At 35.3% G+C, this 60948-nt stretch overlaps 4 protein-coding genes and 1 pseudogene across 10 annotated transcripts; 2 read left to right on the plus strand and 3 right to left on the minus strand.

The window, feature by feature from the left end:
* Positions 1-5423: 5423 nt before the first annotated feature.
* On the plus strand, positions 5424-10069 carry LOC108992307 (glutamate receptor 2.2-like). Of its 2 annotated transcripts, none has more exons than XM_018966836.2 (5): positions 5424-5738; positions 6640-7979; positions 8097-8409; positions 8800-9206; positions 9306-10069. In XM_018966836.2, exons 1-5 carry the CDS (start codon positions 5450-5452, stop codon positions 9936-9938), a joined length of 2982 nt encoding a protein of 993 aa, XP_018822381.1. In that variant the 5' UTR covers positions 5424-5449; the 3' UTR covers positions 9939-10069. The 2 variants fall into 2 exon arrangements, with proteins under 2 accessions (XP_018822381.1, XP_018822382.1); XM_018966837.2 differs by having other exon boundaries at positions 5636-5738; positions 6738-7979.
* A 331-nt stretch (positions 10070-10400) lies between these two features.
* On the minus strand, positions 10401-25098 carry LOC108992361 (gamma-tubulin complex component 5-like). Of its 3 annotated transcripts, XM_018966905.2 has the most exons (18): positions 24916-25088; positions 24709-24796; positions 23980-24095; positions 23600-23863; positions 23419-23516; positions 22717-22879; positions 22516-22626; positions 15612-16646; positions 15361-15513; positions 15166-15265; positions 14970-15064; positions 13779-13967; positions 13644-13700; positions 13496-13567; positions 13210-13308; positions 11877-12008; positions 11586-11759; positions 10401-11185 (listed from the first exon to the last, which is right to left on the minus strand). In XM_018966905.2, the coding sequence occupies exons 2-18, from the start codon at positions 24728-24730 to the stop codon at positions 11015-11017; spliced, it is 3051 nt and encodes a 1016-aa protein (XP_018822450.1). In that variant the 5' UTR covers positions 24731-24796; positions 24916-25088; the 3' UTR covers positions 10401-11014. The 3 variants fall into 3 exon arrangements, with proteins under 3 accessions (XP_018822450.1, XP_035541897.1, XP_035541898.1); XM_035686004.1 differs by lacking the exons at positions 23980-24095; positions 24709-24796; positions 24916-25088 and having other exon boundaries at positions 23419-23521; positions 23600-23677; XM_035686005.1 differs by lacking the exons at positions 10401-11185; positions 11586-11759; positions 11877-12008; ... (1 more) ...; positions 13496-13567; positions 13644-13700 and having other exon boundaries at positions 13783-13956; positions 24916-25098.
* A 2351-nt stretch (positions 25099-27449) lies between these two features.
* Positions 27450-35844, minus strand: LOC108992304 (mitogen-activated protein kinase kinase kinase 5-like). The gene is made up of 11 exons (XM_018966833.2): positions 35201-35844; positions 31812-32465; positions 31647-31734; positions 31046-31108; positions 30789-30952; positions 30408-30483; positions 29788-29847; positions 29578-29703; positions 28558-28767; positions 28246-28337; positions 27450-28131 (listed from the first exon to the last, which is right to left on the minus strand). The coding sequence occupies exons 1-11, from the start codon at positions 35629-35631 to the stop codon at positions 27912-27914; spliced, it is 2184 nt and encodes a 727-aa protein (XP_018822378.1). The 5' UTR covers positions 35632-35844; the 3' UTR covers positions 27450-27911.
* On the minus strand, positions 33433-34807 carry LOC118344655 (annotated as a pseudogene).
* Positions 35845-57205: 21361 nt separating the features above from the next.
* On the plus strand, positions 57206-60106 carry LOC108992366 (protein OSB1, mitochondrial). Of its 4 annotated transcripts, none has more exons than XR_004798502.1 (5): positions 57206-57839; positions 57971-58109; positions 58611-58695; positions 59336-59782; positions 59868-60106. XR_004798502.1 is itself a non-coding variant. In XM_018966921.1 (4 exons), exons 1-4 carry the CDS (start codon positions 57520-57522, stop codon positions 59626-59628), a joined length of 837 nt encoding a protein of 278 aa, XP_018822466.1. In that variant the 5' UTR covers positions 57206-57519; the 3' UTR covers positions 59629-60106. The 4 variants fall into 4 exon arrangements, 2 of the variants coding, with proteins under 2 accessions (XP_018822466.1, XP_018822467.1); XR_001996303.1 differs by having other exon boundaries at positions 59871-60106; XM_018966921.1 differs by having other exon boundaries at positions 59336-60106.
* Positions 60107-60948: the final 842 nt, after the last annotated feature.

Below are 60948 nucleotides of genomic sequence, written 5' to 3' on the forward strand. Positions count from 1 at the left end.
GCATATCCAGCCTCAATAATAAGCGACTGGAGGATTACTTTTTGCAGTTAGATGTGAATGGCCTCTTCTTTTAGGAATGTGACGTTCCCATATCTGATTATTCTTTTTGTATTTGAGCCAAATCTTAGCGAACCTACACTGTTATAATGCATTTTTCATTGCTTGTCATATTTAAATAAATGCATCTTCAATAACTATATATTATGGGGGGCTTTAGTTGTGGTTTCTTTTTTTTTTTTTAGGCTCTTGAAACTATTATTCCAGTGTGTCATGAACCGTGCATTTATGTTGAACCGCATAACACAGGACCCTCTTCCAGACCCTCGGGAACTCGCTCAAGACCCTCTCCCAGAACTTTCTCTTTCAGACTCGCCCGAGACCCTCTCCCAGAACCGACCCTCTCTCCCAAGACTCACGATTTTCCATAACACATCAATCTCCTTCAACTGGCATTATTCGCTCAGCCAATCACCAATGGAAAGGCAGCATAACCGCTTTGCCACCTTTAGTCCGATCTATGTGACTCCGATGAGCAGGATGGGTGAAAATGGAACTTCTTTGGTCAAGACCCTATACTCTATCTGAATGTTGTTTGCATAAAAATATATATGCAAATGTACAGAATCATAACAAGTAGTAAAGTTTTTTAAAGAAAATGGATATCGAACCCACAGAGAATAATTATGTTATTGAGTATTGAAATTGATTAAATTAATTACTATTTGAAAAATCGAATTTTGAAGAGTGGATTATCTAAATTAAACTGAAGAAAAAAAACATTAAAATTAAGATTTATAAAATAATAAGAATAGATTTAGAGCGTTTGACTTCACTTAGCAAATCCTACACAATTTATTCTTTCGTATTATATAATCACAATTATCCCAAGTTGATGATAAAAATCTTTTAACTATTCAATATTTTCTCTCGAATAATACCAAAAATATCTCCAACTAATAAATCTATATCTCTGTGTGAATTTAAATAATTGGAGACTTATTAAGTTTTTTGGATTTTTCTTGAAAATCACACTAGTCGAGGTAAAGCATATCTGCTTTGGCTCAACTAATGGTGCTTAATCCTAGAGTTTTAATACCAAATCACCTCTCGGTCTCATTGAAATCCAAAAGATCGAACAATAGTTAGCTAGAAAATTATAAACATTAAAAACAAGAAATAAACATTCAATCATGAAAATATTGAAAATAAAATAACTTGGAATATAAACTGTATTCAATGCTAGGCTACATCAAAGCTCTAGAAAATAAAATTAGTTCATAATGAAATTAAAAAGAAAAATAATAAAACTAGTGTTCTTCGTTGGAGTCAATTGATGAAGCATGCATCTCTCGCCTCTGCTCCCCCAAATCTACCTCCTTGAAAGAAACTCAAATAATAAACTCTGAACTATCAAAACCTAAACTCAAACTCTCTAAAACTCAAAACAAAACTCCGATTCAGAATCCCTTATTTATCCCACAAGACGGGATTAAATAGATGTCGAAATTCAAATCTGGAAACAAGATAACTATGGCTACAATTTAGTCTAAAGATATGGAAAATTGTTTTTATAGATAAATGTTAACATAAAAGGAATTATCCTAAGAATAATGGGATTATCTAAAATAAAAGATTCAGTGATGTGCGGCTTGAATTGCGGGGTTCGAGAGGATTCGGTCGGGAACAAATTGATTATGGAACTCAAATTTGGTGGTCAGCAGCAGATTGATTCTGGTCGGGAGGAATTATCACACTAGGTAGATGCCTTATGCACTGAATATAATTGGCGTGGAGGTCACGAAGAGCACACGGCCGTCTCCTCGCCTACTGAATGGAAAGACTCCCAACCGTGATAAAGACGCCTCTCGCCTTTTCTAGTTATTGCTCACGATATCGTTTAGGTTGGTCTTTTAAATTGATCGTTAGACTAGTTGCCAATCTAACTGTCTAGAGCTTTGTCACCAAGTCTTCGCGCCTTCTGGTTGCGAGTTTCCTCGCCTATCGAGAGATAAGTCTTCCCGCCTTTGGACGAGACAAATCTCTTTGCTGCTCACGGGACAAGGCTTCCCACCCAAATCTCATCAGCTATCTTCAGAACTAATTGCCTCTCATCTGTCTGGATCCGTAGTTTCTTCTTTTGTTTCAAAATACTCTCATTTTGCACTAAATCTTCTCATTCATTCAAATCCAAGAAAATAAATAAAAATATGTATAAATAAAATAAAATCAATAATATTGAAGGAAAAATGACATTTTTCATAAATAAAAAAATGATAAAAATCACATAAAAATAACACTTATCAAATGCCACAAACTGAATCTACAAAAATAAGTTAGCAGGTAGAAATGTAGAATCCTTTCAAATGAGCAGGATCTCTTCGCAAGTGCCATGTACAACCAGTGTTACCATAAAAGGGAAATTAGGAGATGGAAACTAGAAAAATAAATTTAAGTTTATATCAATCAGAAGCAACGCCTACAATTAACTTAAGAGACATAATTCTTGCTTCAATTAAAGACTGTAGGCATGGAATCATTACAGCATTGTGACACTAATGGAGATGCAAATGAGGATGCTTTTTATGATGAATCAATTTTCTGAAGATGTCGACATTGATGCAGTGGAGGCGCAGGCTACCTTGCTTCTCAAACAGAAATTTGAGCTTCTTCACCCAAAAACCCCGATACCCAGTTCTCCATCATTTGATCTTGGCATATGATAATCAAGAGTTAAGGAAAAAAAAAAAAAAAAGCCTGTCCAAATTCACTGCATAGAATTGAGTGTATGTTAGCCATGACTAGTCGGGAACTCTCAACTTTTTAGATCATATAAGATTTATTTTCTTGTTTCTCAATGCTAAAAAAAAGTGAAGGTACAGAGGTTAGGGAGGAGCCGGGAGCAAGGGGAGGAGGTTCTAGTTAATACAGACTGATGTAGAGAATATCTTCTAACCGGTTGGTGGCACGATGAACTTGAAGGCAAGAAGACAACCAGAAAATTGAACATGGGAAAGAAGACAACCAGATGAGGCAAGAACTCCATGTGCTCATCCTCATCTGTTTTAACATTTGGTAAGCAAATCCGTTCGGATGCGGAATTGTTTATGTTAATACTATCAAAGCTGTCGCATAGTTTCAATTCGAAACATATAATTAGTTAAGAGGTGAGAGGAAAAAAAAGGTTTTGTGGTGTAATTAAAGGTATACATTGCAACTTATATTTTGAATTGGCTAGGGAGTAGAGACCTGGCCATCCCATGCAGCACTCATGACAAAATAGGATACAGTAGTACTTCGAGGGATATTAAAAGTAAAAATAAGTAGAATTTTTCTTAATCAACGGGAAATATATGAACCATTATGTCCAAAACAGTAGTACTACTTTAACCATTGGATCTAAAACATGAATTCTCTATTCTATTCTTGGAGATCAAGCTCGAACATGCAACGGCAGAATATGAGAAATCTTAGGATACAAGAGGTAATTTATAAGGACGTGCTATGTATGTACGTATATGTGCGCATCACACTCAGTTTTAAATACCATTTTGGTTAATGCACTAAAATGAAATATTTCAATGTTGGTACCATTTCGGATATTGTTTCGGGATAGTCTATATATAATAAATTAATTATATATGTATAAATAATATTTCAAAATAGCATCAATGCAAGTCTTAGAAAGTTAAAACCCATATTTATAAAACTCAATAATACTTCTAAGTTCTCAATCCAACTATTTAAAAAATAATCACACATCTTCATTGCAAAAATGAGAGTAGGGATTTGATTTTCAGTTATCAAGAAAATGGAATTAAAAAAAGTTAAGAAAATAATCTTCATATATGAGAATTGGAGTGAAAATTACCAAAATGTCAAAATTTTATATTAATTACAAAAATCCGCTAATTTCGACCAGACACCGAAACCGGCTGGTACATCAAAAATCAGTCTGTATTGACCAAAACACAACAATACGACTGATATTTGACTCTATACGAAGCATATACCTTCCTTGTACCGGTCACTATCCCGACACGGTAAATAGAGGTCATACCAGTCGGAACGGCACGGTATTTAAAACTTTGATCACACTACAAGAAAAATGTAGTTTTTGTGGCTACTTTTATTTTTGGAAACTATATATATATATATATATATATATATCTTTTGCAGCACAAACTGACAATGTACCTAGGCTTTGTTTATTCTACAGTATATTTTGGCCTCATTTGGTTACGCAGTTCAAATTAGATGAGATTGGATGTTTTGTTGAGAGTTGAATAAAATATTGTTATAATATTATTTTTTAATATTATTTTTATTTTAAGATTTAAAAATGTTAAATTGTTTATTATACTTTATATGAAAGTTTAGAAAAATTATAATAATTATATAAGATAAAATGAGATAATTTAATTTTGTATAACCAAATAAGTCTTATCAACCCTAAAAGGCATTGACAATGTACTAGCTAGTCTTTTAGATGGCACTTCCTGAAGTAATATTTTAAGATGTTGCGCATGCTTCACCGATTATGTTGGAGACCTTACTCATTTTCAGAAAAGAGAAGGACAATAAGAAAAGAAGAAAAAGTCAGCCCTGAATGAGAATAGAGATCGATTGAATATTTAAGCCATCATACCATATATGGAATTAGAGTTTTCTATGATCGGTACTGATCCTTTTTATCCTATATTTTATCATCTCTTGTCACGCTTGTTATATAGATAACATATTTTTAAGAGACTGTCAGTTAAGTGATTGATAAAAAAGCAACTGCTAGAAATGTGACACATCAACATGTATTATTGAAGGTAATAAAATATACTCTTTGGAGATCTTTATTTCTCCAAGTTATTAAACTTGCATGATTAATATCAAAGTTATATATTATTTGTTGCATGTTCTATGAAATAACATTTACTTAAGCCATTTAGGCCTTTCCCTAAGGTTGTCCCCATGCAATCAAAGCCCCTAAAGAACATCCTTTTCCAAAGCTCTTACAAATAAATCCTTACCAAGAGTTTAAGCCAACTACGTACACTGAATGGCATGTCTTTTCACAGAGAGAGAGAGAGAGAGATGCAAACAAAGAAATTAAAGGAGACTACGCGTTCAGCATTAATAATGTTTGAAATGATATATTATTTGATGGCAAATTTCTCAGCAACCATGCATTATCTCTGGATCGTTAATCGCTATCCTTCTAGATCAGTTGACAATGATTTTTCAGTTTTTTTTTTTTTTTTTTTTTGTTCGTGTGGAATATCATTTAATTGTTAGTTTGTTTGTTTTCGTAATATTCTTCCATCCAGCTTACACGGTTCTTACTTTTCAAATAAGCAGTATCTCGGGGCTTGACATGAAAGTCCAAGGTTTCCAGCATTCAAGACAAATATCTAAGTTTAAGGTGCCCGGTGTCGTCGTCCATTATTCAAACCTAACCATGATCATGAGCTGGAACGTCCCTCCCAGAGTTGCAGCTTGTTATCTATTCATGTTCTTCCTTGTTCTTTCCGAAAGGATTATCAAGGCCGCCAAGGCAGAAAACACGACATTAACCCAAGTTGATGTGGGTGTGGTTTTGGACTTGGATGGGCGGAATGGAAAGGTCGGGATGAGTTGCATTAACATGGCTCTTTCCGACTTCTATGCCTCTCATACTCACTACAAAACTAGGCTGGTCCTTAACCCCAGGGACTCCAGAAATGATGTTGTCCAAGCTGCTGTTGCAGGTACGTAATCTCTCTCTCTATCATGCAAAAGTGTAGTAGAGGGAAACAGATGGAAAATAAAGTAGAAATCTGGTGCATGTGAGTGTAGATGAATATGTATTGTCCGTCCTATGTGGCAAAATTCTATTGGCTGGTGTGAAAACTAGATTTTCACCCATCCGGTTGGGAGCTTTTCCCCTTAAGAAGGGATTATCTTGATGTTAATTAATTAACTACTTTCTATTTATTTTATTCTGATCGCATCATGCAGGAAGAACAAACTTTGATTTCTAATTGTAAAAACATTCATTTAAAGAGAAATTTTTATATGGAAAATGCTCCTTGGTCATCTGAGTTTACTTCTCAGATTGGCCATTTAACGTGACACAATGAACATGTGAGAGAATAATGCACTTATCAATTTACTAGAACTCTCTTAAAGAACATTACAGATTATTACATTTAATTGCTACAGTTTTTGGTTGCTCGTTAAAATGAAAAATTATTTGTACAATCTTAGGATGTGCAATTAATTCCACACACTCGATACCTTTAAAAAAATTTAATAAATCTAAAATCCACGTAAAAATTAAATCACTTTTTAGTAGTGAGCTCCACTATTTTTTAAAGAGAGTGCACGGAACGGGACATACATATTTTAAACAAAAACTCTACGTGCAGTCACTTTGGCATACTCTTTATGCATTCTACTGATATGATTGGTTGTATCATTTTTTTAATATAAAATAACTGTTTTAATCAATCACATCAGTGGACTAGCATTACTTTGTAATTCATTAATCTTAAACTGATGCATTGGAAAGTGCTATATTTTACCCTGATTTTCCAATGTCTATTCAGTGAGTATATATGCATGGACACTAAATCATGTTTCTTCCGTTTTTTGGTTTTCGAAACACAGCTCTATACCTAATAAAAAATACAAAAGTGAAAGCCATCATAGGGCCACAAAAGTCAATGCAGGCAAACTTTGTCATTGATCTTGGGAATAAATCTCAGGTGCCCATCATATCATTCTCAGCAACAAGCCCTTCTCTTACCTCACTTCGTAGTCCATACTTTTTTCGAATTGCTCAAAACGACTCATCTCAAGTGAAAGCCATAAGTGCAATTATTCAAACTTATGGATGGAGAGAAGCCGTACCTATCTATATAGACAACGAGTATGGAGAAGGTATAATACCCTACTTAATTGATGCCTTGCAAGATATTGATGTTCGTGTTCCCTATCGTGGTGTCATTTCTCCATTGGCCAATGATGGCGAAATCAGTGGAGAACTTCACAAGTTGATGACAATGCAAACTAGAGTTTTCATTGTGCACATGTCGCATAATCTCAGTTCTCGAGTTTTCACAATGGCAAAAGAGATTGGAATGATGAGTCAAGGTTATGTTTGGATCATTACCAATGGGATAGCCAACTTTGTTGGGTCGAAAGAACGTTCAGTTCTTGCCTCAATGCAAGGGGTATTGGGTGTGAAGACTTATGTTCCAGAGACAAAAGAGCTTGAAAGTTTTACAGTTCGATGGAAAACGAAATTCCAACAAGACAACCCAACCATTACAGATGTTGATTTGAATGTTTTTGGTTTGTGGGCTTATGATGCTGCTTCAGCTTTAGCCATGGCAGTTGAGAAGGTTGGGACTACAAATCTCGGGGTTGGAAAGAGTACAAATGCTTCAAGCAACTTAATTGATCTTGAAAGTTTCGAGATCTCCCAAGATGGTCCAAAACTTCGTGAAGCGATACAGGATAGTAAGTTTAGAGGCCTTGCTGGGGAGTTCAATCTTCTTAATGGGCAATTACAATCATCAACTTTTCAGATAATTAATGTGAATGGTAATGGAGAAAGACAGGTTGGATTTTGGACACCAGAAGATGGACTCAGAAGGGAATTGAATTCGAAGAACACAAGCAAATATTCTACTTCCAAGAACAATCTGGGACCTATTATATGGCCTGGTGATCTAACCTCTGTTCCTAAAGGTTGGGAGATTCCAACAAATAGAAAGAAGCTACGAATAGGAGTGCCAGTGACTAATGGTTTCAGCGAATTTGTTAAGGTCACATATGATCATAGCACTAACGGAACACATGTTACTGGGTATTGTATTGACATCTTCAATGCCGCAATGGAATCATTACCATTTTCTGTTAGCTACGACTTCATTCCCTTTGCAAAACCTGGAGGTGAAAGCGCCGGTACTTACAATGATTTGGTCTATCAAGTATTTCTTCAGGTCAGTAAAATATTCATAATTCTTACTATTTTAATAAGTCGCATAAAATTTGGAACCTTAAATGAAAGAACTCATGTTGTTAATTGAAATAATGGAAGTAAATATTTTGATTGACAGAACTTTGATGCTGTGGTAGGCGATATAACGATCGTAGCAAATAGGTCTAACATTGTGGATTTCACATTGCCATTCACGGAATCTGGAGTGACAATGGTAGTGCCACTCAGAGATAATAGGAGGAAAAATGCATGGGTGTTTTTGAAGCCTTTAAGTTGGGACCTTTGGATGACAAGCGGTTGTTTCTTTGTATTCATTGGCTTTGTGGTATGGCTTCTTGAACATAGAGTAAATGAAGATTTTCGTGGGCCTTGCTCACATCAGATTGGAACAAGCTTATGGTATGCTTTCTCAACCATGGTTTTCGCACATCGTAAGTCCCCTTTCCCATTTTCTAGTTTCATTGTTAATGCTAGCAAATACTAGATACAAGGCCATTATAGGCACAAAGCACTAGCTCTAGAAACTTATACATATTCCTAATAAAGATTGTCAGGCACCAACATAAATATGTTTGATGAGGCTATAAGAGTTCATTATTGATAAGTTTAATGGGGATCAAGGAGCAAAGTTAAGAGATATTCAGTTCGTTAGCAGTTTAATTGCCAATTATTCTCTTTTATTCTATTTCAGTTATTTTTTTATTGAATGATTTCTATTTGATATCTTAGAAACTCTGATGGCAAAGCTGTATAGGATATTAAACTCATATTTATGATGCAATTATGTTCTGTTGTATGACCATTATGAATTCAATTTACAGGGGAGATAGTGATAAACAACTGCACTAGGTTTGTAGTGATCATATGGGTATTTGTAGTGCTCATTCTTACTCAAAGTTACACTGCAAGTTTGGCATCTCTCCTAACAGTTCAGCAGCTCCAACCAACAATTACTGAGGTCAAGCAGCTTGTTAGGACTGGGGAGAGGGTTGGGTACCATAGCGGTTCTTTTGTGTTTGGAGTCTTAAAAGAAATGTCTTTTAAGGAATCTCAGCTTAAGCAGTATAATTCAATAGAAGAATGTGATGAGCTTTTGTCTAAAGGAAGTGCCAATGGTGGTATAGCTGCTGCTTTTGATGAGACCCCTTACATGAAGCTGTTAATAGGAAAATATTGCTCCAAGTATACCATGGCTGCATCAATCTATAAAACTGATGGGTTTGGCTTTGTAAGCTTAATTCCTTACATATTTCTCATCTGTATGTGTGTTTGTGTAGCAAGAAGAGTAGTTTCATATTAGGTTTCTTTTTGTTGTATGACTTTGCAGGTATTCCCAAGAGGTTCACCTCTTGTAGCAGATGTTTCTAGGACAATCTTGAATGTGACAGAAGGAGAGAAAATGGAAGAGATTGAAAGTAAATGGTTAAAGAAACAAACCCATTGTGAAGACTCCAATGCCCAAGATTCTTCTGAAAGTCTTGGCCTCTCTAGCTTCTGGGGCCTATTTCTCATTGCTGGGATTGCTTCCTTATCAGCTCTCATCTTCTCTGTGTCTATGTTCTTTTACAAGGAGAGGCAGCATATCTTCAAACCCTTTGGTGCAGGAGACTCAATATTGGGAAGAATTCATCATATATTAAGAACTTTCCTTGAGAGAGACCTTCGCTCGCATACATTTAGAAAGAAAGCATCAATGTCATTGCAAGACAAAAAAGAAATTGGAAGTCTTAATGGTATAGGTGCAGGTCAAGCCTCAACAAGCACTAGACATCTATCAAATCGGTCAAATTGTTTAACACAAACGGAAATCCACTCTACTTCCTTTGAAGTTTCGGAAACACCATCTAGAGAATATGGTATTCCCTATTCAAACGGTCAAACATCTCAACCAGCACCAACTACTATTGTTGAGATCATTGAAAACCCAACTCAAGAGGTCCAAGAACCCCCCCAAAAATAGATCAAGAAAATAGTTCACCATGCATTTTGTAGTCTTCTTTGATATTGACACAATGTCATATTTTTTATTGAGTCAATTTGAAATGTTCTATATTGTATCTTTGCCGCTCCTATCCTAGTGATTATGTGACATTATTCATCAACTTCTTAGCTTTTTTATTTCAAAAAATAAAAGTTTATCTAATAATTGATGGATAATAACATATCAGCACAGTATGACAGACACGGAATAATGAAAATGTAGCATATAGCATTAGTCAATCGAATTGAGGAGTCAATTTCTTTATGCTAGCATAAATGGAACCCAAGTGATCTTTTTTTAGTTCTCCTATTTAGTCTGAGTTGTGCTATATACTACACTCATTCCACTCTTATTATATTATGCTCGTGGAATTATCTCATCAACATAAAAATGGAATGGGTGTCGCATACATTTTCCTTTCTAAAAACAATCAAAGGTATATGGATAAAAACATTAAGATAAAAGTGAGATGAATGTGTATACAAATGATCGACAATCTTAGAATCTTTGTTTGCTTGCTTGCTTTCAAAGAAATCCATACGCAATAGAACTGCATAAAAATTACATAAAACCATCCAAAACACGATGTTTCTACAAACTGGACACGAGATGATTCTATGCTCAACTCTCTATAATATTGGCAAGAATCAAACCTCGAACGCGCTAAATATAGCTCACAAGCACCTTACATTTGCATATATACCTATGAAAGCAACGAAGTATAGCATTGCAAACACAGGAAGATAGGTAACTTCCAGAGCCATTTAGGCTTTTAGCCAAATGAAGACTAGAGAATTCTAGAATCTTCTAGCAACTGAACAAAGAAACCTCAGGATCTAAGATAGGCATAACGTCAAGAAATTTATACGGACATAATCCGATAGCTGTACGGACCAAGGGTCCAAGGCTGCTGCCACAACATCTGCTTCACTCACATCCCTATAGTTCTCTCAACAAAACCAGCAGAGGAAAATAAGGGGCCTTTCCTGATAGGGCATTATCGTCCTCAAACATGCTACGAGATGCAACATCATGAAAATACTTGAAAGCTTTGATCAGTCTGTTCTACTGGCAGAGGCCTTCCCTAGTTTCAAACCAACAGTTTCAGAACTAGGAGCAATCATCAAGTTTCCACCATCAGACATGTAGAAATAGTTGTAGTTGATCCTCGTAACCAAATCTGCCAGATGAGGGAAGTGCCCTACATTGAGCTTGAAAGATAGGACCTGCACAGAAAATCACCCACTATAATATTCCCGTTTTGTGAGTACAACTACTTTCGTATCTTACTCGTGCCTGTTGAAAAGATATCGTACTCTAAGGGCAGGTTTGGAGGGTGGGATAAGAATTTTGTGTTTTGTTTTGAAGTTTAAAATATTATGTTTTAATATTATTATTGTTTTGGGATTTGAAAAAAGTGTATTGGGATTTGAAAAAGTTGAATTGTTTATTATATTTTGTATGGAGATTTGAAAAATGTATAATGATGAGATGAAATGAGATGAGAATTTTATGTTTTGTCTTGGACCCCAAACCTGCCCTAAGCAAACTACAGTTTTGATGCAAAATTTGAGAGTCACATCATAAACAGGGTCAATAATGGAATTAGGATGGATAAAAGTTTACTCTCAGTAGGAAAGCAATGCAATCATCAAACTGTTTCTCAATACGGTCAACTTCCATCTCACATCTGGCCTTGATCGCAGAAACTGCACCACCACTAGTTAGTGTTTGCTGTATGGAATAGAAATCAAGAGCTAATCCAAGGATGCTGTTGATTCGGCTTGCAATCAGAGCCCACTGAATGCAAAGAAAGCATTAAAAAGAGCTCAGTTTTTCCTCAAAATTATCACTTGAAAGATCCAAGCCCTAAATTAGATTAACAAAAAAAAAAAAAGCAAGATGCTGAATACTCACCAGTTTATCTGGGACAACAAAGCACTGCCGCTGAATTGAAAGTAAGTAGGCTTCGTGCACTTCTATGACCTCATCCAAGGATCTTGCAGCTGCCATACCCTCACATAGTTCAAGCCATGCACTATGATATACCTGCTTACCAAATTACTATCAGAGATCAGAAGTTTGATACTGATGAAAACAAAAACTCGTATGCCAAATGATATGAGCATCACTAGTAATTTATAGCATGACACACCACTTATGAGGAAAAGAATATGAGATGTAATTATAACTGCCACTTCCCATTGTTCAAGTATGTAGCTTTTGAAGGAAATTCTCAATACTACATTGATTTAAATGTGATATCATATTTAAGAGGACCTTTTGCTTGAAGAGTAGCCTTTGTCAACAGAACGCATTCTAGTTATGTATGTGAATTTGGATAAAAACAAAAATAAACAATCCAATGTGCTATAACTCCATTTATCCAGCATGATAACTAATATCACAGTTCATAACCCACAAGAACATACGAGCTTCTATTAGGAGTCTTGAGAATGCATTTAAATTTTGAGGAAAGCTATGAAAGTAGAAAAAGAAGCAACCACAAAACATTATGCTTTTGATTAGAAATAACCTAAAACATGCAAAACGAGTAATAAACACTAAATGATATCGAGACTTATTTTCTTTCTTTCTACCCAGCCAAGTTATAGTTTTTGGAACATCTCTCTATACTGATGACAACACTCACTAAAGCTCAAAGCGTATTATGAATTGAAATAAACTAGGGATAACAGGAAAAATTCATGCATAAAAACATAAATCAAGTTCTAAGAGAATGCACAAAATCCACTTCAAACTGGATAACTTATGCCATCATATCTCAAACAATTTCTTCCCACCATGATGTTCCACTAGAGCACTTAGCCAATCTCTTGACAGAACATCTAAATCAACCCAGGCAATAAGCTAATGATTAATATCATATCAGTATACATAAAAAAGTTTGTGTCCATGAGGTGAAAAACCAAAGGAAAAAACAAATAAATGGGACAAGTCAATGAAAATTCATAAAGGTTTGAAATAAGAAAACATGTCGAGGTGGTGCTATAATATATAACTTATAGAGAGCACGCACAAACAGAAAACTATGTTCATTATAGAAAATTCAACAAATACAAAACATAACATGAAAACTAAGTAGCACTTTGTTTGGATTTTAAAGGCATGTGTACAACATCCCAAATCAAAACATTACATTCTGTCCATGTGCATAGGTCAAAGATTGCATATAGCAACAGAATTTCCCTGAAAGTAAGGTCCACATATACAGCGGTACAAGCCTTACCCTGTCCATTACATATTGGTGAAAAGCATCCACAAAATGGAGGAGTTTCTGCTCCACCAACCAGTGGCGCTTGCGGTTGCTTTCTGCAGTACCTCTACTCTGCAAGGTAATTGGAACATCATATAAATCAGAAAACCTTAAGCATGTGATCTTTAAAAAAATTGTCAACACTGATCCATGTTATAAGTACTTGGGCATCTTCATCTCAATTATATGCTCTGCTCGAAAGGAAAAATAATGGTTATAGAATAGCATTGGAGAAAAGAAAAGAAAAGAGAGAACTAACCTTCCACATCCACCTCCGAGCTTTATCAAGAACAAATTTTGCACGCTTGACTTTCAACAAGAAGCCCATCACCTACATCAAACATGGAACGATCAGAGAGCACCAAGACGAAGACACCTTGGACCCAACCAAAAGTAAAAATATTTACTTGGTTGTACTTCTTGACAGCCTCTTTATTAGCAATAAGCTCAAGTGGCCAAGAGACCTGTCACATGCAAATGAAAGTTGATACATAAAATGGGCATGAAAGATAATATGAAGTGAAGCTAAACATGATACAAACCTTGTATGTGAATTTCAGTAAGTCAAGGCCATCAATCCCAAAACTATGAACACGACTTTTTCGAGGGGTTGAGGCAACGGTAATTAAATTAGGTTGATCACCATCAACACCTTGAGTTTTGGCAATGGACACAACCAATGCATCTGGAGCACTTAGTAGCATTCCATCGGCAGAGTTTCTAATAGATTCCTACATCCAATTAGCAAGAAAATTACTACCTAAAGTAGCAAGAGAAATGAAAAACACATTGACCACAACAACCAGGACCGATAAATACCGCCTATTAAGTGCAATCAATAATTTAATAAAAGTAAATTATAAAATCCCGAGAAATGAGTGGAACACTTCAGGCACCTTGCAGTCATACTGTCGTAGCCTCTCCAACCCTTCCCACCCTACCTTTTAGTATGTTACGGATGGGGATTAGAAAAAGAAGGGTAAAAGATAGTTCTTCCCGTGTGTCAACGTTCTAATATATAGCATGAAAATTTGACCTTACGTTTATTCCAATGATGTTCCCCTTATACCTTCCATAGCACCTTTGAGCCAGGTATGCTCTGTTTGAGCCAAGGATGCTTTGCTCAGGAAGTTCTTAGGAATTCCTTCGACCCCTCCACCTGAGGTAGTGCCTCCACAGTAGCCAGAAACCAACCAAAACTGATTCTTCCCAAAGGCACTGTTCGCTTTGCCCCCTGCTCCTTTCAGTTATCCATAAAATAGAGACCCCTTCACCAAGAACTCAAACCACTTACTTTCAGCATGAAAGTGGTTCAAAATCCCCAACTTTAAGAAACCCATCCAAATAAGTAAGAAAGAGAGAGTGATTACATGATAGGTAAGAAAATGGAGGCAAGGTTATCACAGGCAAGATAACACACCATCAACATTCATTGAAAACAAGAGAGGGAGAGGAAGGGATGGGTTGCGAAAGAGAGAGAGAGTCGTGTAATTCTTACTAGAAAGTGATTAGTTAGAAAACTAATTTATAAGATTTTGCTTTTATGGTAAAAGGAATCTCAAAAACAACGCATGCCAGGTATTCTTAACATGAACAGACTTCTTTAAATATGAAGGAAAATACATTTATTCAAAGTAATTTTGTGATGTTGATAGCTGTTGTAAAATCTTTCATGTAACCATAAACTGCCTCAAACAGTAAGCAAAATACTTTATTGGAGGGAGTAATTTCACCTGTAGTATCGTATTCAACTCAAAATCGTCATCCCAGGTTTCTCCCTTGTCCAGCTTATTAAAAATCACAGTCAAAAAGTGCTGCAGCAGATCACCTGAAGGTAACAATCTATCAGTAAATATGTCAAAGAAATTTGTGGACATCTAATAACAAGTATAGACCAGAAAAAAAAAAGTTCATCTTTCTAAAGAGTACCTGAACCTAACAAGTATATCGCACGCAACACTGCAAGTTCATCCATTAACCTCCACTCAGTCATCAACTTTGACAATATATGCTTGCCTACATAATCCACCTACGACACAGAGAAGTAAATTAATTTTTATATATGAACTGCAAGCATACAATAATAAGAAACCAAATTTCTATAAACTAGTTTTAGCTATTTACTTGCTTCTTAACGTAGATAGTAAGGCATTCCTGCATAATAACCAGAGGAAGTGGAGTAGTTCTCAGTTCAACATTTTGGATCCATGTAAGAACTCTTGATGCAAGGGTGCTATTATTCTGGAAAGGTAACAGCTCTGACATATGGAGATCATCCTGTTTCCCAATAACATACAGGTCTTATGAATACTTTCAAGGAATGATAAAAAGCTATAACTGTAAAGCTGCACAGAAAACTACCACTCTAGTAGTACCTGAAATGTAGGAAGAAGAGTAGGAAAAGGAAACAACACTTCCAACATTTCTGTGTCATTTTGTGAACGAATATATTCAGATTCACTAAACTGGAAACCAAAAGCATAGTTTGTTCCTTGAGTAGCATGAGAAGAAATCTGCTCGTTGCCAAACACAGCCTTCCGTAAAATCTCATCATTTAAAGGTGGTAAATAGAAATTTCTAGACAAGTTAAGTGTTTTCCAGGCATCCATATTCTTTCTAAGGATCTTCTGACACACGGTAATAACTGGATTTTCTGTGCAGAACGATTCCAAGAGAGGCAATTTAACACCAACATCTGCAACCATATTCTCTTCCTTTGCATCAAGGGAATAACTTGCATCCTTACGTGCAGACTTTGAATTGATCACTCTCTTTTGAAGCAATGTATCAACCAAGAACTTATACCAAAGCTTCTCTGAGCATGGTAAAAGTGGCAAAGTTTCACCACCACCATGTTCTACTTTTAATTTGTTCACAAAGGATTCCTCAAATGATGGGGTGGTTTTGCAATGGTTATCTTGCCAAAAGTATCTAGAAATGTGATCACCATGGCCTATGAGACCTGCTAATGACACAAAGAAAATTTCTGATAAGGTTAACCCGGCTATAATCTGCCCACGATGAAAACCATCACTAGAAGTTCCAAAACCGTCAAACTGACAATCACTTCCTTTGCTAGATGTCACTGAAAATGTAGTAGAAACATGCCGGATCAGTTGCAATGATTTTCCGGCAGAGAGAACTGATTTAGACATATCCTTAATAAACAGAGGACAAGCTTGGCAGTCTCTGATGCTCCCCTCTTTTCCTTTGATAGAGCTAGACAGAGAGATGGAATCCCTTTCACTTGTTTCCTTCTTGTCATTTGTCAAAGGTACACAATCACTGGCAGAAGTTGTGGCAGAGAGCTCATCATCAAAATTACGAAACTGTACTGGTCTTAGTAGATAGCTCTTCTCCCAGAAATCAGCCTCATCAACCGAGATTGCTCTGTTTGCATAAAAGAACATCTGCGCAGGGTATAAGAATGATCAACACAGTACTTAAATAAAGGACACTGTTCTAACCCTCTGTCAACGCTGCTTAAATAAAGCATGACAAATTCTCAATTTCAGAAATGCATACATCAGGAAATGTGATACACAAATTCAATATAAAAGATATTATGGGGAGTCAAACGTGATGCTCCCTTATATTCACCTGCGCAATGCAATAAACTCCATCCGCAAGACAACCACTAACATTGTTTTTTTTTTATAAGTAAAATAAGACTTTATTGAATTACCAAAGTAACATGATACAAAGAAAATGCCCTGTTTATGAAGGCATGTTGGAAACTAGGAATTCATGAAGGTCCATGCCATTTAAGTCTATAGCAATGGCCCAAGTACAAAGAGTTTTAAAAAATAACAATTTTAGCTCCTCCACAGATCTCTCTTTGTCTTCAAAAGTCCTCTCATTTCGTTCCTGCCATAGACACCACATAATACAGATAGGGATCATCTTCCACACTGCTTTAATCTGTCTCATCCCCCGGATAGAATTCCAGCAAGCCAATACATCCAAAACTGTTTCCGGCATCACCCAAGCCATATCCATCCTTTTAAACACCTCGTCCCAAATAGTCTTAGCTATCTCACAGTGTAAAAGTAAGTGATTTACCGTCTCACCCCCTCTTTTACACATACAGCACCAATCTGCAATAATTATCCTTCTCTTTCTTAGATTATCCGTAGTGAGGATCTTACCCAAAGACGCTGTCCACACACAAAGAAAGAGGCTTTGGGAGGAGCCTTATGGCGCCAAAGTTTTCTCCAAGGAAACTGTATCTCTGGTTCTTGTGTGAGAACCTTATAGAAAGAGCGAGCTGAGAATACCCCTTTCTCTGCAGGATGCCACCACATCTCATCTTCCTGCTGAATGTTCGGTCGAACAGAATATAAGAGGCTATAAAATTCTACAAAACTTCCCATCTCCCAATCCTGTGCCGCCCGGTTGAAGTTGATGTTCCAATGAATGTTTCTACCTGAGACTGAGACTTCCATAACCTCCGCCACTGTGGCATCTTTGTTACTTGCAATCAAGAAAAGAGACGGAAACAGATCTAAAAGAACACTGGTACTACACCATGCATCCTTCCAAAATCTGATCTTGACACCTGTCCCCAAGTGCAATCTAGTGTATCGCTGGAAAACCTCCCATCCTCTTCTAATGTATTTCCATAACCCCTTGCCCGCTGTTCCTCTCACTTCTCTGGTACACCACCCCTCCCCTAGATCACCATATTTGCTTTCAATCACCGTCTTCCATAAGGCCTCTGGTTCCTTGGTATATCTCCACAACCATTTGCCTAGTAAAGCCCGATTAAAAACTCTCAAATTTCTGACACCCAAACCGCCATTGGAGATAGGCCGACATACCATCTCCCACTTAACTAAGTGGAATTTAAACTCCTCTCTCAAGCCCCCCCCCACAGAAAGTCTCTCTGTAACTTCTCAAGTCTACCCGCCACACTTGCCGGAATAGGGAATAAAGATAAAAAGTAGGTGGGAAGGTTGGAAAGTGTACTTTTGATTAAAGTAATCCGACCCCCTTTCGACAAATACATTCTCTTCCACCCTGCTAATCTCCTTTCTACTTTTTCAATTACTGTATCTCATATCATACGAGACTTCGGTGCTATACCCAACGGCAATCCCAAGTAAGACATAGGTAAAGACGCAATTTTACACCCTAGAATGCCCGTCAAATCCCTTATGTCTTGAACTTCTCCAATCGGTACCAACTCAGATTTATCATAATTCACTTTCAAGCCAGATACTGCTTCAAAACACAGCAGCAATGCCTTCACCGCCCTCAACTGAGCGTGATCAGCCTCACACATGATAAGCGTGTCATCTGCAAACAACAGGTGAGAAACAGTTGTGATACCCCTACTCGGTGATCCAATCTGGAAACCACTGATGGAACCATTAGACACTAAGGCTGAGATCATCCTACTCAATGCCTCCATAACAATGACAAAAAGTAGAGGAGATAACGGATCCCCTTGTCTCAAGCCACGAGAGCTAGAGAAGAAACCCTCTGGGCTACCATTAATCAACACCGAGAACCGTACCGTAGAAATACACCATCTGATCCATGACTTCCACCTCTCACCAAACCCACACCTACCCAGTAAATAAAGAAGGAAATCCCAATTAACATGATCGTACGCCTTTTCCATATCTAATTTACACATAATCCCTGCTTTGCCCATCTTCAATCTACTGTCGAAGCATTCATTAGCAATAAGAGCCGCATCAAGAATCTGTCTACCCTTAACAAAAGCATTCTGTGGTTTGGACACAATTTTCCCCAATATCCCACTTAATCGATTTGCCAGCACTTTTGCAATGATCTTATAAGCACAATTCACTAAGCTTATAGGCCGAAAATCTGTGATCTCAATGGCCCCTACCTTTTTAGGGATTAGTGCAAGAAAAGTCGTGTTAAGACTTTTCTCAAACTTTCCTAACAAGAAAAACTCCTGAAATACCTTCAAAAGATCTGCTTTAATCACCTCCCAACACTCTTGGAAAAAACCTATAGAGAAGCCATCCGGTCCGGGAGCCTTATCTTTTGTCATTTTTCTTACCACTTCAAATACCTCTTCCTCTTCAAAAGCCCTCTCCAATCTGGTAACATCCCCTGGTTCAATAGTGTCAAAAGCCAAACCATCTAACGTAGGCCTCCAACCCACCTCTTCCGTGAGAAGCTTTTTGAAGAAAACAACCACATGGTCTTGGATAACCTCTTCTTCTCTGTTCTCAACCCCTTCAATTCTCAGCACTTCAATGTTATTATTTCTTCTATGTGAGTTTGCAATTCTATGGAAAAACTTCGTACTCCGGTCCCCTTCCTTCAACCAAAGAACTCTTGATTTTTGGCGCCATGAGATTTCTTCCTGTAAGATTATCCTTTCAAGATCAGCAACCAACAAAACTTTTTGTGCTTGTTCCTCTTCATTTAGTGGCCTCCCTTCTTGTAATCTTTCAAAATACTGAATTTCCATCAACTTAGAATTTTTGTTCTCCTCCACATTTCCAAAAGCTTGTTTATTCCACTCCTTTAAATCCTTTTTTAAGACTTTCAGTTTGTTTGCAAAAATGAAACTGGGTGTACCTTCAAATTGATACGACGTCCACCATCTTTTAACCCTTTCCACAAAACCTTCTGACTTCAACCACATATTTTCAAACTTAAAACACCTTCTGTTGTTACGTACACCTCCACAATCCAGAAGAATAGGCCAATGATCCGAAGTTATACGACTCAAACGCTTTTGCCATACATCCGGAAAATGGCATTCGAACTCAGAAGAAATCAGAAAAGGATCCAAACTGGACCATGTCTGATTATTTGACCAAGTAGCTGGACCCCCTGCTAATGGAAGATCTACCAAGTTTAAATCAAAAATAAACTCAGAGAACTCCAGACTTGCTGGTCTCAAGCTTCTACTTCCCAAACTTTCACTCTGAAAGTGCACCACATTGAAATCCCCCCCAATACACCATGGGAGGTCCCACCAACTTTGTACCCCTGCAAGTTCATCCCATAAAATCCTTCTATTGACATCTAAGTTAGGCCCATACACTCCAACAAATGCCCACAAGAAATCATCTGATACACTTTTAAAAGAACACGCTACCATATATCTCTCTATGTACTCCTCCACTTTCTCTACTACCCGTCTATCTCACATTATCACAACTCCTCCCGAAGCCCCTGAAGAGGCCAAATATACCCAATCCACATAAATATTACTCCACAAACTCCGGATAATCCTCCTATTAATCATCTTCAACTTTGTCTCTTGTAAACATACTATGTCCGCTTTCCATTCACGAAGTAGACGACGGATCCGAAGACGCTTCTCTACCTCGTTTAGGCCCCGGACATTCCAAGATAAAATCTTAGGTTTCATTGGAGAACATTCAGCCCCTTCCCATTTGCCTTCTTCCTACTAGAACTTGCTTCCGAGTTCATCGACCACATTAATCTTTTTAATTCCCTACTCTTCTTTGTGCTCCCCCTCTTTTCTTGATGATGGCCAGCTTCCATAGCAGTTAACAAGGCTATAAACTGCTCTTCATACCCAACACATTCAATTCCCACAACATGTTGAATTTCTTTAGCTTTATGAATAACCCAATCTGATGCTTGATCTGGAAAATAATAATTTAATGGGGTAGGGTTTCCCATTTTATTATTCTGACTCTGAAATTCACTTCCCATAGAAAAATCCTCCAAACCACATGGGATAAAAAGTTCATCTTCCACGGAATGCATGAAGTCATCCGAATCTTCTTCTACCTCAGCCAACTCTAGGTCTGCTACTGGTCTCCCCGACCCTTCCACTGGAAAGAGAGACATCCCAGCCTCCCCCATTCGCAAGCTCTGGTTCTCCTTTGCCGAAGGAACCCTAGTTTGTACGCCTAAGAGGGGATTTTGAGCACAAGACTCCGGCGAGACCACACCGGCGACTCCCACTACCTCCGTCGGCGCCGTCTGTTGCTCCTCGAACTCTGTCGGCGTCGTCTGTCTGCTGTCCGGCGCGAACCCGAGCCCGTGAAGCTCGATGGAGTGTATCGGGCTAGAACTCGGTTTCGAGAGTTCTGAAGACCCGGATCCAGACCCGTTTAATTGGGTCCTGGATAACGACCCGCCTGAATGGGCCTTAGGCTGTGGTCCGAAACTTTGGGCCTTAACTTGAGACGGCCCAGCCCCAGTTTGATCTTCTGATTTCGTCCGGCGCCATACGTTCCAACCTTTGCTGAATTTTCCTTTCTGTTGAGCCTTTTTTCAAGTGAATCTCAGCCCATCAACATCCTTCAGCTTATCTACTCCCTCACAATCCTTTAATGAACCGACAAATGCTACGATAGTAGCCATATCCTTCTGCAATGCACGTAACTGCCCCTGCATTTCCAACAACTTCCTTTGCATTTCCCATGTCTGACAGTCGACAGAGGCCCTGCCATGGGCATGGTTCACCCTACCTTGCCAACGTCCCTTACCTTTGTCCAATCCCTTCGCACCAGCCACAGCAGCCACCTTCTCCTTCGCAGCTCTCAATATCGACGTCGCAAGAACCTCCTTATACGATCGCTCAAAGTTTTTCAGTTTCCCTCTTCCTTCATTCGGTTTGGCTCCTCCATGCAGACCACCTTCCCTTATTCTTTCTTTCCCTTGTTCTATCAAAGCCTCCCTCATCTTCCTCCATCCCCAACCATTCTCACCTTCTGGGATACAAAGCATATTTCTTCTTCCCCCCTGAGTATACTCTGATATTTCAACATATCTTCCTTTCCTATTTTCACTACGTTGGGCAATAAAACTACAATAACCCTCGCGTGTTGCCGAGTATACCTCCTTTTTTCTGCTCAAGCTCTCCTCTAACACCTTCCCAAGCCAATGTATAGAGGATAAACCCAGCAACATCGAGTTTTCTGTCTTCCAGCTTCTCTCAGTAACTCTCAGTCCACCACCTCCACATAATGCTATAGTAAAGCATTTGGACTCAATAACTAGTTCTATAACACGAGCCATCTAACTAATACCAATCATCCCACGTTGATAAAGCTAGATTAATCAAGAACCAGACCCAGAATCAAGAACCAGACCAAGGAAAAATGCATGTGTACGGAGAGAAAATTTTCTAAGAGAGAGAAAAAACTACCACTAACATTGTTACACCAAAGAAACGTGTTTTGAAACAGTTTTTACATCAAATGACATCAATCTTTGAAAGTGTAGAGCTACTTCTGAGGTGTCCGTAAATCCAACATAGAACCCTTCTAAGCTTTTTGATATAAAACAAATTTTAATCACAATTACCTCCTCAAAAGGATCATCTAGTGATCCTTCAAATAGCCACGAATCAAGACCCTCAATATATGGTAACAAACTCCCAACAAATATGTGAAGCAGCATCTGATAGGCTTCCACCTGAAAGTAGCATAACTTTTAAAGAGAAGCAAAAGAAATCAAATACCAAGCACAGTGTTGCACAACATTAGTCACAACATTAGTCACAACCTCACCACCTTGTACTAGACACACTTCATTGAGCCTCTGGTAAAGATAGTCAAGCACACAAACAGCCAATTCAGCAGCTGGAACAGAAAAATTAGACTTGAAGAATTCTCGGGGAATGGCTCCATGGACTATTTGAAATAGAAACTCAGCACCTGAACAAAGACTAATATCAATAAAGGGTCATCAGTGATTGTCACAACAAGAAGAATCAAAGGATATCAGGATTGAGACCACAAATGTGACTGTATGATGAGTACCTTAGAGAGAGAGGGATAATAACCTATCTAACAAAGACACTGAGTCTAGTTTCACATGTAACTGAAAATGGAAGATGTCTAATGCACTGACTGCAACCAAACGAAATGGTAAAGCATGTGGGGCCTAGAGAAGGAACCAAATGCTTATGCATGCTGATGTGTGACACAGAAATCACGTTTTAGGGCTGTCCTTTTAAGGAAAGAAAATGGAGGAGTAATTCAAATTATCAAACTCTTTTTGGTTTACATTCCGTTTTCCCTTTTTTTATTATTTTTCTCTTATTAGGTGGGCTCCTTGACCAAGAGAATAATAGCTTTCAAAATGAATGATAAAAGAAGATCTCAACATGAAGTTGCAAAATTCTGGATGGTACTAGTCACTAACAGGATAGACCAAACAGCAACAACACATTCTTGATTGTGATGAGATTGAACAGGTACAAACCTTGATAAAGAACTGGCCAAACCTAACAAGGTCGGAGTGGTCCCCATGTCCGCACTGCATATCTTCATTTCCTCCTTCAGAGCAATATCCCTCAACCTCTGCTCTAAAAGGATGTAAATTTGTCTTCATTGTAGCAAGAAAGATCATAGATAATTGAAATTTTATACCATTACATACATACCTTAAGCCATGCAGAAACAGAGCATGTAAATGCCCTCAAAGTTGGAGGAGGTGATCTCACAGATCTCTCAACTTCATTGACTACTGTTTCTACATGTTGTAAACATGTCGCGGCATACATAAATTGATTAAGAATAGTGAGGAGGCTTGTATGGGAAAGGTGAGTCACATATATTCCAGTTTTAGCATAAAAACTTTTTTCATTCCGGTCCCAATAGAACAGGGAACTAGAAAATCCTTGCAACATTCGTAAAACACCTTGTACCTAACAAAATAAGAGGAAGATGTATCTTGAAGTTAAAAGCAGCTCTAGGAGCATAGACATATAACATAGTCTGGCAAACATAGTTAAGGATCTATTTTACCAAAACATGACCATACCAGGTCAAATTCATTTGTCCTCAAGGAGGAAATTGGTGCTGCAAAATGTATTCCATCAGAGAAGACATCACAGATCCTATTGATTAAACTTTTAGAGACTTCTGTCTTTTGGCCATCTGCGGAATAAAAGATCATGCAAGTCTATGAGACCAAGAAAACTTTTAGAGACTTCTGTCTTTTTGGACAGATAAACTCCCCCCCCCGGCAAAAGAAAAAAAAAAAAAGACATGAAAAACCAAAAGGCATAGTTTTTATAAATTTTAAGTAGGGAAGTCCCCACAACTGAAAATAGTCCGTTCTCAGGAGATAATTACATAATATCGAGGACGATTGTTCTCCCATGCATTTCGTTTAGCATATTTGAAAGATTTTAATCTATGACGGATCTGGAAAAACTAGTATTAGGTTTCTAAGTCAAGTTCACTAGATTAGGCTTAAAAAGAACTACTCTAGTAAAGGTAAAACATATAGCCATATAGTTAATGGGCTTTGCCTCGTAAAGGTAAAACATATACCATATTTTCTAAGTCAAGTTCATCTGATTTGTATATCTATTTTGTTTACGAGAAAAATAAAACCATTTCAATGGGCTTTAGCTTCCAATTTCCGTTTCCCTGCATACCCTCCCTTCCAAACAGATTGTTGATCTAGACTCTTACTTTTATTGGAACACATTTCAATCAGATGGAGACCGTCCGAAAAATCCAACAAAATTTAGAAAACACATACCGTAGCAGAGAGCTTTCCCCATCAAAACAATTTATGATCATCAACGAGAGCCAAACCAAGTTTCGTTCCCATAAATCACTCAAAAATCCTGGCAAGAACAGAAAACAGGAAACCGAAATTTAGTAAGAAAAAAACTTTCCAAGACAATGCACGACGATCCTTTCAGTATTAATTCGATAACATAGCAAAAAAATAAATAGAGATTACCTATTCGCCATAAGAATGCTCCCAGGTAAAATCTTTGCTCAAGGATAATCGAGATCCAAGGCGCAAACGAGGAATCTACTCGTCTTGACCTAGTTCTTGTCAGAGCAAACTCGAGAGTGCTTAGCAGAGCCGGAGCGGTACTAGATAGTCTAGATTTCAAAGTGGAGACTGGAGAGAGTGCAAATTTTGTATATTCCCTCTCAACCTCCAAAAAATTAAAAATAAAATAAAACATTCTTTCTTTTTTTCTTTGCTAAAAGAAAAATAAAATAATCGTTTATACTCTCTATATCAATATAAATAAAAGAATTACTATAATCATAAAGAAATTTCATAAAAATTAATTCATAAATTAGTGTAACTGAAATTTTATAAAAATTAATTCATAAATTAGTGTAACTTATGATATGTTAGATATATTTTATAATAAAAATAATTTTATAATATAATATACTGCATTAAATTACATCAATTTATGAATTTACTTTTATTTAAATTTCTTACTAAATAATTTCTCTATTTATATAAAAAGTTCTTCTTTTCAAAACTTTATGTCCATATTGACCTTACATTTGAAATTGAGTTTTGCTATTTATTATCTCCACACATCACACTTATTTTAATTTTTTTAATTTTTTTAGTTTTATTCTTCTTAAACTAATTGATTTCTACTCATCATTCATTCACCATACATTTAGTAAGAAAAAAAATTTTAAAAAAAATAAGTATAATATGTAATATGAAGATGATGAACAGAATTTTTCTTTGAGATTATGGTTGAAGTCACGGTTAATAGCCACAAGATTTTAACTCTCTTTTTGTCGTTGAAATTGACTATTTGGACTATGTTTATATTTAGTTGGCAAGCATATTTCAATCCATCTCAAATTAATTATTGATGAGACTCACTATTTTTTAATTTTAACAAAAAAAAACAAAAAAAGAATGAATGAAAAGATAAACTCATTTCAACCTACTTCATACATTCAAATACATATGTCAACTTAATTACATTTAAACGCATCTCAATAAGACCCATAAAATAATATTATTCATAAATCAATTCAGATCATCTGAAATCACCTTAACATCCAAACGCAACTTAATGATTAAAGTTATATTTGGTTAGTGAGGTGATCTCACAGACTACTTCACTATTATTTACAAATTATTCATTCATTTGAATTATTATTCATTACATTTTACTATTTTTTTATTATTATTTATATATCATTTGAGATTATCCAAACCAACGGATACAAAGACCGGCTCTATGATGAGAGCAATGACCAATGGATAAACACACGTATGAAGGAAAGCCTAGCCACTTAGGCAACTCTCCATTGTCGAGACCAAAAGCTACGCAACCATCGCAGCTAGTTTAACATGTTCTCTTGATCTCATTGTATTTTTATTTTTTTTCTAGTCATTTCAATCTCTCTTTCTTGCACTTTTACCTGTTATATAGTCTGTAATGATATGCCTTTAAATCACTGAACTTTTACAATGTTTGAATCTTTAAACCATAGAATCCATACTATGTTTACCAAGTTTTGACTTTTTTGTAATAACAGTCCTATTAGTAAGAAACCATCATTTTAATATATTTTTTATTGAATTTACAAATTTCTTCATGTCCTGAATAGCTATATAATGGATGGGTTTAATAAAAGAAGCTCTCTAGAGTCAATCTTACTTGGATATCCAATCCTGCAAATTAGAAGTTTGCTTCTCAAGTGAGCACTATAGAGAGCAAACATGCTTTACGTCACCCATGCGAGTACCGCGTGAGCAAAAGTGATCGCCACCTTAGAGACCAACCTGGATGTAGCAAAGTGCTCACCACTTCAACGAGCACCATATAGGAGCATGAAGCATGTCCTCTCAGCGAACATCATGAAGGAGCATGAAAATATTGATATGGTAGTGTTTACTTGTAATCCCCACACCGTTTTCTCTTATGACCCATTCCTCACCCCTCCCTTTCCTTCCTTTCCACCCATAAATGCAATTTCCTCGTAGATTTTTGGGTCTTTTTTTTTTATCTGTTGTTGTTTCCTTGATTTTTTGGCAGTTGAAGCCTGACATACTACCTACCTTTAAGCTTCCAGAGTGCTAATCACTCTTAACATTGCATTTCAAACCAGAGGGGAGCCTAACGTGCTGTCCAAGCTGCCTGCAAGCTTCATTTGCTGCCGTGCCTCCACCATACCAACTACCACCCATGTCATATCTTTGGCTATTTCAGCTGTCAATCTTCCTGTTTGAACCATTTCCACTAGACTCAGAGCTCCACCGTATTGCTATGTTCATTTTCAAGATTGTGCACCTGCTAGTTAGGCTTACTGAATTGTTAGGTGCTCAAGCACTATCATTTATATACTTGAGTGCCTATGGTGGATTTATTCCAATTTATATTGGCAGTGTATAGGAGAAAATGACAAGAAAATTAAAGTAACTGTAACAAGCCTCATCTGCTATCTTCTTGCCAACAGATTTTATAAAAATTAATTGAAACATAAATCTATTGCCAAATGAATTATTAATTGAAACAAGATGGAGTCTCAATATCTACAAATTAGTTGTCTATGTCATACAGAAAAGTTACTTTATCCTAATTTTACTATCTTCGTACCTTTTGCTATCTATTTGAGGTCTTTTCTATTTTCCAGAAGTATGAACTATTGTATTAGTTCAAACCCGAAGCTTTAGCGAAGAATCACAGACAAACAACACTCAATTGCCAGCTGAGCTTACTTCCTTTCCCGGTAAAGGCCTTGTAAGGCCAAAAGAGGCAGCAAAGATTCATATATGGTAAATTGAACCTCTTCTAGATCAAAGGTACAGAAGAAAGATTTAAATGAATAAATGATAATGCAAAGATCTCCATCAGAAGTCCCAGAACCGTCTCTTCTAACCAACTGCTGCCCTTTGCCCAGTTGTACACTAAGAGGACCATAGTTCCATTCCCAATCTAAATCAAGTATAAAAATACTTCAGAGGTGTGAAACTTCCCTTCCATGAATCCTTGTATGTGCAAGTGAATGGTTGTTGCCAGTGCCTAGGGACACATTGCTGAAAATATTTGAAGGGTTGCAACTATGTGAACTACGAGTACACTCTGTCGTAGATAGGCCAGGGAAAGCTTGAGGCACGGATGGAGGATGATAGAAAGCCTTAGGGCACTTACAAGAACCAGAATGTTGGCAGGTTGCACTAAAGAGAAAAATATCAAAAGTCAGATACATTGAAAGCCAAATTGAGTAGCCAGTAAGAGCAATTCAGTAACTAAACAATTACAATCTGAGTAGTTCTGTTAAGAATTTTTACCCAATAAAGGGCAGATTCCTGCTCATGATTCGTGTGCCGATTGACATCACATCTTTATTCTCCATGTCATCTCCGACTGTATGTCGTTTATCCTAGAAGATCAAACATGGATATAAAACATGTAAGTAAACTTTCAACAACAGTTTGAGATGTTGACCAATTTAAGAATCTTTGGATCAATCATGCATTTGTTTCTCCTTGTTATTCTTTTTCATTCTTTTTTATTCTTTTTCTTGCAGGGTTAGGGTTGGGTTGTCATTACATCTGGATGTCATTATTGCTATTCATCAAGGACCTATAGTTCATACTTACCATAAGATCAACCGTAGAAAATGCCTGCAAACAGACTGAAACATTATGATCATGTGAATTTTGTACGAAAGGATGCTCTAGTAGCATATTAGCTGTTGGCCGCTCTGCAGGATTCCTTCGAAAACACAGTTGGAGGAAATCCTTTCCCTCTGAGGATAATGTTTCCGGAATGGGTGGGGATCTATTCAAAACTTTGAACATAGCTTGAGGCTGAAGAATTGAAGAAAGTTAGGATACTTAAAACCCGAAAGTATGAACACAGACACACTGCAAAAGTTTCTTAAAATGAAGATGGGCATGTCCAAGGATGATTAGGATACATGGTTGAAGAAAGAAAACAAGTGAGCACTATCTATTGTTGTAACATGTAAAAAATAATAATAATAATAATTATGGAAAACTAGCCAAGTGTCCATTGATACCATGCAAATTGAAGACATAAGCAGATGCCAAGGGTTGTCAACAATAGCATGTTAATAATATTGAAAAAAGAAAAATGAACCAGACGTTAATTTACAGTTTTTCAATGCCACCTGGAAGTAGAACATATTAAACCCACAACGCATGTAAATAGGGAAATGATACTCTGAATTCCCCACACAATTTATAAATACAAGCTTCCATAAACTAGATAGGAAATGAGAACCATTTCACAAATAAAGACCGACTTGCAAACACCCTTTCAAGATCTCAATGTCTAAATGCATTCTTGTGAAACTGGGGTCATGTTATCCAAAAGGCAAGTATACTAAGAAAAAAATGTTGCAAGGCCAAATGCAGATTCCTTTCTACTTTTATTTTGTATTTTTCCTTGAAAATGGAATAGTAGAAACAATCAGTTACACGTCAAAAGATTAACCACAAGAAATTCCTCAACACAAGTTTGATTCTTTGTTAGGTCCATTCATGTCAGAGGTAACTTGAATTCATGCTGAGCACATGAACAATAGTGTGTAGCAAAACTTTTACAAGCTTAGAATGTCACAACAAAAAGCATAACAAGTTTTATAATGTCCTTACCCCTGAAAACTCACACCATGGGGGTTTTCCGTTCAGCATTTCGATGATGGTGCAACCCAAACTCCATATGTCAACAGCCAAAGCAAGGTTAGGATTTTTACTATTTTGCATTGCAGCTTGCATGACCTATACAATAGAATCAGAATTAGATGTAGAAATAAAAGGTACAAGCTAATTACAAAACTCATGTCCAATTGCATAGGGAAGTACCTCTGGAGCCATCCAGTATGGACTACCCTTCAAAGAAAGACTATATGATTCTCCTGTAAGCTGGTTAGAGACAAGGTTCAAGTATGAAACAACAACAAAAAAAAAACTAAAGAAAGAAAGAAAAAATGCGTGGCCCTGATTATGCTGAAATAAAATTGTGCAAGAAATATTTGTAGACCAATGCTCACCACAGGAAATACCACAGATGCAATATTCACACTAGCTTGAGGGAGTTGTAATAAGGGACAATACATTTTATCACGTGTTTGAACCATTTAACACGAACTGTCATTAAACCTAGTTTGTAACCACACTTTTTACCTCTAAAGTCTTAGCTATCAAGTGTTTTCATTTTCTCTTTAAAGTACCAAAACTAACACATTACACCCTAAAACTACTCGAAATTAGCAATTAGGACCCTTCTTCAAATTTAACCACTAAAATGACAAAAAACAAGCAATGTGACATAATGTGGCATCTGATCTTAACTGATGGTGTTATTTGATAGTTGGCAGAACTTGGTGGGTGCAATGTGTCAGTTATGGTACTTTGAAATGCATCGTTTAAAACACTTGGTAGTTGAGGGGTGAAAATGTATTGAACCTAAATTTAAAACTCACATGTTTAGATAGTCCAAAATCTGCAAGTTTAACGATGCCAGATGCATCAACAAGCAAATTTGCACCTTTGATATCCCTGTAGAGCACAATCATGCAAGTCATCAAAACTTCAAATAAACAAAAGCAACCAAATACTTCCAGCAATTGTTTTACTGAAGACTGGGCAGATATAAATTTAAAATATTTATTCCTTATAATCTTCGTAACAAGACCAATTAGTGCTCTGCCTAATTTCCAAAGAAGCCCTCAATCATGGGTTTGCTTCACGAAATTCAGTTTTTCCATATTTTTATCAAAATTTGGTTTACAAAATATCATGGTTAGCAGAGAAGTAAACATACAATTCCAATCTTTTCCCTTGATATAAAACATGATAATTACCTATGGATCGTCTTTGTGCTATGCAAGAAAGCCAACCCAGAAAGAATATGGCGAGTAAAATGGCGAATCACAGATTCAGTAATAGCTCCGCAATGTTCATTTACATATTTATTTATTGATCCAGGATGAACATACTCCAAGTATATGTAAAAGCGATCATCATTCTGGTCATAAACATTTAATTAGTCAGATATGTGAACAATGAGAAGCAACTGGTATAACCAATATAATATAACAAGTACTGAAGAAATACTCACTATCTCACTGCCAAAATACTGCACAATGTTTGGGTGCTTTAGTTGACTTAGGATTTTTATTTCCTGGTGCAATAAATATGATTAATAAAGGAAGTAGAAAATTAGAAAGACAATTGGAACATCTACAAATCTAGAACTGAGATAAGGTCTCTTAGCAAGTCCTCTATACAAGAAATAGAATAAGTAAAAGCATGAACTGAAAACCCCAGAGAACATTGGTGATTGTTGTAATTTTGCCATGCGGGATTTTCATAGAGAGAGACAAGTGGTCTTAGGTCCTAAGCACCAGGGAAAGGGAACTATACAAGAGTGTAAATAGTCGTTGAAAATGCCATTTATTGGAGCCTAGAGTTAGGGCCATTATGCAGCTCACAGGCTTACATTTCTTGTTGTAAGAACCAACCATGTTCTTCCCCTTATCAAATCGTTATAGAAACTCAACTAAATTAATACTTAACCCCAATTGGCTGGGGTTGGTTCCATGAATTCTTCATCAGCTAATTGGGTCTGGCACCATATATCTTCATTTTTCATTATACCTTTTTAGTCAAGTTTTACAGAAAGTCAGAAAACCCCCAAATTAAAGAAGTCTAGCAAGTACCTGCTCCAACTGCTTTACACGTTCAACAGATTTAGGATCATCAGGAATGAGATCAACTTCCTTCATTGCACATAAAGCTCCAGACTCTCTGACATATAAATAAGGAAATGTTAGCTGTAGAAGAAAATTGAGAATCAATCATCATAACTTTACAAGGTCGCATACCTATTGGTTGCAAGGTATACGCTTCCAAATGTACCACGCCCAATGAGTTTTCCTTTTATCCATTGACCTGTAAAAGATGATACACATGGTTGTTCGATCACATGCTGTATGGTAGATGATTGTGGCTGCATAGATGATTGTGGTGATAGTACTGCTCTTGGAGGAAGTGGCAAAGGGTGGGCACTGATCTCAGGCCTTTCCACATAAATCTCTGATACAAATTTATGGTGTGAAGGAAACACAGTTCTGTTTGGACTTTTGTGGGAGGGATGGGAACTTTGAAGTATTGGGCCATGTAGGGGAGACTGATCAAGACCAGGCATGGTTTTCGTTGGTTGCACATTTGAATAACAATCAACATGGTTATGCTGATGTTCTTGAAAAGCCAGAGAAGAAGGAAAGAGATCCCTAGAACTCAATCTTCGTGGGCTTCCAGCAGGACTTGAAAAAACACTAGTGGGAGCACTCCTAGCAGGAACTTTCAGCCTGAAGTTTCCATTGACACATTCATCATTTAAATCTTGAAAGAATCCTCGACAATAATTGTTTGAAAACTTGAGTGAACTTGGGGTGACACAAGTGGGAAAATGCTCCCGAGCGTTTTGTCTTTGAGGGCTAACAACAGGACTTGAAAAAACACTTGTCTGACAGCTCCTGCAGGAATATTCAGCTTCAAGTATGATTATTGGATTCAACATTTACATCTGGGGAGAATCTCATGTGATAATTGCTAGTAAGTTTTGTTGAAATCATGGCAACATTATCTACGTTCTTCGTGATTGTTTAATAGAACAAAAGTTACTATAATAGATGAATAAGGCGATAGAATAGACCTATATCAGATACATAAAGCATGTTATTTGTTAAACCTTCCATTGTCCTGTAATTCAATCATGACTCAGAAAATAGATTCAATTTATAAAAAATAAAATTTTCAAATCTGGAGCGTCGCTCTTATTGAGCCACATCATCATTTTTATGTTAAATCTCAATAAATTTCATTATCTAAGTTTAGGGGGTTGCTTAGAAAGTTATCTCATAATTTATATCTCAAACATCACTCAAACACAAAACATTTTTTCAATTTCAAATCTTCAACTTTTTCATCTAATCATTATAATTTTTCCAACCTTCCAAACAAAACAATACAATTTTCTCAAATTTTAAAACAAAAATAATATTAAAAAATATATTCAAACAATATTTTTATTTAACATTTTCTCTCTCATTTTTCAAAATCCAATAAAACATCTTAACTTTAACTATTTTACTATTATTTACGTATTCTCATCTCATTACCCAAACATGCCCTAAATTTATTTGAAAAGTCATCTTTATAATACTATGAAATTTAGAACTCAAAATTTTGAGACACTTCCCCTTTGACTTTTTTTTTTTAAAGAAAAAACTATGGATACGAAAGAATCACAGACTACTTACCCAAAAATATAAGAAAGAATCACAAACTCCTCCAATATTCATGCAAAAACAAATCGATTGCTCATACAAGTTTACTTTTTCTTATTCTTTGATAAACAGGTAGTTGTTTATTTTGTTCATTTGTTTTGTCATGAAGTACGTCTTTATGCGGTTGATTCTTAAGATAATGTGTAGTGAGTCTTGTTGCTGCAGTTGATCTTGCTGTCTATTATTTTTCGATTATTAATTGTAGAAGATGATATAAAGAGGAAGAAAGGTAAAGAGTCATCGAATAAAGATTACTTCGGAAACGGACTGAGGAAAAGCAAAGGAAACGAAGAGTTTCAGAGAGACAGAGAGCGTGTGCGTTGCTGAAAGTAATCGACTTCCAATCTCTGGGTCACTCATGGGGGGGCATATAGAGAAATAGGTTTGAGACCCACTTCGGGTTTTCTTCAGTACTGCAAAATGGTAGCGAGAACCCCACAAAAGCAAAGGACACCCTTTGTGCTCCTCAATGGAGACGCCAATCTGGTTGCCAGTCTTGAAGGAGAGAAAGACCGGCGAAATTTCGAGGCAGCTGACATCTTTGGTGACTTCTGGGTCAAGCTCTTAGGCCTTGTCGGAGAAAGAGACCCCACTACCGGCGGGCTCTTGATCTTGACTTGAAACTTGGAAGAAGCCGAGGATGGGGACTTAATCAAGAACTTATGTGGCATCTCTTTGTTTCTTGCTGTAACGGGAGACCCTGTCTTGCAGAAATTCTGTTGCTTTGCAGAAGTTGTAGACAGGAACGCTGGGTTGGGGAATACAACGGTCTTTTTCACCCGCGGCCTATTTTGGGGATACCCTATTTGCCAAGTATCGGTTGTTTTCTTTTCCCAGTTCTCTGACCTTTGGAGGTGAAGAAACCTTGAAGTTGATTCGTGATCGAGCCCTTTGGAGTGATGGTGAATCAGACTCCGATAGAATTAATTGCAACCTGTTTTGCTTCTCCCTCTTTCTTCTGCTCCTTAATTCCGTGTTTTCGAGTTGTGGCTTCTGGTTTCTCCGATGAGTTACCGGAGTTTTTGGATCTTCAAAGGTGGTTTTGTTGGCAACTGCTGCTGCTATTTCTCCCGCAAATTGGCTTGCTTGTAGAATTTCTCCCAACTGTTTCTCCTACAAGCATTGCTGGTAATGACATCCTGCGCCACTCCCCTGCTGATTGAGGAGCTGGAAACTTCCCTGGAGATATCTTGGAAGCAGCATTCTTGATCCTTACAGACTCTTGCTTGCATCTGAGACTAGTCCTCAGATAGCCTCTGGTAATTCAAGGGCTGAACTCACCCCGGAGATCACCTTTGTCCCGCCTGCCACGGTATACTGCAGCTCCTGCAACCTAGCCATACACCTATCCACCTTTTTTCCAGTTTCTCTTAGTAGGGCCGGATTGAGAGGCGCTACCATTTCGTCTGCTTTGGTGGTGTTCGCACTACCATTTTGCAGTACTGAAGAAAACCCGAAGTGGGTCTCAAACAACCTATTTCTCTATATGCCCCCCCATGAGTGACCCAGAGATTGGAAGTCGATTACTTTCAGCTACGCACACGCTCTCTGTCTTTCTCAAACTCTTCCTCAGTCCGTTTCCGAAGTAATCTTTATTCTATGACTCTTTACCTTTCTTCCTCTTTATATCATCTTCTACAATTAATAATCGAAAAATAATAGACAGCAAGATCAACTGCAGCAACAAGACTCACTACACATTATCTTAAGAATCCACCGCATAACAACGTACTTCGTGACAAAACAAATGAACAAAATAAACTTCATAAAAATAAAAATAAAAATGAACAAAATAAACAACTACCTGTTTGTCAAAGAATAAGAAACAATAAAATTAATTGCAGAAGAAAAGACATGCAAGTCCGAAATGGTTCATATATCTCAACACCTAAAAGGAAGGCAAAGAAGGATAAGCTTTCTACCTCCCCAAGGAAGAGGCCGACCCTTCTTTTGGTGATTCGAGACGAGCATGCCCTGAATTCAATGCCGTTGACTCTGGTCTCCAACTTGAAGACAATTCAGGAAGCGGCAACCTTTGCGGAACCGCTGAGCATGACCAGTGCTCCGATTCACCCCATGAATGCGATTTCTTGGGCGAACCAGGCAGCGATAAATACGACCCTTCACTCAACTGCAAGCCGAGGTCTCGGTCACTGGCGTGCCGGAGCTTCCTCTGCCGAGTGAGCCGCCTCTGGGTAAACGATTGTGTTTGTCCCCGCCTCGTGGGTAAAGCACCATCACCGTGCGTCGGAGCAGAAACAGAAGGAGATGAAGATTTCAAAGAAGAAGAAGATGGTGATGATGATGATGATGATGATGATGAAGAAGAAGAATGTTTGAAAAAAGAAAGCATTTGGGAGCTAAGGAAAAATGGCGAAACCCAACATGCAGAAAGTGCTGAAACTCAAACAAACCCCCATATCTTGGTAAGCCAAATGGGAAACATCTAAGAGCTTTCATGCTTTGTTTACTCATCTCGATTTTCTAATTTGAATTGTTTGGGTCAAACAGTTGAACCTCAGTTGAAGAAAGAAAACTCAACAATCAAGCCTAGAGCTTATCTCTCAAAATTTCTAGTCCTTGACAAAACTCGACCGGAGACATGAGTTGGAGAAATCGGGGTCAGAAACATGACAACCCAGAATGTCTACGTATGCTGTGACCTACACACAAGAGGGACAATGGTGGATGTCGCTATCGGAGAGCTTGTTGTCCCAAGTCAAGAACCAATAAGATTTTGGGTGAGCTAAGGAAAAGCTACAAAAGTCAAACCATACACCTTGTGTGTACGGCAGAGGATACTTTGGGAAGGTATCTAGCTTCCTCTTGTCTTCACGTCATTGAGATTGTCAACCATGTGCGCGATAGTGAATAGAGACCACATCGAAGGCCATGCTTGATGCTTCATCAAAAATATGATCAAATATAAAATATGATAAATTTTATCAAAATACAGTTATGTTGAATTAGTTAAAATGATAAGTAAAAAGTTTTGAACTACAGTAAATAGATAGATTTTTTTAAATTTAAAGAGTTATTGTTCACCAAATAAATCTATTTTTTATTCACGTTTAATCTCCAACAATTTGATGGGCTACTGTTTATCAAATAAATCTATTTTTTATTAAGGTTTAATCTCCAACAGACTTTTTCATTCTCATCAATTTTGTGCATGTAGTATCCCATAATAGTGTAGAAAGGTGTGATTTTGTCCAATATCTCAAAAATAAAAACCGTCTTGTAATAATAATGTAAGAATTAAATTAAATTATTAATTAATATATGATTAGTGTAATTGTAAAATATGTAAAAAAAACTATTAAAAAATAATATAATATTATTATTTTGATAAATTCAATAACTAATCCAATGTGGAGTTATGGTTAAGGTGTTTTGGATTTACAAAAAATATATACTTTTCATCAAATTTTAGATATGACTTTGACCAAGTCAATGCTAATATTCTTAGAAGTGTTGTCAACTTCTCATTGGTTTTGAAGCATTTTGCAAGATTTGTACGAGTCCCACCTTACCATAAATAATATTTTTTTAAATTTAAATTCCAAACACAAAAAAGTAAGAATCGTTAAAAAAAAATTAATATTTTGTTAGTTATACAAAAATTGTGGAAAAATATTTTAACCATGAGATTTTCACAAAAATAAAACTCAAGAATTGACATAATTTATATTATAAATTAGATTGTAAAATGATTTTTATTGTAATATAGATATAGGTCTCATTTTGACATAAAAACGGTTTCATTTCATCTCATCATTATAATTTTCTCAAATTTTTACACAAAATATAATAAATAATTTAACTTTTACAAATCTCAAAATAATAATAATATTAAAAAATAATATTCTAACAATATTTAGGACCTAATATATCACATGAAATCACACTAATTTATAAGTTTAATTTTAAAATATCTCCTTTTCTCAAAATTGTATATTGATTATATCTTTATCATTGTTTAAATTTTAAAATCTGTCTATTGCATCTACCATTTTCATAACACTATAGTAAATTCATAATTCCCATGCAACTTCTTCCCTTATTTTGGATTACTTCTTTTTAAAAGAACTGATAAGATTCGTATATGATAATGAAAGGTAGTATATGTGAGGATTGAAATAAATGGTGCAGTTTTTGGTGGAAAATCATATACATACAATTATTTTTACAATCTTTTACATAATTTTATAAAATAATATCATTTTAAAAAAAAATTCTTAATTTAAAATATATTTATATAAAATAAATTATAAAAAATTGTAAGTATATAATTCCTCTTCTTACTGTACAAATTATCCTAAAATCGAGTAGGCATATGTTATCATGCATGCAGTACAAACTACAAAGGTCTAAACGTAAACCACCTACCTTTCATGACTTCCCAAATTCTTCTCAAGTTCACACCAGTTTATTCTTTGTACTTTGTTGTTTTATTATTATTCTTTTTTCCAACAAGTACTGCTCCATACAATATATATCACTTTTAAAAGATTTGTAATTTTAGTTGAGCAAGTTTTATTAATTTTCTTTTAAAAAAATGAGTAAATTTAAAATTTATATGAAAAAATTATTTTTTAATGATAAGCCTTATTTTTTTTCCAAAATAAATGTGCGGGACTTGCACACCTCTAAAATAAAAATATTGTATGTTTTGAACCTTAGATACCTAACTAAGAGAAAAATAAAATAAAAATATAGACATCAAACTTTCTTGTTGTAACATATAAATAATAATAATAATAATGGGAAGGGTAGAAATAAACAAGATGTTGGAATGAAAGAAAAGAATATTAAAACTTCCAAATACTAAAGCGTTCACTTTCACAAAACTTTTCATCTCATTTCATCATTACAGTTTTTCAAATTTTCACATAAAATAAAATAAACAAATCAACTTTTTCAAATCTTAAATAAAAAAATAATATTAAAAATATATATTTTAATAATATTTTATTTAACTTTCAACTTTTATCTCAACTCATCTCATCTCATCTCATCTCATCTCTAAAAACAAACGAGACTAAGGCTGAAACATATATACAAGGAAACAATGGAGAAACAACAATTAATGGAAAAATATTCATATCTCCAATTTTCTTGATGCCTTTCTTTCTTTCTTTCTCATTTTATTTAAGAGACGTACTTTGACCAATGAGCCAATCTTGCAACTTTATAGGTAACTTTACATGAACTCATGTGCTGGTCTGATAGCATCAAAGCAAATTAGGGAACTCAAAAGAAAATGTATATTAATTTTATAAAATAAAAATAAAACAAAGAAACTTGTATATTCAAGAGGTAGGAATGTGTGTGAAGTTTCCCCGTTGAGTCTTGACCAATGAAAATGCATGGGGTCAGTTGATTGAGAAGCCTATTGACTATATTTATGATATATATCATGTGCATGCAATCCCGACCACATAATTAGGTTAGGAAAAAACTCAGAGAATATCTTCATGTACACCAATATATAATATTATATATATATATATATATATATATATATATATATATATATACTAACGGTTGGGCAATGTGCAAGGCACATTTGCCAGGTTGAAAAATAACTTATTTTGTAAAATATAAATATGTTTTGGGTTAAAAAAAAACGTAATCATAAGTAAAATAAGTAGTAAATAGAGAATTTTTTATGAACTCAATTTCTGCACCTAACAAGTGAAAAGAGATGTGGAGAATTTTTGTGATAGTGATAGTATTTCATTGCATAAATCGAAGCAATCCAACTAAAGAAAAAAAATGAGAAGTGGTAAAATGAAAGGTTGGATTTAAATCTTAAAAATTTTAATGTACCAGCAGCAACCTCGTCCTTCAAAAAACAATACACGTAGACATCATATCCTTAGATATGATTTGGATCGATGTATTAATAGTAGTGACATGGTTTGTGAATAGTAATATATAAAATTATTTGGATTAAGATGTTTTATTTGATTTTAGAAAATGAGAGAAAAAAAGTTAAAATAAAAATATTATAAAAGTTAAAATATTATTGGAATATAATTTTTTAATGTAGTTTTTGTTTTAAAATTTAAAAAATTTATATTTAAGAAAATTGTAATGATTAGCTTAACAAATTAAAAAATATTTTATATTTAAATAATATTTTAAAAAATATATAAAAGTTTCTGAAAACCTAAGAATCTATTAATCTTTTCCTCGAACTCAATAATTTTGTTTGGGAAGAGATAGATTGTCAATTCCCTCCTGACCCAATGATGTTGTAAATTTTTTATTTTTTTAAAAATGTTTATAATGATTAAAAAAATACATGAAAAAAAGAAAAAAAAAATAAAAAAATGAAATACACATTCATGACATATTTTCAGGTTACTTTTTTATTAGTTGTGGCAGTTCTCTTTAGTTAATTAAGAATATTATCATATTTAAATTATGTTAAAACTCTAATTATTTATATAGTTATACTTTTTTAAAAATATTTAACAAAATTTTATTATTTATTTAATGATGAAATATTAGTATTTTATAAATGGATTGGTTATTTTGAAATTAGTGATACTTGTGTAAAATCCTGTATGGCGTAAGATTTTCTAATTGAAAAAAAAATCACGTTTGCCACATCTGTCAAATTGAAGAAAAAAATAAAGTGTAATTTCAAATATTAAAATAGTCTAATGTATAATAATAAAATTATTATTTATTTATGTTCATAATTTATTATGAAATTTAAATTATATTAAAAATTCAAATTAATTAGATAGTTTTATTCTCTTAAAAATGTACAGTAAAATTTCATCATTTATTTAATGATAAAAAATTAGCATTTTATAAATTAAAGTTGATTTTTAGTGTATGATATAATAAACAATAATAGGATATGCGAAAAAAACATGCGAAGAAAAAAAAAACAACTTCTTTATTGATAATTTAAAACTCAAAAATCAATATTTTTTTCACTTTTTCTTTCTTCCTCTCTCTCATTCCCTACGCACGATTACGATATTACGTCGTACATTGGCATTCACACGGACAAAAAAAAAATCTTTACTGTTCATCATACTGTCGATGAACAGTAATAAGATATGGAAAAAAAAAAAACGGCTGATTTAGATTGTGTATGATATAATAAACAGTAATAGGATATGCAAAAAAAAACATGCGAAGAAAAAAAACAGCTTCTTTATTGATCATTTAAAACTCAAAAATCAATATTTTTTTCCACTTTTTCTTTCTTCCTCTCTCTCATTCCCTACGCACGATTGCGGTATTACGTCGTACATTGGCATTCACACGGACAAAAAAAAAAAAAAATCTTTACTGATTATTACTGTTCATCATACTGTCGATGAACAGTAATAAGATATGAAAAAAAAACGACTGATTTAGATTTACTGTTCACGATGAACAGTTATAAACAGTAACGTTATAGCGGCTTTTAAGTATAGGCAGATATTCTAGTATTGATTATTGGATAAAGTCATAGATATTATTACCACAGATCATGATACGTGTATGTAATGTAAAAAATATTCAAAATGTGTTGGAAATATGATCGATATTCCTCCTATGCAAATATGTTACAATGAACTTATAAATGTCGTATAGCAAGTTAATATATATATATATATAATTTATCTAAAGCATTTTACACTACACATCATTCACATGATATAATTTAGTTTAAAAGATACTAGAAAAAAACTGTTTATTTATGGCCAGTTATTTCTTGCGAAAATGATTATTTCATATTAAAATGAGTCTATTTTTATCATAAATAATCATTTTCATTTTAAATAATCCGTCACAAATACTGTTTTTCTTGTAGTGAGATAAATAATAAAATTTATATATATACATGAGATGGCGTGCGTAATGTGAATACTTGTTTGCATTCTTTATTTTAAGACAAAAGGTTTGAACAAATACTTGAGCAAAACGATAAGGATGGGTTGTTAATTTTATTAGAACAAAAGAATTGACTTGTTAAAACACACGTCATGATCTCAAATCCTCCTTGAACTAGAAATATTACTCTTGCCGATCATAGCTAAAATGACTTACATTTTATTTTTTATTTATTTTTACAAACAATTATGGATTAATACTATCAAGGAAGACGTGATCAAATCAAATATCCAATCTTCCTTCTTCATCAAGTTTTTTCACCCTCAAAGAAATCAATCGCACTCAAAATCTAAGGTGAATGACTCGGTCAATACGGGTTAATTTAGGCATATTAACTTTAGAAGGGTTAAATCTGCGTAGTTAAATATAATATCTTAAATCTACTTTATAATAAAAATAATTTTATAAGCTCTATGCTCCATCTGATTAAGTGAATCCTAGCGCTTGCTTCCTTCTAAGGCTCGAACTGAAGTCCGAGCTCCTGCAAGAATGATGCCTCATGTTCCTTCCTCACTTTACTCTTAGGATTCTGATTTCCATTGTTCTGGTACAAAGACCTATCTTTTCACTTTTAAATGGAGTGAAGCTAATGCTTAAGGGCTGAAGGGAGAACAGATCATGAATTGTATAAACCCCTTACTCTTCCTTAAGGTTTCAAAGGTGGAGTTAAGGCAACAAGCATATAAGGTGCTTCGGTTTCCAATAGCAAGTAATCAGGCATGTGTAAAGAAAATCCATCCTGGTAGGTTCAGGAGATCAAGCTAGCAAAGCATGACGGTCTTCAATCTAGCATTTTTGTAGTTCAAGATCAGTGAATGAGAAAGTGTAAGGCTAGTTGGCAGCTATTTGAACTTGTTGTAGTTTCGCTCATATTTTGTTGGATCTTTTTTTTTCTTAGTTTTCCCATCTTTTACACCACAGAAAAAGGTACTGATGATTTTTTGAAGTTTCTCAAGAACAGCTTTAGGCGTCTTTAAGATAGAAAGACTGTGAACGGGAATACTTTAAAGCACATGTTTAATGAGAATTAGACGCGCCCCACTAGATAATATTCTGGCTTGCCATCCCTCCAATCTGAATTGAACTTTAGCAATCAAGTCATCAAAATGAGCTATTTTCAGTCTTCTTGAAATAATAGGAATTCTCAGATATTTAAAGGGGAAAGTCGTTTCCGTAAAACCCGTGAAGCGAAGAAGAGCCCAACATCTAGAGATAGGAACCTGCGAAGAGAAAAATATAGAGGACTTGTTTTGTTGGATCTAATTAAAGGAAAACATTACTTCTTTAGTACATTCATTCGAAAAATTCAAAATCCTGTTTATGCTAAGACAAAAACAGGATTTAGGCTATGAGATCACTTTATAAAGTTGAGCCTATGGATTGGTTGATCTTAAAGCCCGATGCAATCATTGAATAAGACTATTTGGCTTTATTTCTACTAAGTCATATAACTGTTTGGAAAAGTTTGAAAATATGATTGTTAGAAAAAGACAGGAAAATGTTAGTGTTGAAAAGAGATAATTTCATTTCTTTTTTAAATTATGACTTTTGGGAAGAGACGATTTTTCAAGAAGGCAAAAAACATAGTACCATTAAAAGGAGAAAAAAGGTTTTACCATTGAGATGATACGATTTTTATTCAAATATGACCATTTGGGAAGAGATGGTTTAAAACAAATTATCATTAAGAAGAGAGAAATTTTAAAAACACTTTCATTACTGAGAGAGAAATAATTTAATTTTTTTTATTATATACTGTTGGAAATGAATTGTTTAAAACACACGTCTTAACAAAATATGAATGCTAAAAAATAAAGAAAAAAGATTTTAATAGAGTAGAAAAAGAATAAAAATTAGGGTTGGGCCCTGTAACCCGGCCGGCCCATCCCACTAGGGGATGGACGAGCAACGACCTGTCTGGATTTTTGTCCGGATTTTTACCCGCATAGCCATATAATATATATGTAATACATCTATATAAACTAAAACCCTAATCTCTCACTCTCTCTCTCTCTCTCTCACTCTCACGCCCATGCCTCTCTCCTTCCTCTCACACCGACACCCCTTTAATCTTCTCCTCCTTATCATCCTCTTATTCTTTGCCACTTACTCTCTTCCTTTCATTCTCCTCCTCTCAATCCTATTCTTTTATGGAATCTCCACACCCACAACCAAGCAATGGTCGCGTGTCTCGGGTCATTGCTACATCAAGTTCAACGCCCAATCGTGGTCATAGGTCTCCACAAAAACTCACAGGCCATGGCGAGACGATGGTTCTTTGCTCAGATCCACGACACGATCGTGGTTCTCTATGCATTTCTTTGGCTTAATATGTTTTTTGTTGGACCTATGTATTATTTTGTTGAATTAGTGCATTTGGTTTTGATCTATAGATTTGGAGGTTAGATATGTTGCTTTGGTGGTTGGATCTATCGATTTGGTAGTTGAAAATATGTTTGATGAATTCTGGGAGGGGGTACCCACTAGGGGTGTAATCGGTCCGGTCTGGTTTTAAACAAAATTTAGGACCAAACCAGTATGTATCGGTTTTGTATTTTTCAAAACCAATTACGCACCGGTTATCCTCCTAAACCGGTACCTCCACTATCCGGTCCGGTTTGTCGGTTTTAATAAAATGCAATTTCTCATAAAAAAAATTTGTTTATAAAATTAAAAAAAAATTGCTTTAAAAAAAATATATTTTATTAAAAATCTATTACTATTTACAAAAATATATTTTATAAAAACAAATCTGCTATATATAAAGATACTAATACTATATGCTATACATTATAGGATATATATTATATAATAATACATTAATTCTAAATTATTACTAATACTATATACTATACTAATAGTGATATTAATGCTTAATACTATTTATAGTTATAGTGATATTAATACTAACATATTAAGTTAACTATACTGTTATACATATATTATGCTATAACTCTTATAATGTATTAATATATCCTAATAGTATATTATACTATTATAGTGTTACTACTACATATAGTATATATATATATATATATATATATGTTATAATCATATAGTGATACTAATACTCTATATTATACATTATGGAATATGTATTATATATTATATAATAATATATGGTCATAGTGATAATTATATAATATCTTCTATATAATTATAATTTATAAAGATTATATATTATATTAAAAATATTTAATTTAAATATATATTATAGTGAACCGATCCGGTCCTAAAAATCATAGAAATCGATCCGATTCTGTCCCATTTTTGACATTTTAGAAACCGGTTCCAGATCGGACCGATCCAAAACTGAACTAGTGGAACTGGTTCGGGCTAATCCGACTAATTGTTCGGTTAAAATTTCGACCCCTAGTACCTGCATATGCGGAACGGTGGCGGGAAGCGGCACTTGCAAGAGTCTGCCCCGCCTAGGAGGGTAGCAACCCTAATAAAAATTGAGATACAGAGTTTTTAGAAGGTAAGTAGTTAAAATAGAGAAAAGAGTTGTGTTTTGCTAAATTTTGGCAAAACTTGTAAAAAGCTTAATGTGGATGCTCTAAACATGGGATCCTATTCTAGAGAGGTCAAAAGTGTTCCCAATTACGAAGAGTGGATGTAGGGTGCTTTTGCAGCAAAGTTAAAGACTTCCTCAAATTATAGAGAGCCTCAAGTGCCGATGCTCTAAGAGCATTCACAACCGATTAGGCAAAGTCTAGTTTAGTCAGTAAAATGTGAAAAAATGGGTTAAATTCAACTTCAGCCGGCTGGCGGTAATAGCTTTGACCTATAAAGCCATTACATTGTGATGTAGGGCTTAGTTTTGTCAGTGAGTTTCAAGAATTTACAGTATTATATACTACAAAAGAAAATATATTTGTAACTATAAATTATGGAATTATTGTATAATCGTTTTAAAAAAAGTGAATAAAATATAAAATTTATATAAAAAAATTAATTTTTTAATAATAAATCTTACTCTTTTTCAAAGTGATTATACGACGGTTGCATATTTTATAATTATATGTAGAATTTCTCATAGTATAAATTGCAAAAGAAGTATATTGCAAAAGAAAGAATGACCTTCAAAAACATGACGAGCCATAAAAGTAATAATTGAGATTCAATAGAAAATAAATTTATAATGAAGTGAATGAAAGTCGAAATAAAAATGAACTTATTTATATTGAAAGAAAACTTGTAACTGTTGGAAGAATGTGTTTTTCAAGAATATGACCAGTAGATAAGGACATCATTTGAATAGTAATGATTATCAGAAAGTTTTCAAGTTTTAAAAATTCTTACCGTTAAAATAAGACAAATTTTGAAAAATATGATTGTTAGAAAAGTAAACGATTTTGAAAACAATATCGTTGGGGAAGAAAAATTGTCGTAAATATGAGAAATATATAAAAAAAAATCATAATATTTAAAAAAATATAGATTTAGAAAAATATAACACTTAGAAGAATAAGAATTTGAAAATTATGGCTGGGAATGCTCTAAATGGCATTCACATTTGACGAGCTATAAGGACTACTTGGCCAAAATTCATATAAATATAAATATATATATATATATATATATATTCCATCACAAGCATCTAACATCTTATAGGTATAAGTAATTCTACGTACAATCGTGAAATGTGTAAATGTCGCGTAATTGTTTTGAAAAAGAGTAAGATTCACTATTAAAAAATTAATTTTTTTTATATGGGTCTCATGTTTTATTTATTTTTTTCAAAGTAATTACGCGGCGGTTATATAATTCACAGTTGTAAATATCTTTTCTTTATTGACACAATAAAATAGGATGGATTTGGGTTTGTAACAATAAAATCCTATACTTATTTTTTTAGTTCTTCAAATAACTTTATACAAAGTTTTTAAGATTGTTTTTTATTATATAAGTTTATACATATTTTATAAAATCATGACCATTGAGAAGAGAGTATTTTAGAAAAAGAAAAGAATTATTTTCTTACAAAAAATATTACTTTTAGAAAGCAATAGATTTTGAAAATATTAAGGTTAGGGAGACAGAAATAATTTTGATTTTTTTTTTATCACGAGTAATATCCGGAGATTAATTTTTTTTTAAATATAACCATTAGAGCCAAATATGAGCTAAGAAATTAATTAAAAAAAATATACTAATAGAGTAAAAAAGAAATTGAAAGTGAGAGATGTTGAAGATTTTGAGAGGGGTTAAAATAGAAAAAATGATACTTTTGGGCTAAGATTTATCAAATTTTTAGCAACCCAATGTCATGCTCTTAGACGAGGACATCATTCAAGGGCTATTGGGCCTTGGGGCTTCAATGGGCCTTTGCAGCCCATTTACCCAACACATTTAAATCTTGCTTCGAGGATGGGATTGGAGATGCCATGAAAATTGGTCCTTGTACGTGGCTGCCTAGGTACCATCTTTTACAATGTCCAGGTCCAGTTCTGGTTCTAGGCTTTTTAGATCCGAACTGGACCGGTTCTATATAATAATATATTTTAAATTATTTTTTTAATATTATATATAATTTTTATATATAATAATATAAATTAATTTAAAAATAAACTGAAATTGTAAAAATTTAAATTTAAATTGACAAATCACATCAATTGAAAAAAAAATCCTAAATATCAAAAGATTTGAATTTATATACTAAAATTGTAAATAAGATCACTAAAACATTATTTATCAAAAAAGAAAGAAAATCACTCAAATATTATTATCAAATTTTTGTGGCCTAATAAATTCTCAATATATTCTTTTTTATAAGTACATAATACATTAGTAAATTAGTAATACTAATATACATTAGTATATAATGTATATTAATTATAATTTACATTTTATGGTCTAATACTAATAGTCTAATACTATTAGTTGATTGTTTAAAGAGAATGTTTCCTTATTAAAAACATGTCAATAAGTGTTAGGGCAGTTTTTTTTTTTTAATTAATAGCAACAGATTTTGGAATAAAAGTATAAAACAAATTTTTTTAAAGTAATTTTTTAAAATTAAAACTGAAAAACCATACCTAACTAGACCGGAACGAGTAAAACTAGATGTATCGGTTTAGGGGTAATCGGTACGTAATCAATTTTTGAAAATGTAAAACCGGTATATAAAGGTTTGGTTCTAAATTTTGTCCAAAACCGGACCAGATACATCCCTAATAAATATGATAAATAAAGTGTACATATAGTCATTGGAGTGAAGAGTGCATCGATTCGGTCATCCACGTACAATATTCACTATTTGTAAAACAACAATCAAATGTGTGGAGATCATAAATACACACACACACACACATATATATATATATATATATATATATATATATTACCCGAATTCCAATTTTATCCATCATAAAATAATGAAATTACATAATTTTTAATAAGTTGTTACACGTTAATTGGGTTCCTACTACTTTAATACTCATGATTCGACCAAAATCATGAATTTATAAAAAAAAATCAGTAGCACAATTATATCATTTTATTAATCATACTTTCACATTATCTAACATTATATTTGACAAGTATACATATTCATGATCTAATTATTAAAGAGTAATACTAGATATAATCAAGTTTCTCACACCTTAGCCAAGGATGCTTTATTTTGTTCTAATGTAATCATAGATTTAGAATCAGTTACTGCATGTACTAGTTCTATAATAATCTCTAAACTAGTTTCTTCTTAAATGGATGCAAGTTCTTTATTTCAGAAAATAAAAATAAAAATAAAAATAAATGCTAGATACAGTCTTAGGAGATACTTAGGGAATGAGATAAGATGATAAATTTGTGAATAGTAGTGAAATGATTTGTGAATAGAAATAAAATAGTTTAAATTATGATGTTTTATGTGGTTTTGAAAAAAGAGAGAAAAAGTTAAATAAAATTATTATAAAGTTAAAATATTATTAGAATATAATTTTTTAATATTATATTTATTTTGAGATTTGAAAAAGTTGAATTATTTTTTGCGAAAGTTTAAAAAAATTATAATAATTAGTTTGAAAGTGTTTGTATTTGTTTGATGTTTGAGAAGTGAAAAGGTAAAGACAAAAACCACCGCACTTCTTCTTGGTGGTATGCGTATTGTATTTATATAATATTCTATACAATATGACAGCTAGATGATTTACAACAGAGTCAGACTATCCATCTATATTATAGTCTATAATCAAGGGATTGCCTAGAATCATGTGATTGTGATGTGGTGAGATTGGCTGAATTATTGGAGACATGATTTTCGGATCATTCCATAACCGTAATACCCCCACCTCGCACGCGCGCGCCCCCCAAGCCTAGTGACTAAGAATCTTTGACGCGTAGCTTGGATTGCAAAAAAATGAAGGCAGGTTTGCCAAGGCTCTTTGTGAACACATATGCAACTTGAAGATTAGTAGGGACATAACGAATGTGTAGCTCTCCAGAAGCCACCAGTTCTCTCGCAAAATGATAATCCAAACCAATGTGCTTAGAATGTTTATGAGAAACCGGATGAATAGCAAAAAAAATAGAACTTTGATTATCACAAAGCATTATCGGAGAAGAGACCGAAAGCACATGAAGATCACAAAGGAGATGACAGAGCCATTTAACTTTAGCGTCTGTGAGAGCCAGTGCCCGATATTCTGATTCATAACTGGAGCGAGACACTGCCAGTTGCTTTTTAGAGCTCCAGGACATAATCTTATCACCAAAGTAAATTGCAAAGTCAGAGATTGATCGACGTGTGTCGGGACACCTAGCCCAATCGGCGTTGGAATAAGCAAGGATCTCCCGAGAAGAAGATGAAGTAAAAACTAGTCCAAACCGAAAAGTTCATTTAACATAGCGAAGAATTCGCTTAATTGCTTGAAAATGAGAGACATATGGCTTATGCATGTACTGACTGACAGTAGTGACGGCATGAGCAATGTCCAGACGAGTGATAATAAGATATTGAAGAACTCCAACAAGTGATCGGTAGAGAGAAGGATCACCAAAATCGGAACCAGTAGCCGATAGATGATAAGCGACCACCATTGGAGTACTGACTAGTTTGGAATCAAGTAGCTGGGCATGCTGGAGTATTTCGTGGGCATACTTGACTCGATTGAGAAAAAGGCCAGCAAAGGTCCGATGGGCTTCTAGGCCCAAAAAATAGTTCAAGGACCTGAGATCCTTGGTAGCAAATTCACGAGTCAATTTGCCAATGAAACCATCAAGGAGAGATGAGTTGTTGCTAGTGACCACAATATCATCAACATAGAGTAATAAATAAATTAAATCAGCACCTCTGGAGAGGACAAATAAAGATGAGTCGGCATGACTACAAGTGAAGCCCATAACCAAGAGAAAGGAGCTGAACCGATGAAACTAAGCACGTGGGACTTGCTTGAGTCCATAGAAAGCTTGGCAAAGCCAACAAACATATGTAAGATTTTTGGAATCAACATAGCCTGGTGGCTGGTCCATATAGACTTTTTTCTACCAAAAACCATTGAGAAAAACATTCTTGACATCGAGTTGACGAACATGCCAATTATTAGAAACAGCCAAGGAGAGGACAACCCAAACAGTAGAAGCCTTCACAACAGGGCTGAAAGTGTCATGAAAATCAAGACCTAGTTGTTGAGTATACCCATTTGCAACAAGACGAGTTTTGAGATGGTCCACGGCGCCATCGGATAAATATTTAATGCAAAAGACCCATTTAGAGCCCACAACATTTTTATTAAGCAGTCTCGGAACTAGAACCCATGTATGATTCGTTTGAAGAGCCTAAATCTCTTCATCCATGGCAGCAATCCAACTTGGATGTTTTGCAATGGATTTAAAGCCTTTGGGTTCACGCATAGTGAGCAAAGAATGTAGCAGGCCAAAGTTGGGAACTTGACCTAAATAAGAACTTTGGTTGGGCTTGAAGATTCTTGACTTGGCCTGAGTTTGCATGGGGTGAGTGCCAAGAAGAGGCGGTTGGCCCATTGCTGGTGTGGAGAAGACTTCTGTCGTGGGAGTGGGATCAACAGGCAAGGAAGCAGATCCATTAGAAGACCCAGGCAGCTCAAGAGAAGTATCCTGCAAAAGAGTAGAGGGCACAAGACTAATGGAGTTGTCAGTTAAACAAGGTCCACACGGAAGCGGTAATGGACTGGGTTGTGATGATAATGGAGCCTCTGAGCTAGTAATGGGCTCAAGAAATGCACTAACGGAAGAATTAGGCAAGGGCTCAAAACATGAATTCCCTTTGAAAGGATAATTAAGTTCATAAAAAATAGCATGCCTGGAGATAAAAACTTGATTAGTGGATCGATCAAGGCAATGAAATCCATGATGAGACATACTGCAACCCAGAAAAACACATGAACGACTGGGAGGGGCAAGTTTGTGAAGAGCATAATCACGTAAATAGGAAAATACAAGACAACCAAAGGGATGAAAATTGGTGTAAGTTGGAGTCTTACCATACAAAATGTCATATGGAGAAAGTCCATCAAGAGTAGGCGTGGGTAACCAGTTAATCGTGAAAGTGGCAGTGCTGAAAGCATCAACCCAAAATTTGAGTAGAACATGTGAGTGAAAAAGCATCGCTAAACCAGTTTCAATTATGTGACGATGTTTGCACTCAGCATGACCATTTTAAGAAGGTGTGTGAGGACATGACATTTGATGACGAATCCCGGAGTTAATTAAGTGATCTCGAAAAGTGTGATTGGTAAACTCAGAGCCTCCATCACTTTAAAATATTTTGATTTTAATAGAAAATTGATTTTCTACAAGCTTCTGAAATTGAATAAAGGTTCTGAAAAAAATCAGATTTTAATTTCAAGTGATAGAGCCATGAAAAACGAGAATAATTATCAACAAATATCACATAATATTTAAAACCTGAGGTGGAATTGATAGGGGATGGACCCCATAAATCACAATGCATAAGAGTAAACACATGAGAAGCACGTTTTTCATTTGGTTGGAAGGGAAGTTGGTGACTTTTTGCAAGTTGACAGCTAGAACAAACAGAAGAATTAGGAAACAAAGAAGTCACAAATAAGTGGCGATTTTTATTCAAAAGAGAAATAATAGAATGAGACACATGGCCCAGCTAAGCATGCCAAACATCAAAAGAGGCCCGAGGGCAATTATTGGAAACTAAAGAACGATGTCCATGCTCAAGCACATAGAGTCCATTCTCAAGTCTTCTAGTTGCCACCACCCTTCTTGTGACTTGATTCTATATGATAAAACGATAATTAGTAAAAGAAATGGAGAAAGAAAAATCTAACGTAAGTTTACTAATGGAGATTAGATTTTTGGTGAGGCCAGGCACAACTAGAGAATCTTTTAAAATAAGAGAAGAGGTGGGGGAGGTAGTAACGGTGTGAGATATAGGGAGAGAGGCACCATTACAGACAATAACACAGTCCTTACCAGTGTATGTGTCAACTTTGTCCAATTGAGCAACGTCATGAGTCATGTGTGCCGTGGCACCGGTGTCCGTATACTAGTCGTTCCTGAGTGTCATTCAAAGAACAAGAGGTGAAAGCTTCCACAAGATTGGTAGCATTCGAAGCATTGCAGGAGCGAGAGTAGCACTCATGATAGAAAGTGGCATAGTGCCCTTCTTCAAGAAAAATCTGGCAACGGATGGGGTGGTGACGTTGAGAGCGACCGCCTCCTCGTCCACGTCCACCACGGGAGTTGCGGCCATTACCACAACCAGAAGCAAATGTGAATTTGTCATTGAGGGAGGTAGTAAAAGCAACAGTAGTAGATCTCATGGTGGGGGATGAGCCTAGTGATCTGAAAAAAATTTCATAACTCTCTGCTTGGGGAATGGCATCAACAAATGAAGGAAGAAGAGTAATAGATAACTGAGTAGTAGAGAAAGTAGAGAAGATAGAACCAAGTACATGTAAATACTAGTGAATTTTGTCGAGGTATCAACTGGACGACCCATGGCAGCAAGCTGGTCACAAATAGATTTAAATTCACGAGAGAACTCAGCAACACTTTTACCAGCTTTCTTCAGGTGTTGTAGCTCATATTTCAAGCGAAGTTCTCGTGATTTGGAACGATTGCTGAAGGTGTTCTCCAAAGTAGACCAGACAGCATGCGAAGAAGTCAAGCCAACAACAGTAGATAGAGCCTCTTCCGTCAATGAAGCAAAAAGAAGACTCATGATCAGTTGATTCGTTTGCTGCCATTCAGCAAATTTCATATTAATAGTGGCAGAGGCACCTGACCTAATGGTAGCAGGTGGAGATTGAAGAGAACAAGAGGTGAAAGCTTCCACAAGATTGGTAGCATTTGAAGCATTGCAGGAGCGAGAGTAGCACTCATGATAGAAAGTGGCATAGTGCCCTTCTTCAAGAAAAATCTGGCAACGGATGGGGTGGTGACGTTGAGAGCGACCGCCTCCTCGTCCACGTCCACCACGGGAGTTGCGGCCATTACCACAACCAGAAGCAAATGTGAATTTGTCATTGAGGGAGGTAGTAAAAGCAACAGTAGTAGATCTCGTGGTGGGGGATGAGCCTAGTGATCTGAAAAGAATTTCATAACTCTCTGCTTGGGGAATGGCATCAACAAATGAAGGAAGAAGAGTAATAGATAACTGAGTAGTAGAGAAAGTAGAGAAGATAGAACCAAGTACATGTAAATACTAGTGAATTTTGTCGAGGTCATCAACTGGACGACCCATGGCAGCAAGCTGGTCACAAATAGATTTAAATTCACGAGAGAACTCAGCAACACTTTTACCAGCTTTCTTCAGGTGTTGTAGCTCATCTTTCAAGCGAAGTTCTCGTGATTTGGAACGATTGCTAAAGGTGTTCTCCAAATTAGACCAGACAGCATGCGAAGAAGTCAAGCCAACAACAGTAGATAGAGCCTCTTCCGTCAGTGAAGTAAAAAGAAGACTCATGATCAGTTGATTCGTTTGCTGCCATTCAGCAAATTTCATATTGATAGTGGCAAAGGCACCTGACCTAATGGTAGCAGGTGGAGATTGAAGAGAGCCATCCACATATTCAAGAAGGTTATGACATTGCAGCAGAGGTAAAACTTGACTGCGCCAAAGAAGGTAGTTGGAGGATGATAATTTGATGGTGAGGAGGTGGACCATAGTGTTGAAGGACAAGGTAGAGGAAGGGGTGTCAGAGGCCATTGGATCGAAGGAGGTAAGTCCAAAAAAAAGGCTCTATGATACCATGAAATGAGGCCATTGGATCAGAGACCATTGGTCTTGGTGGTATGCATATTGTATTTCTACAATATTCTGTAAAATATGACAGCTAGATGATTTGCAACAAAGTAAGACTATCCATCTATGTTATAGTCTATAATCAAGGGATTGCCTAGAATCATGTGAATGTGATATGATGAGATTGGCTAAATTATTGGAGACGTGATTTTTGGATCCTTCCATAATCGTAATAGGAAGTAAATGAGATGAGATGAGATAAAAAAACATTACCAAACATCTCTTTAGGATATAAAAGTCCACCCACTCCCTTTGAGAAAATTGAGGTCTACCATTGGAAAAGTAATTTTTTCATATAGTCTGAATTTACTCTCTATTTTAAATAGAGTTATGCGAGACTTGCACAACCCAAAAGGATATCATTTCTAGCATTGGTTGTTTAATAAATCGTGAAGTTCGACCCGTTCAACACCCACTAAGGGTGACAATTTGTGTTTGCAGGTTGTGTTCATGTTATGTCAAGTCATAGATATTCGACTATATGACTCAACCCGAACCCGACTTATTAAGCTAAACTTGTCAGATCTTCAAATTCTAACAATACCTATTTAAATAATGGTTTGTGTCCTGTTATTCGTTTTGACATGTTTAATAATTAATTAAAAATAGGTCAACAAGACATGTGACACCCTCAACCTCCACTTGGGATGGAACGGAGACTTGGAGTGTCGGGATATGTAACACAAGATTACATACCTCCGTTCATGATAGTTAATATGTAATACATCCTAATATACAACTAGCAGTATGCAATAATCGCAACGAAAATAAGGGTGATAAAATAATTAATGCCAAAATGAACTAAACATCACAGTAATTAGATAACCATAAATATTTCCTTATTTAAGAGATTCACATGAGTTCAACATGAAGTGGGAGATAGAATCTTCATAAAGCAGAAACTACATAATCAGACTAACTCTCACATCTGCTCTATAGTATATAGAGTCGTCGCTACGACAGTAAAAATCAAGTCTAGCCTCATCTCCAGATCAAGCTCCTCCTCAACTATCTAAAGCCAACGGTTCATCTTGTTCGTCGAATGTTGTTCCTAACACAACCACTATCATTCCGAGGATGGTAGTGGGTCCACAAGGGTGAGATTTACTTGAAATCTCAGTTAGTTAAACAACCAACTAGTACAGAGATAATATATGCATGATTAATAATAAACATGAGATGCATACTATGCAGAAAAATTCGTATTTGTCTCCCATTCAAATTTCTCAACATTTTTTTGAGAAAAACTTCAATGCACATTCTTTTTCTGAGAACATTTATCGCTTCCTCATTTAAAAAACTTGACATTTTGAAAGAGAATATTTCATACTTCATCATTTCAAAAACATAACATCTTTTCTTATTTTTAACATCATTAACATAACGTATGGTAGCAACATGATTCTCCATATGCACCGTGAGCACCTATCAGTGACCGTAATACAACTCATGTTGACATTACGTTTTTGTCTATAGACTTTGTTCTCAATGCATTGGTATCATAACATATCATCATAACGTATGCATCCACATCATTAGGTGCCATATACGACTTCGTTCCTACATTCTTTAAAAAGAATCCATTCAAAACTCGTTGACGGTTCTTTGTCCACACAAGAATTTTCACTCCATTTTTACTTAATCTAGAGTGGACAGAGGAGTTCCACTAGAATAATTACCCATCCTACCCTTTGGAGTCGTGGCAAAATTTATTTTCATGCTATACTTGAAAGATGTATTTCATGATATGTGTATTTCATGATATGTGCATATGTAGTAAACTTTATATGAAAATGACATTTATATATGCAATATGCTAAAATGGTAAAAATTTCACATCTCACGTAAGCAAGTAATCAAATGCTCAATGATGTATCATATGATATTTCATGCTCAAAATGACATTTACAATATGAATGTAACATTTATATATGAATCATAAATAAATTATATAAGAGTAAGTTAAAAACTAATTTACAAATTTTCTGAATGTTAGAAAATTGGTGCGTCTGTAAATAGAGGTATTTTAAGTTAGGAATTTTATGACTAGGAAGATGTTCATAATCAAAAGAGCACATACAATATTTATGAAATTGCCCCTACAAATTCCCAAATTGCCCACTAAGGTCCTAAACTTTCACTATTTACAATTTGACTTGAAAATTCATCAAACTTCACAAACCCCATATTTTCTATGTTCTAAATTCATATATGAACTTAGAATTTCAAAAATCAACCAACTACTATGTCAAAATCATCCAACCCGCAACATGCAATTTGGTGACCATTTTGTGATTTCAAACTTATAGCTTCTTTGCATGCATGTGTGATCCAATTCCATTAAACATAAATCCATAGAACTGATCTTGGAACATGTTTACAACTTAGAATAATTTCATACGAGTTCATCACAACACTTAGGCATTAAATAACACCAAATCATCCAAAAACTTCAAACTGATTGTATGCATGATGTTTTAATTTCTCTTTGTCAATACAAGTTTTAAAGCCTAAAGAAATCATGTATTGCAATGCCTAACATGATAATAATTGGTTCCTAAAGGTTTATAAGGCCATCCTTGATGAAATAGAACATGATATGCCAAGATCATTCTCTTACAATTGCAAATTGAATACTTAGATGATCAATACAAGATATTGGATTATAAACCTATCATGACTTGTTGTTTTCCTCAAATTTAAACTTTCAATAAATCTCTAAAGACATTAGTAAAACATATAAGATAATATCAAGATATGTCATGACGAAAATTTTATCTCAAAATAATTTATTCAAGAAGAACTCCAAATTTGAACCAATATGCAAAACCTTGAGTAAAACCTCATGTAACTCAATCAAAATTTCATTCTCATGCCACGAGTCAAAACCTAACATGTTAATCTAACACCCAACAAGATATAAGACAAGTTGCAAGAGTCGTGGCCCTTGAGTTCTCAAAACTCAACTCACTTCAAAAATTCACTTAAACTACTCGGTTTCAACCATTTATTACACTTTGAATGCTTTGCTCTCAAGAACACCAAAGGAAAACTAGAGAGAGTTGTGTGAAGAAGTGAGGGATAAGAAGGTATTTATAGGACTTAATGGAGGGTGAGAGGCAAGGGGACGTTGGTTTTGGCTACAAGGAAGTGAATGTGATTGGTGTGTGAGGGAGGTGGTGGTGCTGATCAAGGTTTTGAATATCGTGTCGTACCAACCTAACTTGTTTCATGTAAATAATTTGAACTAATATGCATAATTCATTTGATCTGACCTGATTAACATAATTTTACATAAAAGTTAAAATTTATATTTATTAGTAACCATAATATCTAAAAAAATAATTCGACTACCCTCTAACAAAAAAATATAAATATTTTCAGATGTTAACTTATAATAAAATCAAAATATCACAATCTCAATATTAACAAATATGAGCATTGATTTAGAATTACAATCCCAAAAATAAAAATATAAACATATTTAAAAATATTAATATTATAATTTAACAATAACAAAATTGTGATCGAGATCATAATGGATTGATTTCGTGTTAAGCAAGTTGATCCATTATTGACAAGTTTATAAATCATGTTTTAACAGGTTAATCCGTTTTAACTAAAATCGTTAATATTAAATATAAATCTATTAATTTTGTATCTGTTAGATTCATAAATTATGTTGTCACCCTACGTCATACAAGCTTTATATAAAAACCAAAAATATCATTTGTCATTATTAAAATAAAACACACCGAAATCCAGGAAGCCCTCGGATCACCTAAGACATGACAAAGTAAGATTCGCCTCAGAATCCTTTCGTATGGTCTTCTCCCCGACAAGATTCGCCTTGTGGTTTCTTCTTGCTAAGTGCTGATAATTTTTTTGATTTTTTTTTAATCCAAAAGTGATCCTACAACGAACTATATAGTAACATATGCCCCAAGTAAACAAAGATTTCATCCACGGATCTTCCGAACCCTAACCACGCCGGCTAACCCAATTGCCAGAAACCCCCCCCTCCCCCCTCGTGTGGAATTTGCTTTTCTGATTTGTCTACGCCTTCGTAGACACATGAGTGCGCACCGTTTCGGAGGCTTAATTAGGAATGCGACCCGATTGTCTCTGCAAAGCTCGGCCACCAGCCCGAGATCGCCGCCGCCAACGAAATTCTTCGCTGAGGATGTCGAGGGCGGCAGTGAAGTGTACGGGCACGCTCTGAAGTTCCAGCGCCCGACGACCATAACGTTGACGCAGCAGTTGGTGAACTCTGTTAGCTTTATTGGGTCGGTGGAGTCCCCCCTGAGGATCATAGAAAGGGTGAAACTCGGTCGCTTTGGCGTCTCCACTCTGCTCTCCGTGAAAGCCTCTCCTGATTCAAACCACAAATTTAGGTCCGGCACGTCTTATATTTGTATTTCTTATTCTATTGGAACCCAATCAAATATTTTTTATCTGGAAGGTGATGGAGTTTTCAAGTTTGCTACCTTTTATGGGAACTTACAATTCTGCAATCTGTGAACAGGATACTACTGAATATGTGGGACGAAATGGCAAGAATGTCTTTAGAGCATTTGAAACCAAACGATTTTGTTTACGTTTCAGGTCGTTTAGGGTCTTATACAAAGTTTCTCGAGGGTGTAAAGCTCAAAACATATTACACGGTAAAGAAAGCTAATTACATTTTTCTTTTTTTGAAAAACTTATTGGGTCATCAAATTGTTCCCTGCAAGAAATTGGTTCAAACATCACTAATTGATATTCTGGTGGCATATTGGGGGATTGAAATTGTTTGTCACTTCTTTAGAAGACTTAATTAGTTAGGTTATACTCGTTCTTTAACCTTTGGCCTGGCAATAACCAATTTAGTGGTGTATGGATTCATCTTTCATCTTAGCTCCGAGAGCTGTTCAACCTTTCAATTTTTGATTTTTTATCACATACTTTTCCGGTTTTCCAATCATATTTACTATAGTTTTTATAGAAATATCTGCTAAACGACTGGGATGGACCTATCTAGGACAGAAACTAGTAAATATGCTTGCTAATAGCACATACTGATGTAATAACTTCACCTCGACCTTTAACCTCTTCCGATATCTACATGCTAGTGAAAAACACTGCTTGGCCCCTATCTCCATTATCCTTCTGTTTGTTCCTTGTAGGTCACCGTAGAAGAATTAAATTATGTCAGCAAAAGTGGTCAAGGCCCAACCGGGCAAAAAGTTGAGGGGTCCCAATTAGGAGCGGGTAAACTTTTAACTCCAGTCGAAATGTATCACAATTGTCCACTGTCTTCTAATATTTCTGCCTCAGCATTGTTTTTCCTTTTCCTTCTTTTTTCTTGGAGTTGGGTGGAAATGGCTTGAAAACTACTAAGCAAGTAACTGAAACAAGGTATGTCTTTTAATGGAGTGAGTTGTCTGTACACTATTTGTATAGGGGGACTGAGAAACATCTCAAATGAGGCTTGCGGGATGATGGTCATTATTACAATGTAATGTTCATGCTTACATGCATATAGTTACATTGACCCTTTAGTGCACGTGCTGATTGAAAGATTATGGCATTTTGTTTATCAAGTTTGAGGTTTATAATTGTCTAGGTCGTTGACTCACTCACCTTGTGTTAAGTTATATTATGCCATTCAACCTTTGAAATGAGTCCAACGTGCTCCTTGTGAGTCATTTGGAGCTTTTGATCAGAGAAGAATGATAAATCAGTTTAGTAGAGGTCAGGTTATTGTTTAATTTGCCCGGAGTCATTCAATTGCATGATTAATTATAGATTTCATCTTCACCAAGAATTAATATTACCTTTATTATGGCACTTCTTAAAAGATATCGCTTGTGTTAATTTGGTTTTCACATTCTTATCTATGCTTATAAAGGTGCGGCTGGCTTGGAGGTGCATGAAAACCGCCTTCACTTGTGGCAAGTGTTTTTCACCAATCCATATGAATGGTGGGATAATAGGAAACGGAAGGATTTACGGAAGGTAAATCTTTCGGCACCAGATTTCAAGCACAAGGATACTGGTGAAGTTCTCTGGTTGAATCCCAATGATCCTCCATGGATTAAAAGACAGCTCGAGTTGCTTGATACAAAAATGGCAGAAAAAGGCCAAGGTGATCATGTAGGATCCCATTCCCGTGTCTCCATGTGGGTGTATGATGAATATTGAATAGGGATGAGTCTGCAGGCCTTTGAAGAACTATCTACTGTTGCATATTGCTTATATTGAGGGTTTTACAGTCTTTCTCATGGTATCTAGCTGGAAGCACAGAGAATAATGGATCTACAGATACTCAGCACAAATTTAAGCTTGAAAATTTAAGGTTGTACATCTCCAAGCAAATATATCATTTTCAGAAGTTGGCCACGTCAAGCACCAAGGCTTACTGTATTCAGTTCTTTGTACAGCAGGTTACAGGTACCAGACACACAACAAAGATGAATAGAAGGTTTTTTCAACTATTCTGGCTTTATTTTCCTTGTATAGCGTAGCCACTTCAGGCGCCCCTTCACTATGGCATATTAGTAACATCTTGAACTCATAATGCATCTCTACAAACTTTTTCTTTATTGAAACTAAGTTAGGATAAGCAAACTGGCCCCGAAACTTTCTTTTTCGGATTTAATGAGCATTTTTCGTAGAGGGATATTGGTTCATTTTCTTAGTTTTTTTTTAGCTTTTGCTGTCTTGCATTTGTCTTTGCATTAGGCATTGCCACCTTGTATACTTGCAGCATCAAGTCCCTCCCAGATTTTCAAGTGAAATGGAAAAGTTCAGTTGAGTATTATAAGGGAAAGAAAGGCCTGCTTTTATTCCCTCAAACCATTGCTCAAAATAGATACCACAAAATCCAGGTGATAACTGATTTCGGAAAGAGGTGGGTTGGAACTTGTCGTTCCTTTCTTAGAACGGGAATCACTGATTAGCCACATGTATTGGGTATTGCCTCTTGGAAGATGTGGGAGAGTATTGCTCTCTTTTCCAACATTAGATGGTCATAAAGCACACCATCTAAATCTGCTGAAACAACTTCTGTATGTATTGCCTCAAATTGGAGTCATCACCCAACTGCACTGCGAGCGAATGCATTTCTAGAGGCTTGGAGTTCAGTGGCGACACTCATACCATATATAATTTCAGATATTTTAGATATTAGCAATGTTTTGAATACCGTACCGGATGGCGTACCAGTCAAGACACTGGAACGAAATATTTCGGTACCGGTACCGTTTCGTGTACCGTTTCGGGATAGTCGATATATGAATAAATTATATATATAAATATATATAACAATTATATTCTAAAATAATAGTTTATATATGAATAAATTATATATAAATACATACATACATATAAATTATAAATAGTCTAATCTAAATTGGGGGTCAAAAAATAAACTTGTAGTTTGAAAAAACGAAAAAAAAAAAACACAGGCCGAAATATCGGCCGGTACCGGCCGAAATATAGGCCGGTACAGGCCGAAAAGGC

This window comes from Juglans regia, chromosome 15 (assembly GCF_001411555.2).
Source record: "Juglans regia cultivar Chandler chromosome 15, Walnut 2.0, whole genome shotgun sequence".
NCBI classification, from domain to species: Eukaryota; Viridiplantae; Streptophyta; class Magnoliopsida; order Fagales; family Juglandaceae; genus Juglans; species Juglans regia.

What these genes read in the sequence shown, in the direction of transcription:
- LOC108992307 (XM_018966836.2), top strand. Translation starts at nt 5,450, where the DNA reads ATGATCATGAGCTGGAACGTCCCTCCCAGAGTTGCAGCTTGTTATCTA. An exon ending in TGTCCAAGCTGCTGTTGCAG is followed by an intron (nt 5,739 to 6,639) that starts GTACGTAATCTC and finishes TTCGAAACACAG; the next exon opens with CTCTATACCTAATAAAAAAT. An exon ending in AAACTGATGGGTTTGGCTTT is followed by an intron (nt 9,207 to 9,305) that starts GTAAGCTTAATT and finishes ATGACTTTGCAG; the next exon opens with GTATTCCCAAGAGGTTCACC.
- LOC108992361 (XM_018966905.2), bottom strand. Translation starts at nt 24,730, where the DNA reads ATGGGGAAAGCTCTCTGCTACG. An exon ending in GATATACTTGTTAGGTTCAG is followed by an intron (nt 15,065 to 15,165) that starts GTACTCTTTAGA and finishes TGTTACCTTCAG; the next exon opens with GTGATCTGCTGCAGCACTTT. An exon ending in AGTTGAATACGATACTACAG is followed by an intron (nt 13,968 to 14,969) that starts GTGAAATTACTC and finishes AATTGGATGTAG; the next exon opens with GAATCTATTAGAAACTCTGC.
- LOC108992304 (XM_018966833.2), bottom strand. Translation starts at nt 35,631, where the DNA reads ATGCTTTCTTTTTTCAAACATTCTTCTTCTTCATCATCATCATCATCA. An exon ending in AGCACAAAGACGATCCATAG is followed by an intron (nt 30,484 to 30,788) that starts GTAATTATCATG and finishes TGTGCTCTACAG; the next exon opens with GGATATCAAAGGTGCAAATT. An exon ending in ATTTTGGACTATCTAAACAT is followed by an intron (nt 29,848 to 30,407) that starts GTGAGTTTTAAA and finishes GTCTCTAACCAG; the next exon opens with CTTACAGGAGAATCATATAG.
- LOC108992366 (XM_018966921.1), top strand. Translation starts at nt 57,520, where the DNA reads ATGAGTGCGCACCGTTTCGGAGGCTTAATTAGGAATGCGACCCGATTG. An exon ending in AGCTCAAAACATATTACACG is followed by an intron (nt 58,110 to 58,610) that starts GTAAAGAAAGCT and finishes TGTTCCTTGTAG; the next exon opens with GTCACCGTAGAAGAATTAAA. An exon ending in GGGGTCCCAATTAGGAGCGG is followed by an intron (nt 58,696 to 59,335) that starts GTAAACTTTTAA and finishes ATGCTTATAAAG; the next exon opens with GTGCGGCTGGCTTGGAGGTG.